Source organism: Emydura macquarii, unplaced genomic scaffold (assembly GCF_026122565.2).
Source record: "Emydura macquarii macquarii isolate MOO-44397 ecotype Brisbane River unplaced genomic scaffold, CSIRO-AGI_Emac_v2 contig_499, whole genome shotgun sequence".
Taxonomy (NCBI): Eukaryota; Metazoa; Chordata; order Testudines; family Chelidae; genus Emydura; species Emydura macquarii.
In genome coordinates this window covers 2171202-2242037 of record NW_027130636.1, presented here as the reverse complement: position 1 = coordinate 2242037, position 70836 = coordinate 2171202, and the positions used below count along the sequence as shown (strand labels likewise).

At 45.1% G+C, this 70836-nt stretch overlaps 2 protein-coding genes across 2 annotated transcripts; both read right to left on the bottom strand.

Moving 5' to 3' along the window:
• Positions 1 to 21807: 21807 nt before the first annotated feature.
• DZIP1L (DAZ interacting zinc finger protein 1 like) lies at positions 21808 to 48854 on the bottom strand. The gene is made up of 15 exons (XM_067538726.1): positions 48339 to 48854; positions 46359 to 46443; positions 44875 to 44999; positions 43626 to 43787; positions 42744 to 42881; positions 40874 to 40936; positions 38852 to 38992; positions 37246 to 37276; positions 36119 to 36169; positions 34526 to 34659; positions 32630 to 32822; positions 31670 to 31877; positions 28757 to 28953; positions 25343 to 25482; positions 21808 to 22984 (listed from the first exon to the last, which is right to left on the bottom strand). Exons 1-15 carry the CDS (start codon positions 48852 to 48854, stop codon positions 22805 to 22807), a joined length of 2364 nt encoding a protein of 787 aa, XP_067394827.1. The 3' UTR covers positions 21808 to 22804.
• Positions 48855 to 63769: 14915 nt separating this feature from the next.
• On the bottom strand, positions 63770 to 66013 carry A4GNT (alpha-1,4-N-acetylglucosaminyltransferase). The gene is made up of 2 exons (XM_067538620.1): positions 65603 to 66013; positions 63770 to 64381 (listed from the first exon to the last, which is right to left on the bottom strand). The coding sequence occupies exons 1-2, from the start codon at positions 66011 to 66013 to the stop codon at positions 63770 to 63772; spliced, it is 1023 nt and encodes a 340-aa protein (XP_067394721.1).
• Positions 66014 to 70836: the final 4823 nt, after the last annotated feature.

The window sequence follows — 70836 nt, the reverse complement described above, 5'->3', positions numbered from 1 at the left end:
CCACAGCAAGTTAAAAAGAGATGAAAAATTATTGCCTGTTGTGTTATATGCTGTGTACTTTAACTAAATTCCAGTGGCCTTTCTTTAAGCATCGTTAGGCAGATCCCACCTTTGCATTTGGTCATCACCTGTACTCAGACATTTCCTTCCCTGGCACTGTAATGTACTATACAATACTGATTTGGTGTGATATTTAATTTGATTTATGTTACTTAGACATTAGATGTAACCTGTGATACCAAAGTGTATTTATTTCCTCTGATCCCACTGGGGAATATATATAATCCTTTGTTATTCCTACGTATGGTATTTGCTGTAAGAGCTGAGAACCTTTGTGCACAACTGGTATTCATGCAGATGTCGTCTTTAATGAAGCCAGAGGAATTTCTCATTTAGAATTAATTAGAGTTACATTTGGAGCATTAGATGTGTAACTCCCATCACTGACATTAGCGCTGTCTCATATTAATTCTTCCCATGCTGATTTGAATATTAATTCCTTAAAGTGTCACCGTCACCTTCTCAGTGATCAATTGACAATACAATCTGTTGTGAGTCATCAGGGCCAAGAGCACAGTAAAGGGATCTGGCTCAGTCCGGAGGATGGAGAGCATCATCTGTCACTTGGGCAAGTCTGACTCAAAGGGAATCTTTGCTGGGTCTCTGGAAAGTGACTCCTTGGCAGAGTGAAGATCATTCTCCTGTGGGGCTTTGATGGTTTAAAGGGATAAGCAAAAGAGTGACTGGAAGCCCTTCCTTTCAAAGCAGCCAGTCTGATAGCTAGCTGTGATGGGCTTTTGCTCTCATTCTCGGTAACTTCTGAGTTCTCAATATCCTCTGGTTTGTGAGCTCAACTTAAATGGGACAGAAATGAAGGCAGATTTCCTCAGCAATCTGATCTTTTTAATGTCTGCAGGTATTGACAGCATCCCCTTTCAATACACACTGGTTGTGTGTCTGTAAACACCTAAGCACAGTGCATCCTGACTCTCTGTATTCCCATGTGTAGGCCACACACACACATGGGCACGGCCCATCGCAAGACTGAAGCCCTGCAATGGGCTCACACTGGAGGGGTTCCTTGGCTCCACTGGAGGGGTCCCACACTGGCTCCAAATAGGATAGTGTGTAAAGGGACTTTGGAGACAGGTCAGGGGTGGATCCAAAAGAATCCAGTGTTCCAGAAAGGTAATGCACCAGGTGTGGAATAGCAGCAGCAGCAGACAGGCTGCGGTGAAGCCATAAGGGTCAGCGGAGATGAATTCCATCCCCTAACCCTAGTGCAGATCCCTAAACAAAACCTTATTATACTGCCTTGGGGTGGGACTATGTGAACGTCACCCACTAAGTACAAAGAACGCTTATTTCATTAAGGTCACTGGGCCAGAGCCCCAGAAGGTGTAAATCAGCATAGCGATATTGTAGTCAATGCAGATATGCTGATTTACACCAGTGGAGAATCAAGACCATTATTTTTATAGGCCCATTTAGTTACACGGCTCTAAGGCTTTTGCTTTTATTTTTTTTACCAATGTGTTTGTTACTTTGAAGACTAGATTTTCATACAGCTCCGATACATACTTTGCTTCTGTGTCTGTGTTTTGCATGCTGGAAATATTGTGCTCCATTATGTTTTTGTTACTTGAGTATTAAAGAAAGTGACTTTAAGATCCAAAGCTCTCTTGGGCTTTTGTTTTGTCATTCTCTGGGATTAGGCAAACCGTAACCATTAATTTTCCTGCATTACTAGGTTCATTACAGCTCTGGACTCCTCAAGCTCTCAGGGTGTGATTGGCAAAGAAGGAAAAATGGGTCATGGTTTTTGTTTCTTCTAGATGTATAAAGAACTAGAAAGGTTTGTGTTGTTGGGTTGTCAAATGTTTTTCTTCCTGGTTGTTGTTACACTGGAAATTCAGTTTTATATGTAGGGTTGCCTTGAGCACCAATAATATGTTCTCCATAATTTGTTCCATGCAGAACACCATGTATGGGATCTGGGATGATAAATCAGGGATCTACACCTGAATTTTCAAGAGTTAAATGAATTAGCACTTCAGGTCCAATGGCTACATTTTGCCCAACAAACTCAAAGAACTCTCATTACTTTTAATCCGAACTCAAAGAACTCTCATATTACTTTTGCAATAAATTTAGAAGATCTATTGCTGCCTGTTACCAGGGAAATCTAGCCATGCCGGGTGCCTCTTATTGAAAAACAAATAAGTCACATATTAGCAGGTGGCTGTTTTTACTGTGTAAACACAGAAAGCCTGCAATGGCAAAGCACAAGAGAGGTTTCTTCTGATAACAGAGATTCAGATGGCTGCTAGTTTTCATCACGAGTCTGATTCACATGCTCATTATGTGAAAATGGAAAAGGTATTTTGAGGTTGCTTGTCATTTCCTGCTTGGCAGCTAAAGGGTCTAGTCCCATAATACTGGAAAGCACAAACTGGGATCTCTAAGAGACTGGGGATATGTCTATATTGACAGCAGCATTGTCAGTGCCGCCGGATCGATTCTGCGGGATCGATTGAGCGGCAGTGGAGACCCACTCAATCAATCCAGAAGTCGAAGCCGTTAATCCACCACCAAAAAAGGAGTAATGCTGTGTCGACGGGAGGGCATTTTCTGTTGGCGCAGCAGGTGCGCTAGGTAGAAGTTAGGAAGTCGAAAGGAGATACGCAAGCTACCTACAGTAGCTCCCATCAACTGCTGCTGAATTTCGCAAGCAGTGTAGACCAGGCCTGGGTGGATCTTTCAGCCAGCTGTACTGTTACTGACATGGATCATCATCATATAAATATTAGAAGCAACCTAGCTCAAACATCATTCACCTTTCACGATATATTAAAAATATATTCAGGGACACTATTAGAAGAAATGCTACTGTAACCCCCTAGTGAGTGTGTTTAAGGGCCCTTGCCTTGATGCCCGATCTGCAGAGGATATGTCTCTGTTACAGCCCCTTCTGGCTCCTTAGCTTTAGCTATAGCCACTCCTCCTTTTAGCTGCGGACGTTCCCGGTTCAGTCCCTAGTGTGTCTGACAAGATGGCAGCCATCACTTTATCATAATGCCACAAGGCTGACTCAGCTCTGCAAACCAATGGATTTATCCCGGCATAGAACTGAAGTAACATAGTGGTGAATTAGGCCTCCATTCTCCAAAAGGCACCAAATCAAACAGTTGGGAAAAAACCCCCAACATAACAAATAAAAAAATCCCTGAATCACAGAAAACAGAGGTCCTGATCCTGCAAATTCTTATGCATGGGCTTAACTGAACCCATGTGAATAGGCTCATTGTACTCAGCAGGTCTACTCGCACATGTAAAGATAAACATTTTTGCAGGATTAGGGCCATAGCCAGAGACCCTGCCCCTGACTAGCACTCAATAGCCCTTCAAGGAAAGGGATCATTATATAAACAAATACTTCTGAATACTTCATTGTGCTTTGAATGGGACAAAAATGGCTGGTATGTTCCCACTTCTGCCAGGTTCCATCTGAGGAGAGATTGAAAAGACTGGAACTGTTTAGTTTAGATAGGAGTCAGATAAGTGGTGGCATGACAGAGGTACATAAAATAATGTGTAATGAGAGTCAAGGCATGGAATAATCACAAGAATACATTTTTGACCATACAAGAACAAAGGGTAACCCAATTAAATTTCAAGGCAACACACTGAAATGTAGTAAGTTTCTTTTACACACCACCATTAGTTCAAGGTGCTCACTGACCCTATTATTATTGAGGCAAAATTCTGATTAGTATTCAAGTGAGGATCTGAAGAACAAAGATATGTTACAGAGGATGAAGTAGAGCTGAGTGAATGGTGGAATTTCCATTCCTAGGGAATCATTAATCATTTGCTTTTGTTCTGAATCAGGGTGAAAAATCAAATCATCCACATTTTACATGAAATACAAATTTGGGAAAACTTTCAATTCTGAAGCATCAAAAAGTTTCCTTTCAAGTCTGTTCAACATTAAACTGAATCTGCTTATTTTGGCCACAGGGCCTCATGGGAGTTGTAGGCAGGGTGTCCTTTGCCCCCATTGTCCACTATTGACCAGACTCCCTGGCTGGACTGTAGCTTTCATGACGCAGGGGTGGGATCCATGAAAAGATTTAGGACTTGCAACGCTGAGCGTCACAGCCCCTAACTTTTAGGTACCTAGAAAAATCAGGGGAACACCACTGTGATTCACGGAGCTGAGTTCAGTGCCAGACTCACTATACAATGAGTGAGGAGACATGGGCATGTTAGAATGTGATCTACAAAGCCAGCATGCTAAACAGGAAGCTGCCTAAGCAAGCCATCAAGAGATGTTGACCAGTGGAGCGTGTGCTAAGCCCTGCCCCTCTCTCAGAGATCCACACCGCAGTCCTGGACCCAGGGAGCCGCATAGCTCTTCTTAGCGATGCACAAACAAGAACCAGCCCCCTGGAGTCAGATAGCTTTGGTGCCTTAGGATTTCGGAGGGGCCTTGCTACAGCCAAAATACCTGGAAAAGGAAGCGGTGCCCTTCCTATAACTTTTAGTCCACTGAGTAAAGCCTGGGCTGGCCCTAGACCAAACGGCGCCCCAGGCGAGGACCATCTTTGGTGCCCCCCACCCTGCTCTCCATTTGTTAAGCTTTGAATACCTTATTTTTTATTGCAGTTGTAGCCCATTTCGTGACTTTGATGCACAATTTGCATACATGATTTATCTGTGTCATATAAGATGATAAATTTCCATGGAAGGATCCATAAATCTCTCTTTATTCATGCTGTATATAAGCAAATAAAAAAATAGTTTCTTCTAAACTTACAGAAATTTTTTAATTTTAAGAATAACTGAAATGTCCTAGCATCAAGAAATTGACCTGTGCTTGGGTGGACCAGTATTAAATAGTGGTACAGTAGGTGAAGTAACAGTATTTCTTTTGTGTTGTTGCGTAGATAGTGGTTTGATAGATATCTCTGGCATCTCATTAAATATGTCCTTTGTTAGTTGCTACTTACACTCTTCAAGTCTTAAAACACAAGTACATTTTCACAACTACACAAGAAATCAAGGTTCACAATATTGCAGCTGGGCTCTCCCTTCAGATCGTTCTTATGTCTCACGGACTGGCTGGCGATGCCCCACCCCTTATATACCAAGGGGGGCCTGGCTGACAACATTCTAGGAAGTTTAAGGAAAATGTCATTCTCAGAAAGTCTGGAAGGTTCCATGAGATGCTACAAAGGTCCAGAACATTCTAGGAGGTTAGTGAATCCATAGACGGAAGACCTGAAACATTTTACTTCAAACATTCAATTTTCCCTTTTGTCACTAACAACAAAAACAGCCCCCCCATCCACCAAGACCAGCGCTCCCCCATGCCCAGCACCCCAGGTGGTCACCTGGGTCATTTGCCCCAAAATCCCACCCTGGGTAGAGCACTCAAGTGGGATGTAAGAAACCCAGATTCATGTCCCCCTCTGCCTGAGGGAGGAAAAAAGGATCTGAACAGCAGTCCCCGACCTCTCAGAAGAGTGGGCTAACCACTGAGCTACGGGATATCCTGATCACCGGTTTCCTTACTCTGGCCTGTTGAAACTGTTCTGCTATGGCTCAATAATGAAAGAGTGGTTAGAGCAGGTGATCCAGGGTCTTCCAGGTGGATGTGCAAACCACTGGACTACAGGGTCATCCTCTCTCTGGCCCAAACACACCTTTTTTTTTTTTTGAATCCACAAGTGATGCAGCTTCAATGGGAGAGACTGAGGGAGCCCCCACATCAAAATGTCCCATAGTTAGTGGGTCTCACTCTTCTGAGGTGTAGGAGACCCCAGTTCAAATCCTTTCTCCCTGGCTGCCTCAGAAGGGGGACTTGAAGCTGGGTCGTCCACATGCCAGGTGAGTGCGTTAGTCATGCATCTTAAAGTTATGGGGTGGACCCTGCAATCTCCTGCTGTGGCCAGGTTTGGAATGGGACCCCTTCCGGTAGATGGTCTCTGAGTGCAGCCAAACCCCTGTCCTCCCACGGTTTGTGAATTGCTCTGGGGCTTAGGAGGGGAGAAAGGCATCCAGAGGCCAAGAAGGAGACAACACAATGTGCGTGACCAGAGACAGAAACAAATGTAACCTCCTTCCTTTCCTGGGTTACTTGGGAGCAGGCAACACTCACTAGTGTGCAAGGGTGCCTAAGGTTGCTGACAACAAAGGAGATCCTGAGTATCTCAGTGATGATGTAGGATAGGTGGGAATCCTCTATCCACCCCTCTGCTGCAGTCCCTTTACTCCTAAAGGAATTTAAAATTGGCCGTGCCTCCACCTGGCTGGCCCCTACACATGCTCAATAGCGGGCCTTGGAAGCTTCCAGGACTAAACCTAGTCTAATAATTATAATAATCTGAGACATAGGTCTAACTCAACAATTGCAATTATGCAAACTAAACATCCAATATACTTAAATTAGAGTTAACACACCTTTACTTAACAAATTAAAGAAAAATGGCATAACAGACTGAAATTAAACATCACTATTATTTTAAATCCACAGGGGCAGTTGAATAAATCAATTAATAAAAATAGTATACAGTAATAAATGAAACTTGTCTAACTGGCATCTACACTGCCACTATTTACCCCACCTCCAGAGTGTGCACTCCCCGAGAGTTCAGAGCCCTAACCTTGCTTGCGTGGACACACTTGAAGATCTGAAGGAGGAGACAGCACCCTGTTGGTTCAGTGTACCAGTTCAGCCCAGTTATCAAGCCAGTTGGAACTGGCCCAACCAAATGTCTGCAGTCCTGGCCCTGCTTGAAGGGACTCTCTCTCTGCCTCTTCTCAGGCCCAGTCAAATCTCTCTGTTGTACCCCTTCCTTTACAAGCCCTGCCCCAAACAACGGGAGTGGGTGGGGGAATCACACAACCTTCACTGCAGGCCCACCTCACTAAGCTCCAGGCTCACTTCCTGCCCTGGCTTGGGCAATGCCACCAATCTCTGAATCTCCCTGCTCGATCAAAACTCCAGCAGACTCTCAGCAGCAGCTTTGGGACCCCGTCAGCAGCCAGCAGCACCTTCAAGACCTGGGCAGCAGGCAGTAGCTAGCAGCTTTCAGCCTCAGCTGCACTCTACCCCCAGCACCAAAATGGAGTCCCCCACATGCTTTTCTCTGACTCCCTGGAAGGGGAAGAGTCTCTCTCCTTTTTCTCCAAGACATCATGGGAGTTGTAGTCTCCCAGGATCTTCCCAACTGTAAAACTCCCAATTAAGTTCCAAGGCCCCTGAAGTACACGGTGCCTACACATAGATATGGAGGGGTCTTTTACTCTGAAACCTCAGACACTGAGTGAGTTTAGGCACCGAGTGGTTTCGGCGGGAGTTTTGTGGGTCAGAGTGGAGGCAAAAGTGGGACTTGGGCACCTGGATGCCACTGATGACTCTCAGGAAGCACCATTCCAGAAAGGAGATGGGGGTGCATCATGGGAGATGTAGTCTAGTGAAGAAGCCCAGAAGGGAGAATAAGGACATGAGGCACCTGAACTATAACTCCCATGAGACACTGCAGCTTCGCAGGTGGATGCAGTTTAATGTTGAACAGACTTGAAAGAAAATGTTCTGGTTCAGTTCAACAAATCAAAATGGTCAATTTGGGTCAAACTGACCCAGAAGAAACTTTTTATTTCAATCTTCTTGGTGGAAAATTTTTTAAAAAGGGCAAAATGAATAAGGGCTTCATAATCTGGCACTTTGTCAACCTTCTGCAGAAAAGGGCCTGTTGCCTACTCTGGTGGTTTTATCACAAGACTCTCAATATTTGATGCTTTATTCCAAGCCCCAGCTTCTGGAGTCGTGTGGTTATGAAATCTTAGTTTTTCATTCAAAAATGGCATTTTTTAGCCCTGGTGGTTGCAGAGAAAAGACTGACAGAAAGCCCTGAATGTGCCCTCTTGTTCTGCACATCCACTTTGAATTAAAAAGAAATGTTTTATGAAACAAGATTTAAAAGAAAAGGGAGAAAATTCCAAATCCTGCAGGTTTACCCAGCTATGATTTGCTAATATGCATTGTGTCCCAGTGTTGTAGTTGCCATGGTGACCCTGCTAAGAGGTCTAAGGGTGCTTGTTTGCAAGGACATGGACACCAACACCACACCTGTGAGAGGGTGAATGTAGGTCAGCAGCGGGATTAAACTGGGCAAAGTCTTTGCCAAGGGACTCAGAATCAAGTAGAGAAGACATGGGGAGGCCAAAAAGAGAAAGGAAGGTAGTGAACAGAAATGGAGGTGCCATCAGAATATACAGACAAAGACCAAGTCCAGGTCCTATTTGTGTTCTGGGCTTGTGCCCGCCCACTGCTAAAGGCCCCTCTCCCAGCCTATGGGGAGGAGTCATTGGGCCCAGGAATCAGCTGATTGTGGGGGAAAACAAATGAGAAAACAGGAACCGGCGTGGGGGTCAGAGAGTCGAATGGAAAGAACTTGAAAAGGACCCCAGGCAGAGAACCTCGGACAGAGGTCAAGTCCAGGTGAGCCTGCTTTGGAAGCTTGTGACTCAGGAGACTTAGGCTCTGCTACTGATTTCCTGTGTGACGTTGGGAAAATCACTTAATCTCTCTAGATCTCAGTTGCCCATATGTAAAAGGGTGATAATAATCCTCCTTTGCCTGTTTTGTCTATTTAAATTGTAAGCTCTTTGTAGCAGGGACTGTTTCCGACCTACCTTCAGATGGGGACTCTGTGAGCCACTGAATGGTTCTGTTTTCATAAAATTTGGTCAGCTACTGTAAAACTCTTTGTCCAACTGTTTTAGGCATGTCTAATCAAACACACACTGAAAGGTCACCCATATTACCTACAAATAGAACTCGCTATAGGTTCTTTCTGAAGGGACTTGGGCTCATGAGACATTTCTGACTTTATGGCGTGTTGTGAATTTGTATTGACTTTGACCAAGGAAAGCAAAGACCTGTATTTGGCGCTCCAAACTGGACTGTGAGATGAGCATGCCCCTGAAGTCTAAATGCAATTAAAAGCCCTATCTCCCTGCCTATAGTGACAAGGTTACTGCTTTTATATAGCTGAGCAGAAATGAATGAGGCTGTGGATTAATAGCGCTAAGATTTATGAGACTATGTCGCCCAAATATTGTGGGAGTACAGCTCTCTGGGTGAGACATTCCAGCTGAATAAATGCGATAGGATTTTTCTTTTCCTTTATTTTTCAGCTTTTGTATTTTTGGGGTGCATTGCATTCCATTTTGAAAGGCAGATATTGTTTCTTTTGGTTACCTGTTACGTTTTCCAGGCACTTATGTAGCCTGTGAGGGTATTACTGATCGATCTAGCCCTACATAGGGAACTGTCCCTGGGAAAAACAAAATCAATGCACAAATGCTGTAAAATAAAATTGTGACCTCAGGGGAGGAACCCTGATTTACACACAGCTGGGCATCTGGTCCATTGACACAATGGAACAAGGCTTATTTACACCTCCTGGGAATATTAAGGAATCCTCTGCAGCTGAGTCTCTCTCCATGGGTCTGTCTTCAGTCATGGTGGCAAATGTGTCAGACTTTGGTTTAAACCCGGACTGCCTGGTTTTCTTCCTTCCTGCTTTTCCTGTGGTAGGTGCTATGAGACCCACAAGGACCTGTGTGAGGGGTGCCTGGGAGAGGACCCTTGGGCGCTAGGATGTTTGTAGCTGCAACCAGGGTGTGGTAAGTGCTTCTGTAATTTTTCCACTTTTTGGATTCTTGTGTGAGTGGAGCTTTCTGTGCGTGATGTTGGGGGTTTGGCAGAGCCTGGGGCTTTTCATAGCAGTAGGTGCCTCTGGTTGGATAATAGAGGGAGGAAGTGGTCTGATCAGGGCAGGAGGCACTTCTTGAGTTTATATCTATGGCCAGCCTGATTTCCTTTATCTTCTCAAAAAGAGGATAGCTGAGGGATGACCAGAGGCAAACAGAGGAGACTTATCCCTAATTCTTCATTCCAGCTCTGAAGTGAGTTGCTGGTGAGGTCCTTCTTAAAGAAGAAATAACTAGGGGCTGAAAAAAATTCCTACTGATTTCAAGAGGCATTGACTCAGGCCCCATGTGATTCCAAGCAGTACAAAGGAAGAAATGCCCTGCCTTATACCTAAAGGACATGAGGGCCAGGAATCATGCAAAAGGGAAGTCAGAGAAATCCTTTCTGGTTTGTAGAGCAGGTCAACAACGGGAAGGATCTTCTATAGGAAATGTCTAAATGGGGGTGGGAGGGAAATTAGTTTTGTTGAAAATTTTGCACAGAATTCTTTGATTTTTTTGCTGTCACCATGAAATGGAACCAAACATTTCAAATTGAAACAAATATGGTTTTGTTTTCATGGGGTTTGCATAGGAAGTAGGGAAGGGGGAACCCACAGGGCCACAAAAACTATTTTTTTTTTCTTATATTCAAATGGAATCAAAATGATTGCTTTTCTTTTGTTAACAAATGAACAATTTTTGTTCTGATGCATCATTTTGAACAGAGCATTCATTTTCCCATAAGTTCAGAAAGCCATGTTTCATCCTGCTAACTTTGTACTCCTTTTTGTTTCTGTCACTATAAATGCATTTGGATATTGCACCGAAATACACCTAGACTCATGAGCCAGATGGTCTATGAAGATGCTTTTATATACTGTTTAGATGGTTAAAGGTGTGCCGTAAATATGGAGAGAACTTTATTCTCCACTGCATTGCAACTGATGTAGTGGTTTACCCTGTGCAAAGTAGAAGTAAAATGTTGCTAATGTTTTCAACCCTTTGGCACTCAGTTTGCACGGCTGTAAATAACTGCACAAGTCTGAACAATGTAGTATGTGCAGTATCAGTAGGAGGCTGGGATTGAGGGGCATCAGCAGAGCTGTACTTCTGTGGAAGGGAGCCAAAGGTTGCAATAGTAGAGGGGGCTGCGGATTGGGATGAAGGGCCATTAGTTTAGCTGCGGGTGGATGGAGAGGGAGCCTACGAATGAAGTAGCTGGGGGGCCTGCAAGTTGGCGGGGACCCCCTTGGGCTGGAATACAAGGGAGCTGGTGGAGGGACATTAGCAGAGCTGTGTGTGGGAGCCTACAACTGAACTAGCAGGGGTGCTATAGGTTGGGAAAGATGGGAATAGCTGGTGGGATGGGGGGGCTGGGATCACAGTGTTTTTGCAGTTTGGTATTGGGCAACGTTGCCAGAGCTGGGGTGGATGGGAGGACTTGGGAGAGCCCAGGATTGGGATAGCAAGGGGTTGCTCATTGGGACTGAGGGTAATCAGCAGAGGTGGGGGGAAACCCAGGCAAGATTAAGGCAGAGGCACTATAGGCCTGTGTCTAGGGGCTCAGCTCATTGAGGCTTGTGATTATGTGAGACTCGCAGCTTTCACTGAGAAATGTCTGTCTCTAGCCCTTGTGGTTGTGAAGAAAAGCCTGGAAACGTGAGCGTAGTGTAAGCAACACAGTGACGTCTGCCTGTGTCTGCTGAGAGCCTGAGACAATCACTCTGTGAGGGGGTCCCACCCAGTTCTTTCAGTGTTGTGTTTACTCCCAGAACCTTTGCTCTTGGGCCTGAATTACACATCACCATTGATTTCAGTGGCGTTATACTGTTGTCACAGTGGGGAATTGGGCCCCAGGGTTTTTGCAAGGCTAACATCCTTAATGAAACAATTTGTTAGCATTCATCTGCGTCTGTAACTGCTGTTCCAACCTGGCTCAGATCTGGGTCCTAATCCAATGTGTGGTGACTCTTTTTCTCTCTAAATATTTACGGCTGTTGATTATTGCACCCAGCCCTGCTTCCTTTTGAGTTAATGAGAGCTTGGCCAATAATTTCTTTGGAAGCAAAATCAGCCCCCAAGCCTACAGAGGCCAGCCTGTTGGTCACTGAGACCTTTTGGATATCTGGCCCAGCAGTGGGTTCTCCGCCCACGTAGCCCTAAGACCAAGAACCACAACCTGTCCCTAGGACTCTCAGCATGATTCTAGAAAACTAAACAATGGGGTTGGGATGAGTAGCACCTCTAAATGATGAGGCCAGATTGAAGTTACCCCGGTTTACATTTCCTGAGAACCTGGTGCAAGGGTCTCAGAAGAGTGTGTCAGAGTGCGAAGCGGGCAGCCCATTAGTCATGCCACAGAGCAGCATCTCCAGTCTGCGTGCACGGTTTCTGCTTGTAGAAGGCTGGCCTGCCCGACTCCCCCATTGCATTTCTGTTAACCACACTGCATTGCTTTGTGTTGTTTTCGAATCTCATCTTTACAGACAGAGGGAAAATCATGTTGCACTAGGCTTTTGTTCCTCTGTGCTTCTCTTGCTGCAGAAGCCAAATTTGTTTTCTAATTCTGTTACAAATAACTCTTTGTGTAAAGGAATTACCAAGACACCTGTTTCTCTATTTAAACTCAATTCAAAGTAAGATTCTCTGCTCCTACTTGACTCTTTTATGCTGTGCACTTCTTATTGTTTGTTTTTTGTTTTGTTTATTCCCTTGTATTCAGTAATCCAGCTGCTTGGTGATAGTGGTGGGGGGAGGGAAGGGGGAGGGAGAGAGGAGAGGAATCACTTCTATTGCTAGGCTGTATTATCATTGTGTAGCACATCAAGAGCATTCAATACTGTTAATGTGCAATATCTCAGCAACAGACATGCAATGATGGTGTTGAATTTTGGAACTAGAGAATGTATAAACTGGGCTCTACGTCCACATGAAAATCCAAGGTTTGACATAAGGCAGAACGGGCATGTTGGACATTGTTCCAGAACTTCTCTGGTGGGCCCCATCAGTATCTGCAGAACGTTAAGTTTCTTGTCCCTGTGGCTGCAAAGGATAACTTGACCTGGTGAGATACTTCCATCAAAAAACTGGGTGGTTTGACTGTTTTATTTGATGGAAAATGTTTTCTTTAATCTAAAGGCAAATATCTGCAGTAAATGTCCATTTTCGACAAAAAAGACTGTTTAATCTAAATGTTCCATGATAAAACTTGATTTTTTAGCAAATAATCAGAAACTGATATTTTTTTGTACTGAATATCAACCTGAGGCATCATGGGAGCTCTCATTTGGATGCCCTGTGGCCCAGTGTCCCTAGCTGGCCTACATTTTTTTCAACCAGTCTCCTCTTGTTGAACCACCACTATGCATCATGGGAGTCCCATGGCCATGGTGCATCATGGGAGATATAGGCCAGCCGTGGAACCCAGCTCATACAGGAGAATGGGGACATGAGGTGCCTGAACTACAACTCTCATGGAGCAGCATTTCCAAACTGAAAACTTCTGTTTCTGGCTGAAAACTTTCAGTTTTGAGCCAAAAATATTTGGTTTTTCTTTGACTTTTTGGTTTAAAAAAAAATTTTTTTTCCTATGGAAAGCAGACACTCTCAGTGGAAAATTTCACTTACTCAAAAATCCAATTTTTGATCCAAAAAACGAGTCAGTGGGAAAAATTTAGTGTAATTATCACTGGCAATCACTTCTGTATAACAGCCATCCTAGGAGACCCAGAATGATTAAAGCTTCTTGAGCTTCATCATTAGCCACAAACTTCACATTCATCAGCAGCACTGGAAAAAACAATACAGAACATAAGATGGGCCCTATTGGGAATGACATTTTGAGTGCAATGCAGACCAGTGAGGAGCTGTCACCACTGGCCATGCAACCTGGGGTGTCTCACACTGCATTGCTGCTGAAGGGCCCAACCTGGCTCCTAGCAATCAACCAAACAGCATGCAGGTCGCACTCTGAGTGTCTGATTCACAGATCCAGCAAACACCAGCCACACTCTGGCTCCCACAAGCTTTGGTTACAACTTGCAGGGTGACCCCAACACATTCCCAGTCCAGAACTCCCCCTGCCCCACTCCCCAAAAGTGTGGTCTGCACTGTCCAGCCCTCTCTTGGATAGTCCAGATATACTAGGTCCATTGCCCCTCTACGGGGATCAACATACAACAGCCTGCTACCTTAAATGACATTACCCAAATAATTCACAACACTGGATTAGTTGCAATTAAAGAATAAAACAATTTATTTACTTAGAAAGAAATTTTAAGTGAGTACAAGTAATGAGGCATTAAAATCAGAAATGCTTACAGGAAAAATAAATATAAAAAGCTTTCTAAACTTAACAAATTAGACTTGACTCAAGGCGAAGTTCCTTACCACATTTTTTCAATACATTGCTGATCAAACTCTCAGGTCAGGATCTGCTCCCAAAGTCCAGTGGCTGTTTCTCTTGTCCTCTCAGGTGAAAAGAGAGATGGATAGAGAGAGAGAACTTGGGGTGGTTTTGCCCCTCACTTTTATAGTTCAGTCACCCATTGAAATGCATTTCCCTGAGAGTGATCCCTAGATAAAATGTTTTCTAGCAAAAAGCAAGGAGGCATGGAATCTGGCTGTGGGGTGGGGTGGTGGTCTAAATTGTTTGCTAAAGATGCAGATTTGTTTTTTTCCTGTCTCCCTTCCTTGCCAAAGAATGGTCATTTGATAGGTGATGGCCCATGAGCTTTGATGACACCTGTCTGAGGAGTCAATTTGTCCTTCGTCTTTTGAAAAACAGGCTTATCCACTCCCCCAGACTTGTTGGGTAAAAACACTTCAGTTAGGACTTCAGCTTACATTCATAACTTTACATATAATGTTGCTACATATTTTCACCATGATATTATTGACCAGCAAGTTTAGTTTTCAAGTAATATCTTACAAAGCATATTTTGTACAAAGATTATTAAAATAGTGCATAGGGTGTGAATAATGGGTACATTCTGTCACACTGAGTCAATGGTCCATCTAGCCCAGTATCCTCTCTCTGACAGTGGCCAATACCAGGTGCTTCAAAGGGTATGAAGAGAACAAGGCAATTATCATGTGATCCATCCTCTGTTGTTCAGTCACAGCTTCTGACCGTCGGAGGCTTAGGGACACCCAGAGCACCCAGGGTTATGTTCCTGAACATCTTGAGTAATAGTCATTAAAGGACCTATGCTCCATGAACTTAGCTAATTCTTTTTTGAACCCTGTCATACTTCTGGCTTTCAGAAGATCCCCTAGCAACAAGTTCCATGGGTTGACTGTGTGTTGTGTGAAGAAATATTTCCTTTTGTTTGTTTTAAACCCACTACCAATTAATTACATTGGGTGGCCCCTGGTTCTTATATTATTTACCCCTTCACACATTACTTCCTTATCCACTTTCTCCACACCATTCATGGTTTTATACCACTCAATTATATTCCCCCGCTTAGCCATCTCTTTTCCAAGTTGAACAGTACCAGTCTTTTTAATCTCTTCTTGTCTGAAAGCTGTTCCATACTCTTAGTCACTGTTGTTGCCCCTCTCTGTACCTTTTCCATTTCCAATATATCTTTTTTTTTTTTTTTTTTTTTTTTTTTTTTTTAAGATGGGGCAACCAGAACTGCATGCGGTATTAAAGATGTGGGTGTACCATGGATTTATACAGTGATACTATGATATTTACTGTCTTATTATTTATCCCTTTCCTAATGGTTCATAACATTGTGTTAGCCTTTATGACTGCTGCTGCATATTGAATTGATGTTTTCAGAGAACTAACCACAATGACTCCAAGATCTTTCTTGAATAATAACAGCTAATTTAAACCCCATCATTTTGTATGATAGTTGGGATTATGGCTTCCAATGTGCATTACTTTGCATTTATCAACATTGAATTTCATCTGCCATTTTGTTACTCGGTCTCCCAGTTCTGGGAGATCCCTTTGTAATGCTTCGCAGTCAGCTTTGGACTTCACTATCTTGAATAATGTTTATGCCCTTTTCCAGATCATTTAGAAACATGTTGAACAGCACGTGTCCCAGGATAGATCTCTGTGCGACACCACTATTTACTTCTCTCCATTCTGAAAACTGACATTTTATTCCTTGCCTTGGTTTCCTGTCTTTTAACCAGTTACTGATCCATGAGAGGACCTTCCCGCTTACCCCAGGACTGCTTAGTATGCTTAAGAGCTGTTGGTGAGGGACCTTGTCAAAGCCTTTCTGAAAGGCAAAGTATACTATATCCACTGGATTACCATTGTCCACATGTTTTTGACCCCCTCAAAGAATTCTAATATATTGGTGAGGTATGATCTCCCTTTACAAAAGTTGTATTGACTCCTCCCCAAATCTGTGTCTGATCATTCTGTTTGTTACTACTGTTGCAACCAATTTGCCTGGTACTGAAGTTAGGCTTATCAGCCTGTAATTGCCAGGATCACTTCTGGTGCCTTTTAAAGAAAAGTTAGCTAGTCTGCACTCATTTGGTACAGGAGCTGATTTAAGCGATAGCTTACATACCACACAGTTAGTAGTTCTGCAATTTCACATTTGAGTTCCTTCAGAAGTCGGGTGGATACCATCTGGTCCTGGTGACTTATTACTGTTTAATTTATCAATTTGTTCCAAAACCACCTCTACTGACACCTCAATCTGGGACAGTTCCCTAGATTTGTCACCTGAAAAGAATGACTCAGGTGTGGGAATCTCCCTCATATCCTCTGCAGTGAAGACCAATGCAAAGAATTCATTTAGCTTCTCCGCAATGGCCTTGTCTTCCTTGCGTGCTCCTTTGGCACCTCTATTGTTCAGTGGCCCACTGGTTGTTTAGAAGGCTTCTGATGTACTTTAAAACACTAACAAATATTTTTTGTCTTTGGCTAGCTGTTCTTCAAAAAATTTTTTGGCCTGCCTAATTATACTTTTACACTTGGCTTGCCGGAGTTTATGCTTCTTTCTATTTTCCTCAGCAGGAATTAACTTCCAGTTTTTAAAGGATGCCTTTACCTCTAGCTACCTCTTTTACTCTTGTTTAGCCATGGTGATTGTCTTACTATTTATTTTTTTAAAATTTTGGGAATACATTACATTTGAGCCTCTATTATGGTGTTTTTTAAAAAGTTTCCATGCAGCTTGTAGTCATTTCACTCTTGTGACTGTTTCTTTCACTTTCTGTTTAACTAGCTTCATCACTTTTGTGTAGTTCCTCTTTATGAAGTTAAATGCTACTGAGGTGGACTTCTCTGGTATCTTCCCCACCTCACCAAGGATGTTAAATTTAATTATATTGTTGTTGGTATTACCTAGTGGTTCAGCTATATCACCTCTTGGCAGATCCTGTGCTCTGCTTAGGACAAAACAAAAAATTGCCTCCCCCTCCCCCCGCTGAGTGGGTTTCAGGACTAGCTGCTCCAAGAAGCAGTCATTAATGTTGTCTAGAAATGTAATCTCTGTGTCCCGTCCTGAGGTTACATGTACCCAGTCAACATAGGGCTATTTGAAGCACATACACATGAACTGATAAAACAGGTTGGTTTTTATCTAATGTGCTGGCATACAGCAGGGGATCTTTCAAGCATTTTGCTGCTTTGTTTGCAGGGTTGGAAATTACTTATCAAGGTCGCACATCATTGAGTTTGATCTAAAGACTACTGCAACCCATGGTGATGCTTAATTAATACAGCACGGTGCTACATAGGAGGATGAATTGAACAACAGGCCGGTAACTAAATTTCCAGGGTTCCTAGCAGAAGGGAGCGAGGGTGTGGAGGAATTACTAAGACCTGGAATGCTGGTTAGAGGATGGATATGCTACAGATTGATCAATATTCTGGTAATACTATGCTGCGATGCAAGCATATTATGTTATTTTCCATCCAGCAAGGTTGGAAAGGAACCCACCCACAGCATCCATTGTGCAGTATCTCTTGTTTGCAACCATCCCTAGCTCATGCACAGTGTCTCTCTTTTCTCTTTCCCCTCTCTTGTAAATGCTGGGCCACCTGCTCCTTTCAATTAGTTTTGACTCTCCCATTACCTGGGTGAGTGAGACACAATACTTTGGGAGTCTCTCACCGCCCTTGTGGTTTTTTATAGTTCCTTGCACACATTCCTAGACCATCTGCACTGAAATGGTTTAAAAATGCCAGCCAGGCCACAAGAATCCCTGGGTCAAAGTGGGTCATCATATAAAGGTCATAGATAGGCCTCTACTTGGGATCCACAGTCATAGATTCCAAGGTCAGGCGGCACCACTGTGATCATCTCTTCTGACCTCCTGTATAGCACTGGCCAGAGACCTGACCCAAAACAATTCCTAGAGCAATGACCTGGAATGTGACGATGAGACTAGGAGAGAAGAAAATGAGTCACAACATGTGGGACTGTGTGTGGCGTCTCCAGACCAGAGAACCAGCATGGTTCAATGACTAAGGAAGCAAGAAGAGAGCTGAGTTCTGCCATTGCCTTGCTGAGTCAGTCGCTTCACCTCTTTATGCCTGGTTTGACTCTTCAGATTGGAAGCCCTGCAGGGCAGGGACTCTTACCAAGAGTTTGTACAGCACCTAGCACGATGGGCTGAGTTGAAGCTCCCGGAAATGATTAATAACAATAAGGAAGCTGCAGCTAGGGAGTGATGGCTGCATCCCATGATTTAAGAACAGGATTTCTCTTCTTTAGCCCATGTGTATTGACTCAGGCTAAAATGCACCATAGGGACATGAAGCCAAACTCCTTGTACCTGTGACAATATAAACTCACTTACAAATCCAGAGCCCATTTGGTGGGACTCTTCATTTGTCTGTCCCAGCCACCAACTCTGGAAAGAACTATACTTAAAAAGAAGAAAAATTCCACTGCAAAATAAACATGTTTTACTGATGGAAATATTCAATAATAGGCTGATTATCAGCAAATAATGAAGATAATGCCTGTTAAAGTAATAGTAAAGTATCAGGCATAGCTATGACACTTTATTATAAATAAGAATTAGGAATTATTTGTATTACTTAAAATGGGAACATGCAGCCATGTTTTCAAATAGGTTTTGTTTGCACTTGTTTTGAAATCGCCTTGATATTTGATGAAAGCTCAGAAATGTCACTTTGGCTTGAATTGCCATTTCCATTCTCCTAAACTCAGACTCTTTTACATTCCACGGATGATGAGACCAGACATAAAATATTAGCTTACAATATTTTTTTCCTAATGACAGAGGGACTAGAAATAAATTGATAGGTGGGTGGGGAGGAGAAAAAGGGGTTAATTCAATACATTTTGATTTTAATTTGAACAATTACAATGTGAAATTATAAAAATTGAAAAATTCCAACCAGCTTTATACATGGTTGAAAAATGGGGCAGAGGAGGATTGTGAAAATGTCACTGGAATTTTCAATGTTTGTTTTTCAAATTTACAAAAGTTTGAAATCTGAATTGTCAAAATTTGTCTGACACCGCATGCTTACAAAAATGTATAGATTTCCTGGCATTCACTTCATTTATAAAGCTAAATTCCATAGCAGAACTCATTTTATGCTGTGACTTATTTACACTGACTTTATTCTTTCTATAGATAGGGTCCTCCAATAATTTAAGACTAAGAAGGAGAATAAAGCTATGATCTGCACACAGGCAAACTCTCTTCTACAGCAGGAAGGCGCTGGTTGTTTCCCATCATATGGAAGGTGATAGAACAACCAGGAAGAGGATAGGTCCATCCATGGCAATTAGCTGAGATGGTCAGGGACACAACCCTTGCTCCAGGTGTTCCTAACCCTCCAAATACCAGAAACTGGGACTGGATGACGGGGGGGGGGGGGGTGGATCACTCAATAATTGCCCTGTTCTGTTCATTCCCTCAGAAGCACCTGGCATTGGCCACTGTCGGAAGACAGGATACAGGGCTAGATGGACCATTGGTCTGACCCAGTATGGCTGTTGCTCTTAAGAGTCCCTTTAGTTTCTAAAACTAGTTTCATATTCATTAATGTATTTTTTTTTATAGAAATACTAAAGGGACATCATTCATTTACACCCCCCTAACCCTCCAAAAAGTCTGACACTTCACATACTCTTCTTCCAAGCAACACTTCAGATTTAAAACTTAATTTTGTCCCTGTTTTTCCATTAATATTTTACCTTTGATAGCACGCTTACCTTTGATAACTTTTGTCAAGTTACTTTCAGTGTTACTCCTTGTCTAGTCAGTTTCCCCTGCAGCAGGGGGAGACCAATCATATTTAAAAAAAAATGAAAATTCGATTATACAACAAAAAGGCAAGAGGGCTCAGGCGCAGGGTTAATACCTGGGGCAATTTTTAACTCCGTTTTAAAAAGTTGCCTGATTTCAAAATGAGTGTCCCCTGAACAAGGACTGGATTTCTTTTGGGCCACATGGTTCAATACGGTTGCTTCTGAAATACTCCTCTAGGAAAGCACTTAAGCCCAGCTCCTCCAAGGAAACATTGAAACACCTTTCTGGCTCTGGGCCTTAAGTCGTGCATAATTTCAAGCAGTGATGTGCTGAAGACAGTGGGACCATCCCCATGCTTACATGCTTTGCTGGATCAGGGCCTGGGAGAAGAATAACTGTTTTGCTAGGGGGAACCCAGAGGAACTCTGCAACAAACCGGAAAAATACCCTGATTAGGAAGGACAGTGCAAATCAGCGGTAAAAATGTTGTAAAGCAAAGGAGCTAGAGCAATTGCAGTGAAACCTTTCTAACCCTTTGGGGTCCGTGGGACTATATCACAGCTTTGGAAAAGTACCATGAGAAGTATCCTCCAGTGAGTGAGAAGTCATATTTGGGAAGGCTGTTGTATTACTTACATACATAACAATCAATAAGCCATATCCAGCCATTCTAGTCCAGAGTATTACACCGATGGAGCCAGATTTTTGTCATTAAGGCTCAGCTAGCAGTAGGCAGAGATGCAGTTCTGCCTCCATAGGTATGGGGCAGCACTTCATGGCCTCAACCAATTTCTGTCCATTTTGGCCTGGCTTGGGATTCAGGAATCACATGCAGGGAGCAGTTCCTGCACTCTGGAGTGATCAGGGACTGCAAAGGTTCCTGCATAGTGGGCCACTAGGAAAGTGGTTTGCATCCTTCTCCTTGGTACACCCGAACAAGGCCCAGCCACAAGCCGCCTTGCAGGCAGCCCTTAAAATCCCAGTGCTATTGGCTGTAATTGCGAGGGGCTGTGTCCGTCTGGTGTACCGGGAAAGCAAGAGGCACTGCAGAGTTCATTGCTGACCCTTGTGGATTCTCAATACACACAGCCCATGATGTGGTTTTGTATGCGCTCCCCATACTTTTCAGCAAGTGACACCATGAGGCTGATCCTCTGTTGTATCGCACCTTCTGTAACAATTTACACACATGCTAGGGGAGCGTGTAAGCAGCTACCATTCTGATCAGATAATATTTTACGCTCCTTGGCGTAAGTGACGGCACAAGGGGAGAGCCCGCGGAGAGCTGAGCCCTTCCGCGACAGAGCTGCGCTGGTATTTGTAATGTGCTTTGGACAGATCAGATATGTTCCTGCAACCCGTGGCTGAGTCCTGACTCTATGCTGAGAGCGGCAGCCTTGCCTGTTTCTAGGTCTGTGGCGCCATCAAGTGGACGTCTCTATACACTTGTTCCCTGAGAGAACTTTCCAAGCAGGGCTGGTGTTGCCTCCCTCACCCTCTGCTTTGCTTTGTCAGCTGTAGGACCTGGCTGGTTGGAGCTGGCATGCTCTCTGTCAAAGGGAGTAGCCACAGCCAGGACACTGCTGGGATGCCTGTCCAGGCCACGCCCAAGGGTTAACATCGTCATGTTCCTTGGACTTTATCTTTTGGTTCCTGGCTAGGGGAACATCCCCAATGTGTGGGGGAAAAGGGGGTCGGGGAGAGAGGGAAACCCACTGAGGTTCTGCTTGTGGAGAGTGTTTCGGTGGGGAGGGGCAGTTTCCCCCTGCAGGACAGGCCACGGGGCTAGTCCCTGAAGCTCACAGTATGGCAGGACCAGCCATCCATCTGTGGCCCTATGCCCGTTTTGTGCCCCAACCCACCCTTCCCTTCCTGCTCCATAGCAAAATGCCTTCTGTGGAACTGAGCTGATGGGGGACGGGGGGTGGGAGGTGCCTCTCAGCCACCAGCAGGCCCTAGGATCTCTCCTCGAATGCAGACATTAAAATTACCCAGCTGTGGCCTATGTTCTCTTTTCACGGAGCCCTGTGCAGGGTTGTGGGGGTACAAAATGCATTCCACATCCATCCCAGGGCCCTGTCCCATCTCCTCCCCCCAGGCAGACCACAGATCCAAGGTCACCTGGGAATGGGGAGATGATGCCACTGAGGCAGCTGACTCCCTAGCTGCGTGGAAGGGGTTGATACCCCCATGCATAAAGCTCTCGGGCCTGCTCCTGTGACTCCTTTAGGGCCCAATCCTGTGATTTCTTTAGGACCTGAAGTCTGCTGGGGATCTTCTCTGGGGTGAGAGGCAGGAGGGATTCCTTCCTCCACCAGGACAAGGAAGGAAGCTGCACCTGCAGCCTTGATGCCTCCATGGCCTCCATACTATGTGCATCCTCCAGCTCCAAAGTGGCCAAAGGATGCCAGCCCTGCGTATCCCCTGAGCACTGACCCAGACCCTTCCCTCCACATGCTTGGTCCCGCTGTCTCTGCCGCGTTTCACATTGGTGGCTGGGCAGCGGAATGTGCCCTTCCACACGCACACGGGTGTTGTATGATGCTTTTTCCCCCTTTTCCCCCAACCAGCCCAAGAGACATTGACACGCACACACGGTGGGAAGGGCACCTGGGTAGCTGTTGGAAAAATGCATCATGGCTAGGTAAGGCTTAGGGCCCCGGGACAGGGATTCCCATTCTGATCGCTCTAAACTGGTGGATTCTTTTTAAAGTGGAGCCCAATGCCTGATTTTCCCGTGAGTAGCAGGAACCCAAAGCCTTGTGGTCACATGGCAGAAACTCCAAGCACTTGCATAATGGGCCCCCTTTGCTGCAAGTCACCAGCCTCCAACCCTTGTGCCGCTGGAGCTCCAGACGCTGGTGCCCTGGGACCCGGCTGAGTCCATGCTGTGCCTCACAGCTGGTTGCTGCTGCGGCTTCATCTGGCTGCTGGCGTCCAGGTGTTGGGTGATCTCTTCGAGGGAGGAACTTTCCAAGTCGCTGTCCTCATCCACAAACTGCATGGGGAATGGGAGGAGATAGAATGAGCAAACATGGCGAGGGTGAGCAAGTGCTGTTTTTGCGGCCAGTGACCCTGGCTGATCACCCCGTGCTGGCCTGGGGTCAGTGTAATGGTGACCATGGGAGCACTTCTAAGTGACAAACCTTCCTCAGCCAAATCCCAATTTAGGTTTATCAAATACTTCCTTCAGCTATTGGTTTTCTCTTGCTGCTCCCAGCTCAAGGCAGGGCCATCTGTTGGCCAGCTGCGGAACTACTTATAGGGTCAGATGTGTCTGATGGAGCACAAACTACAAGGACTCTCGAGGAGTCACAGACACAGAGATGGGAGTCTGACCAGACCGTTGTGATCATCTAGTCTAACCTTTTGCATAACCCAGGCCAGAGATTTACCTTGGGATTCCTGCACTAAGCCCATATCTTGTGGGTTGAGCTATATATTTTAGAAGGCGACATCCAAATCCTGATTTAACAGAGCTGGGAGAAGAACTGGATCGATCTGTATGAAGTGTGTCAAGTTACGGAATTCCTGTGACATTTCAAAAATGGGGAAAAATAATTGGGGAAAAAATGTTGAGATGATTCCTGGAAGTCTGCTCCTTAAACTATCCCTCATGGCTTATTACCAGCGGGCACAGATGTTAACGTTTGGGTCGGTGCCTGTTTCAATAAAATCTATGAGATTTCATTCATTGAGCAGGTCTGATGCTTTATATAAATTGCAGCTACAGCTCAGTCTTCCCAGGGGATCTAAGGACCCAATCCCGTGGCTCGATTTGCCAAGGGAGTTCCTTGTACCAACAAGTAATTTACAACTGGAGTGGGGCCTGTTACACTTTACGCCCAAATATAGGCATCTTTGTATTTTCTAGGGCAAGACTTGGCCTTGCTTTGAACTTCATTAATTTATTCCATCTCTGAGGAGTGTTCTCCGGTTCCTTGATTTCAGTAAGGAATCTCCTGTGCTAGTGGTTTGGCTGGGATTATTTCTCATTTGTCCCATGACACCACCTTGTGCCCAATTTGCCTGGGAAGCCCAAGATTGAATGCGACTTGACGTAATTTGGCATTAGCTAGACTCTTTTCCCCCCATGTTCCTGGGTTGCAAATCATTTTAGAAGTCTCACTCTTGGTTCTTTACTTTGTCAGATGAAGGCAGACAATCTCTTTCACATTGTTGTGAAGAAACTTTGCTATGCTCAGTGGGACTGTTCGGGGAAGGCAATTTAAAAAGCAGTAGGACTTCAGTGCTTCAACCATTTTAATTACGTTAACTCTTCCCCAGAAATCAAGGTTACCTATGTCCCATGTTAGTAATCAGGTTGTTTTGTCGTCACGTCACCCCAATTATTTCTGGACATATTCCAGAGATCTGTCTAATTTGATTCCCAGGCATTTACTGTCATTCTTTAACCATGTGAATTTCCATTTTTTGAAAGACTGTGACTGGGCAAATATTAGGAAAGAGCTACACAATAACTTGATGATGGGACAGATCTCAGCAGCTATAAATCACCATAACTCCTTCCAGCAGAGGTTATCTGTGACCAGGATGCTAGGTTGACTTACACCAGCTGATGATTGGTTTCATTGGGCCTAACTTTGGGATGATATCTCAAAATGTCAGCATGGCCAAGTCTAGATCTTCAAGGCTGGTTCTGGTAATGATGTCAGACCTTCATCTTTACAGGCTCTGACATCTCCAGGGACTAATGGAAATACTGTTGTGAGATTTGCTGCTGTTGCTTCAGTGCAAAGTTTTGTAGAGTACAAGCTGCCTGGGGAAACTAGTCTTCTCTTTCCCCTAGCTGGGGCATATTGCATGTTCTCCCCTCATGCATGCACAGTTGCCTCGCTCCTTTCTACAAAGATCCACTGGCTCTGGAACATAGTCCCTATTCTCACCTCTCCTGCTCCATGGGGCTCACACCCCTGACCTAGCTTACATAGCAGAGCTGTTCTCTGGGGAGGTGTGAGAGGGAAGGGGAAAAAAATATCACATGCTGAGTCTTGGGCTTTGCAGATGGGAGGCCAAAATGAACGGCTGAACCAGGGCCACCAGATCTGTCTGAACTAACCCTGGGACTCTCTCAATATTACTGAACTACAGTCAACCCAGAGCATGACCATGCATTCATCCTCCCCAACATGAATACTCTACAGTTTGTTGCCCTACCCCAGTGCCTCGTTTTTGATTTGATAGCTATACAGAGGTCTCCACTAGGAAATGGTTTGAGATGATGCAGGTCTCCACTCTAAATCACTGCATTCCTGAATACCTGGGCCCGGGTACTTTCCCCTCCCTGCATGACTTTCCCAGCTTTCTCCAACAATCTGTCTGTTGCACAAGATACCTGGAGTTTCTTGGCTGAGTGGCTGGTTTTAAGAGAGTCAGAAGGCTGGGCAGGGAGGAGTTTTATCCCACCGGCAGGCTTCCTTGCTGGCATGCTCAGTGCGTGCTCCAGATTTTTAGCCATTGCAGACACCAGCGTCCCTGCACAGAGCACAGCTTGTTAGAAATGGAGTCCAGGGCCCTGCAATCACATGGTCAATATCACTCTGCACAGCTGCATTTTTCATCAGGATTCCGAGTGGGTGGGAAAGGAGTTCCTTCTGGACTCGCCTTTCCAATTTTAAAGTGAAATGCTGCTGGTGAAAGAGCTGAGACAGCCACCTATTGTACATCAGACTGAAAGGGATCTCCTGGATCGTGGAGTTCAGTCTCATGCTATTTCAGGCAACCCCATCATATCGTTTGCAAACTTACCAAGCTCCATCTTCAGTTAGGTTGCTTGACCCTACTTCTCTTCTTGGGAGGCTGTGCCAAAACCTCACTCCCCTGATGGTTAGGAACAGCCTCAATTTGTCTACAGGTGACATACAATCAGCTGCAGCCTACCACACCAACGTGCCTCAATCCTGAGTGGCTAAGACCCCTGCTAAGTATTAGAGCTGCTAGCTCCATGTCTGTTCAGTCCTTCCAAAGAGAACTGATGTGGACTTCAGGTGTCCCAATTTTTGTGATACAGATGGTTGCCAACTAGGAAATGGACAGTAGCCACCAACTTATTTCATAGACAGGGCTGACCAGCAGCCAGGAAGGAATGACTTTTGTTCCCCACCTCACACCCTCCGCAGCTTGGCTTAACTCTGAACTGCTGACCTTCGCCTGAAAGACTTTGTAGCTCCTGGCCAATCCCCTGACATGACCCAGTCATTGAGGAATTTGGTACAAAGTATGACCATTGGGGTCATGTTCATAGATGCCAAGACCTGGAGGGCCATTATGATAATCTAGTCGGACCTCCTGTATAACACAGGCCACAGAACTTCCCCAAGGTAATTCCTAGAGCTGATCTTTTAGAAAAACATCATCCAATCTGGATTTAAAAATTGCCAGTGACAGAATCTACCACAGCCCTTGATAAGTTTTAATAGTTGAGGGCCTGTCCAGTGACCTCCAGCTAGTTGATTGCCAACTAGCTCAACATAGGTAGCACATGTGTAAGAAATAGTGTTGACGTGCCACAGATATCTGTTCCAGGATAAAAGCACCTGTAGTTGACCATGGAGCTCTGCGCAGGGTGAACCACAAAGGCTACATCTTCACTGCCCAAAATCATGTGTTTTCACTGTGGGATAACTAACATGCAATAGCTCTCCTGCTGTGAAACCCTAGTGGGGACAAGGTTCTGAAGCTAGAAGGTGAATAAGGTCAACACTATCCCTTTGCCCGAAGTTCACCTGTATACAAGGTTTATATCCTGGAACGAACATTTAGAGCATCCACACTCGCTCTTACAAAGGTGCTAGCTAAAAACCTCTGCTGTACACCAGTCTCACCAATAATGTGCAGCAGGAATGTCATTTAAAGGGACAATGTCAACATTTGGGACTAAAAAGGTGGTACCCATGTAACACGCTTGCCAAATGTCTGTCTCTGCAGTGGCTGCTCCACAAATGAAAGACGCCTGCTGCTGCTCCCAGGCAATGGACATTCTGTCGTTCAAGCACTAGAAGCTGGTGCATTGGAGCTAAAGGTTTTGGATTTATTCCCCCCTGGGTATTCAACCAGGGAACTGTGGGATCTACTGTAGCACCTAGAGTGTCTATAATACAAGGGAGCTAGCTAAAATAAGTGATTCTCTCTGATGTGCATTTGACAGCTCTTTGTGTAGCATTTGTTTTATTGCTTCACTGTATAGTCTGTTTCTATCTTGCTTGAAAAACCCCCAATAAACCTCAGCAGCGCAGCAGAAAAACCCTGATATTGTTTCCTCGAAGGCTTTTTTAAAAAGACAGCATATGTGCTTTTAAGAATGAGCTAGGAGAAACTAGAATTTTAGTCCATTTTAAAAACTTCAAGCTGAGAGATCACTTTAAACCACATTATTTCTTGCAGCTAGAGAAGATCATAGGAGATGAGGGTTGGAAGGGACCCCAGGAGGTCATCTAGTACAACCTCCCGTTCAAAGCAAAATGAACCCCAACTAAATCATCCCAGCCAGGGCTTTGTCAAGCCGGGTCTTATAATCCTCCAAGAATGGAGATTCCACCACCTCCCTAGGTAACCCATTCCAGTGCTTCACCACCCTCCCAGTGAAAAACTTTTTCCTAATATCCAACCTAGACCTCCCCCATTACAACCTGAGACCATTCCTCCTAGTTCTGCCATCTGCCACCACTGAGAACAGCCTAGCTCCATCCATTCTGGAACCCCCTTTCAGGTAGTTAAAGGCTGCTATCAAATCCCCCTTCATTCTTCTCTTTTGCAGACTAAACAAGTCCAGTTCCCTCAGTCTCTCCTCATAAGTCATGTGTTGCAGCCCCCTAACCATTTTTGTTGCCTTCCGCTGGACTCGTTCCAATTTTGTCAACATCCTTTCTGCAGTGGGGGGCCCAGAACTGGACACAACTCAAAATGTGGCCTCTCCAGTGCCAGATAGAGGGGAATAATCACTGCCCTCAATCTGCTGGCAATGCTCCTACTAATGCAGCCCAGTATGCTGCTGAGCTCAATATGTTGAGACATCAGCTGGATTAATGGCAACGTCTGTTCTAAAGGGATAGAGAAGGAACCGTGGGGTAAGAAGAGAGTGACCATGCATTTGAAAGCACCTCGGTGTCAATCCCCGCACAAAATATCCAGGAAGATACTTAAGAATACGTGTCTCTTTGAGCAGGTGAGTAGTCCCATTGACGGCAGTGGGTCTGCTCGTGTGATGGATGGGGCCAAAATGATTTAGTAATGGCTCTGCAGGAAAAGAAAACCCTATTCTGCTCTTCAGGGGGAGAGGTACGTACCCTGGAGCAGAGAGAAGGGTGTCTATCTGTGCATAGCATAACCAGCAATCCTGCCACTGCAACTGACTGCCAAGGGTGTGGATACATCAGGACAAAGCCTTGCTCCTGAAACCCAGTAGCCGGGCCTTTCTGGGGCCCGTTTTGGGAAAAGCAGGGTAAGAAATGTCCTTTTCTGGCCTCCTGCAACAACAGGGGTCTTGGCATAAGGGTGCTTAAAATCCCATTCATAGAGAATGGTCACCCCATTCTCCTCACAGTCAGTCCCCACCCAGCTGAGAACAGGGGCCTTGTTGACACTAATCCACAATTACCTCTTCTGCTGGCCTAAGCTGTCAAATCTAAAAACAGAGGTGCATGCAAATCTCCCTTTCTCCCCAGCATCAGGGCATGAATTATGATGGAGATTTCTGATGTTAGCCCTTTAGCTGTCTTCTCAGAGACAAAAATTATTACTTATGATTAACCTGTTGGAGTGGTTCCGGCGGAAATGCCTCTGGCCGGGCTGGTTTTACCCTCTGAGGAATCCAGGTCAGACCAGTCAGATGTGGTGTCATCATTCTGGATCAGTCTTGAAGGGGTTTGCGCTTGCTGCGGGGCAATGGGACGTCTGAGTTTCACTGGAGTGATGCTGGCACGGTCCCCCAGAGACTCCTCCTCGGAACTGAAAAGTGGGGTGCTGAGAGTTAGATGATGGAAGAAGGAAAGGTCAGACATGGTCTGAGTGGAGGGCTCCGAGCAGTTGGGCAACCGGTGATGAGGAGACCTAGACAATTGTCTTTAAACACAGGTTGGCAGTGCTTTCAGCAGCTGACTAGAAGGTTGTGTGTTCAAGTTCCCTGGTAGGACATGGTCATATGTATAGTCAGCACTGAAACTTTGAACGAGATAGAATATAGGAGAAAATATTAGCCTGTTTTCCTCTTCCCCCATCCCACTGGCACCTGCAGCAGCTGCTTGATGCATCTCAACCCTGGCCACTTTCACCACCAGTACCACTTTCAGGGGCAGGCTACCACAGCTTCATTACCTAGTTTACTCCCCCCCAGCAAGGAGCAGGAATTTCCCACTGCCAGGTCATCCTTTTCAGTCCAAAAGGCTGCCACAAAAACTTAAGTACCTTGCCCCTGCTTGGTCTACTTCCAACCCGTCTTCAGAACCCTTGCTGGTTTCCTCTTCCTTCCTGGGGCAGATGTGAGCTCCTTGTTCTAATTTCTATGACTTCACACAACCCAACTCCTCCATACCTCTCTTTTGTCATCCCTTGCCCCCTCCCAGGTACCCTCTTCATTCTGCCTAAGCTGCATGGTCTCTTCTCTCTTGTCCTTCTAGTTTCTTATTACTAGAGTTAGTTGGAAATTTTTCATCAAAATGCGTTTGATTAAAAAAATGCCACTTCTGTCAAAATGGAAATGTTTGGAAAAAGTGTTGATGAAATTCCATGTTGTGGGGGGACCCCAAAACAAAGCATTTTGCTGATGTCAAAATGTCCTGGTTTGCTATTCTTGGAATGGAATGTTCAGTTACTAAAACAAATTAGTTTCAATTACATAAAATTTATAATTTTTTTTATAAAAAAAGTCAAATTGAAACTAAATGTTTAGATATTTATCAAAATGAAATGTTTTGACAGACCCCTTCCCCCTCCCCCAAAAAAACATTTTTCTGGAATTTTTTTTAGTGGGAAATTTTGTTCCATTTCAGAATGGAGAGGCACATCAAAAAACATGGAATTTTTCGCCAAAAAAAAAAAAAAAATCTAGTTACCACCAATCTTTTCTTATCTTTCAATCTTTTCAATCTTTTCTTATTCCTTCCTTCTCACGCTAGAACCTTCAATGAGATGTCAGAAAATTAAGCTGGAAAATAGCCTAAATAAAAATGGTGGCACTACCAGGTATAAGACTCAATATTTTGACCCCAATACCACTGTATGTATGATGAAATTTTGGCTCTAATTGTATCAAAAATACATGAAAAGAGCAGTAATGGCACAGGTTCATAGATTTCAAGGCCAGAAGGACTCATTATGATCCTCTTGTCTGACCTTCTGCATAACACAGGCAAGAGACCCTCATCTAGTGATTCCTTTAGTGGAGGAAATTATTCTTCTCCGCTATGTAAGTCCTGAAAGTAATGGCGCCTAAAACAGTATCATGAGAACCACCCCTCTGGGCTGCCAAGCAAAAACCAAGCAGTGTGCTGGCAGGAAGAATTCCCTTTTTATATAGCTATACAAGCGCTTTGTGGAGGCAATGGGACTACCCGCCGTCATGTCTTTATGGTATGTCTAATCCTTCCAAGCCTAAGTATAGATTTTCCTATCATTTACCAGTCAAAACATCAATTTCACCCTACACATGTAAACCAATAAAAAATATTTCCATTGACAACAATCAAAATATGTGTATAGGCAAAGTAAGACAAATGCTATCTTATAACTTGTTAGAGACTGATTTCAAGATCTTTACTTTTGTCTATTGTGATATGCACTGTTGATATTTGATGTTTTAATGATTATAAACCTTTAACTTTTACTCTCATTAAATAATTGTCTGGCCCTCCACCATAATTTCTTGCAACTGAAAATTTAAATGGATAAAAAAAATTTTAAAAACGCTTTAACATAAACAATGGCATTATCCGTTGAAATGATAAAACAATAAAAATTGAATGGGGCCAAGCCTATCTGTATTGGAGCTGGAGGTGTAAGTTCTAGCTCGGCTGGACATGCCAGCTTTGACTGAGCTAGTGTGCTTAAAAATAGCATGGTTAGAGGTGGCTGCATGGACGGCGGGACGAATTAGCCACCCTGAGTGGGATCCTGTCCAACACTCTAGGCATGTACTTGGGATGGCTAGCCTATGCTGCCAAACCTACCCTGCTATTTTTAGCCTAGTAGCTCAATCCTGGTTGTCGTGTTACATGTGGAAACTCCTTCACTGGAGGTTTTCAAAAGGTGGCTGGATAGCTACTTATCTTGGATGATATAGCCACAACAAATCCTGGCTCTTGGCAGGAAGTGAGACTCTATGACCCTTGCGGTCCCTTCTAGCCCTATGGTTTTATGAATCTGAGCTAGTGATCTGGTATAGCTACTTGAGCTGGAAATTCGACCTCCATCTCTAATGTCAAAAGTGGCTTGGGGCCTGCAGCACAGACATTTCATGTGCCCACCCAAACTAAGCTTCCTACCACGATGACTGGGCTGTGTTTGCAAAGGATCTGGCAAAACAGGGTCCTGGGGCTACTGCAGTTCATGTCATAAGACAATAGGGATATCGAAACTCTGTACAAGGCTGCCCGCCCCAGTAAGCAGGCTAGTGAAAGTCATGAGAGCAATGGCTGGGGTGAGGACGGGCGGTGTTGATGGCCCTCACCTCAGCTGCTGGATGGTGGCACGGCGCAGGTTGCCAGCTTCGTTTTGTGGTGTAACTCTGGGCATCTCTGGCTGGCTCTGGGGAAAGCTGGCTTTGCTCCGAGGAGCGGGTTTGGGCATCTCCTCCTTAGGCTGTAATTGGACTTGCTGTGTTCTGGGCTTGGCAGATGTGACCCGGAGAGGTGACCTGGGGCTCTTCTGGCTTTTAGCTGGAAATATACAAGGAACACTGAGAGCAAAGGAATTAAATAGCTACAAGCTGTCTGGGCCAGGCAGGTGTCTAACAGCATGGATTTCCAAAAAACTAACCTTGCTGGGCAACCTGGATTGGCTTCAGAAAAGAAAAAAGGGCACAAAAGAAGTGGCGGACGAGAATTCCCATGCTTTACTACCCAATATTCTCCAAATGTCACAAAGCCAGTGTTAGGTGACCTGTCCTCCCCCTCCAACTCCTGGCCTCCACTTCACATTGGGAGGAGAGGTCGATGTATGTGACTCTGGCTGATCCTTGGCCAATGCAATAAGTCAGCTGGTGTAACACAGAACCATTTTGAAGCTGCTCTAAATTATGCTGAAGGATATTTCGGTCCCTAGCTGGCCCAAAAATAGAGAAGCAGAAAGGTGGGTTAGAATGACTCTTTGCATGTTCTAGCAACAGGCAAAGGAAAGAGAGTTTGAGGTCCAGGGCTTTTTCTGCAGCTCTTTCCCCTTAAGTGCTTTTTTTTTTAAATTCCTCCCCCAGAGCTGAGAAATATATTTCTGCAAGCTCCCTCAAGGTGAGCAGTGCCCACAGCAATTGCAAATGTTTACTTCACACTGAACACAACCTCCTAAGTTGCCCAGTTTTCCTCAGGGATGCACAGTGGGTCATGGAAACCATGGCCTGTGACAGGGGCACGAAGTTGGTATTGAACTCATGCCTGCAGCACAAGCTTCCAAAGAGGGCATCACCGTGCTTTACCTGAGCCTACAGAAAGTTGCTGTGGCAAGACACCATCATCCTTCTGGCGCTGCTTGACTTTCCAGGTGACTTCTCGGACTAGCTTGTCCCTCAAGCTGAGGAGATTTGGAAATGTCTTGGCCTTCTGCTGTTGCTGTGTCTTTATGAGAGAGCTCAGATTTTTATAGGACTGATCTGGAATCCCCTTTGCGGCCTAAATCAGAGAGAATTGTGGGTAACATGACAACCACCCCTGCCGTAATTCCTATACTGCCTCAGATGGTGAAACAAACCTTCTCCCCCAAAGTCTCTATCATCTCTGAAAGAGAACACTGTCTTCTCCAAACAATGGCCCACATCCAACTTTCCATCAGCTTCAGCCCGTAATGTTCCTCTGCTTAAAATGGAGAGACTCCTACTCCATCAGATGACCCAGTATCGGAATACATCTATCTTCTGTGCCAGGAGGTTGACATGCACATAGTAAGAGAGTCCCTGTGGCAGGGTACCTACCAGGGGCATGGACAAGTGAGAACTATTGACCCTCCACACGTGGCAGCATCACGTACACCAGTCCCCAACCACAGGGCGATTTTCAATGACTTCCCTCACTTAGCCCTGTCTACACTATCGAGATCAGCACTCTAGGGAGAGAGAAGGAAAACTGTCAAGTATTAAAGCATTGGACTTTGGGCCAAGGGTTCTTTTGTGGTAAGGGGTCCTGGAATTAATCTCCACTCTACTGTTACTTAACTCCAGCGTGATCCTCATTATTGTGTTTGTCCCTAAATAAATTGTCAATGTAGTTTTTTATGGTTGAATCAGAATGTTTGCTCATAAATATCACCTGGTGATAGATAGGGAGAGGGACCACCGATTCAAGCACACCAGTAATATTTAATTACAGAGATGGGGCTAGTGTCACCCAGCAATTTTCTCCTGTGACACTATAGACTGTTGACGTTCAACCCCCACCTTGCCTGTAACACACCAGCCATGCACAAGAGTGCCACTGGTAGCACACAGGTGCACACGCCCCTATGAGACTGTACGTGCTCAGAGCAAGGCTAACTATAGGCTACGTCTGCACTGCAATTGAAGGTGTGATTGTAGCAGGGGTAGACATACTTGTCCTAGCTTTAATCTAGCTAGCATGGGTAACAGTAGCAGTAAGGACACGGTGGTATGGATTCTGGCACGGGCTAGCAACGTGCATCTGTACCCAGAGTCCTGTACTATGATGGCTGGTCCCCATGGCCATGTCCCTGCAACCACGATTCCCTACAGTGTCATCCACCACCTTGTCGCTCGGCACCTATGAAGTGCCAGCGTAGACAGCGAGTGCTGCTCTAGCAGCTGCAACGGTGCAGTTAGTCCACCCCGTTCAATCCCCCACTGCTCTTACCTCCCTTCCGAGACTGCACCGAGAACTGGCTCTGTCATGGGCAGGCTTGCTCACATACTGGCTGCAGGCAAGCACTAGAGGACCCGAGGTGGACTGGGGGTGCTGCTCTTATCTCTGCCACGCTCCACTTCGAGGCAGGATTTAGTTGCTTTTGGCTCTGCCTGGTCTCCCTGGGGAGGTTGTGCCCTCCCCCTCTGGAGTATAAAGGGAGGACATAGAAACTGAATGACAAGTACTGGGCAGAGACTGTCTACGCAGCCTCTGTTACAATGGGATCCTGATCTCAGTTAGGGCCTCTATGAACCACAGTCACTCCAATAAATGAAATTTGAGGTGCTCTTTATATCCAGGCAAGGCCACACCACAACATTAATTATATCCTGGCTAGCTAATTAACATTTAAAACACTGGAAGGAGTGAAAGGGACCAGGAAAGAAGGGGTTGCCCTGCAAATAGAAAGATGATTTTTCTTCCCCCTCCCTTTTTTTGGCTTCCCTTCTCCTGGTACTCACCCTCTTCACGCCCATGCTCTCCAGCTTCTCCTCCAGCGTCTCCTCCAGAATGGGGCGGAACTGCTTCAGCAGGTTGGGGTTCTTCCTCAGGGCTTCCAGGAGCCTCTGCTTCCCATCCAGGGTATCCACCAGGTCTGTGGCAAAACCCAAAACACGAGGCTGGGTTCTGATAGACCAAACTCTCAATATCCAAGGTTTGAGCCAGAGATTCTGGGACCAGAGGCACTGCCCCTTTACACAGACCCTCAGCAGCGTTCCCCTCCCTAGCAGAAGGCGGATTGGTAGCTCCCTGTTCCCCAGATGTGGCATATTTTAAAGCTTTTTTCACAACCATGGGGGCAATAAATATATAAAAGAGAGCTGAGATTCTAACATCACGAAAGGACACTGGGAACTGGGCCCTAGGCATGTGTCTATTGTACCTCTGCTTAATCTGTCCCCGTCCGAACTTTCCCAATGTCTGATTCACTCAAGAGCACAGCCCTGACTCTGCTGTTGGAAGGTAGATTACCCCAATTTAACGAGTAAAGTGGGCCCACCCAGATTTCATTGGGAGAATCAGGTGCTCAGTTATCACATCGCCACACATTCACACTACGTTTCTCTGGGATGGTTGCAAATTTTCCATCTAAACTGATTTTTTGATGGAAATATGGGTTTTGGTCTAAAGGAAGCTTTTCATGAAGTGTCTGCTTTCACTGGAAGAAACTGATTTTTTTAAAAACCAAATGCCACAAAAGTGAAATGTGTTTTGCCAAAATCTGGTCAAACTACATCTCCCAGGATGCACTGTGGTCTTCCTGCTTGGGAGTCCCATGATGTTCCATCTCCCCTCTCCACAAGGGGATTCCATGGTGCATCCTGGGAGAGGTAGTCAGGAGCCTGGCCTATGGAGAAAAATGGGAACATGAAACACCCAAACTAAAACTCCCATGAGACATCATAGCAGAATTTCCAAATTGAAGTGCTTTGGTTTTTCAGTTGACTTTGGTTTTTTTGGTAGTTGAATTTCTACTGGAAAAATGTGAAATTTTCTATGGAAAAAATTAAATAAAAATATTCCTCCTTCCCCCCGCATTTTTGTCAAACTTCTCCCCTATGTTTGAACAATTCTGTTCCTTTCCACACAGCACATGGTTCTATGAGGCTGGGTTGGTAAGTGATTCTTGGCTTTCCCTTCCACTTGAACTCTCCCCAGAGCTCAGGAATTTCTCTTGCGGACAGTCCTGCTCTTGCAGGGGAGGTGTGGTGTGCTGACGTCAGGGTGCCGTTACCCTCTGGGTGCTATTGGGTGGTATGATGTTGAGAGCCGAGGTACAGTCAGGTTCTTTCTGATGGGGAGCTAGTGTGGGCCTGAGTGCAAGGGCACCCTTCCCGGAAACATCAAACCCCCAGGAGCATGCAGAAGGCTGCGTGGTGCGATGCTGTTGCAATCAATGTTACGGTGCTCTGCTTAACTTTGTGGAGAAAACAACAGGAACAAAGTACTTCACCCAAGGCCTGTTTTGTCCTGAAATTCCTCAGTTTCACACACACACTGATCAATGGCTAAAGTCCAACACCTACATGATGACATCCTTCTATGATATATACCTTCTTCAGATGATTCCTCTAGATTTGGCACTCTGGGTGCTTCTTGAGTCACTGCAGAGAAGAGAAATCTGTGATGACTCAGTTAGAGACCTATTTACTATTGGTTACATATCTCGCTGGGAGGTACCTTCTTCCCAGAAAAGGAAGACATATTCCTCTGATGAATGCTATGAAAACGCAATGGTTTTCAAAGCTAGTAATGTAACAAACTAGCGCTATACATGGGCCCTTAGATCTTTTTAGGATGGGAGGAGGCAATAAGTTCAGCCCCATTCATCTGAGTCTGGCACTGTAACCTTGTGGTTTGTGCTTGCAACGGGATGGGTTCAGAGCACCCATCCGTCTGAGAGGAATCAGGTGATGGCTGAATAAAAGGAGCCAGGGTTAAGCGGCCCGAAGGAGGTGCACAAGCTCTTCACAAGGGTAGTTGAGCCCAGCAAGGGGACAGCAGATTGAGCCAAGAAGAAGAAGCCGCAGAGAAGTTGGAAGGATTTTTTTGTTTCTGTTTAGACCTTTGAGTTGGGACTGTGGAAGGGGTGGCCTAAAGACCATGACTCGGCTGGATGGATGCATTACCCAATAGACCACCATATCGTTACAGTAATGGTCAACAGGGGGCGCTGGCCCAGTGTGGCAGCTGCAATGCCAGGCCTGGCCACAAGGGAGCGCCTAGGGGGAGGGGACAGTTACGGTGCTGGCAGGAATGTCTAAGATCTCTTTTTTGGAAACCAAGCAGCAGTCAAACACACTTCAGGGCTCTCTGCAAGCTTAGCCTTTGCTTCGCCTGGGCACTGGGATTGTGGGAAACCTGGATCTCCATGAGAAAAACTGAGGGTGGGACATTCCTTATTCTTGTGCAACTGATTTATTGCAACAAAGAACCAGTTGGGAGGGGCTCTTATTCTTCTTGCAAGATCTTGGTTTAAATCTGAGTCCCTAGGACACCAGGGTCGGAAAACTTCAGACGTTAATGGGATATTTTCCTTGCTGGCCTGCTTGAACCAGCAAGTATATTGTAAAGGCTGGCAACAGAAAGACAAAGTTGCATGTGCAGCTGGGTGGTGCAGTTACAGCTATGGAAATCTTATCAGATCTCACTCTCATTAGCCCAAAAGACAGACTATTACCTTCAGCTTTGCTTGCAGACAATATCTTGATCTGCAAAGAAATTATCTCTCATTATCCACCATTCAGTGATCACTTTCTGTTGTCTGCAAAATCTAGTCACTTTTTTTTTTTTTTTTTTTTAATCTCTAACTGGAGTTGGAACCATTGGGCACAACTTCAAAGGTTGCACAAAATAATGAATTCTAGGACGGGCCAAAGCGTAAACTGAGTGCATCATACATGCAAGGAAGACCTTTTTGCTGGAATTATACGTCACAGGGTTCCTTTGCCAACAGACACAAGGACAAGCTTTATTATTACTTATTATATGCATTACCACAGCACTTAAGCATCTCAGTCATGGCCCGCGACACCATTACGCTAGGTGCTGCACAAACATTTAAGGGATGGCACTCATTTCCTCTCCCTAAATCAAAGGCAGTGCAACAGTAGCAATGCTGTGTGCACACATGGATGCATATGCATATAAAAGGGGATGTCCAAAATTGGCACATACATCAACTAAGCTATTTCCCCCTAACCAGACTACGATACCCAAGCTTCCAGTGTAGATATGCCATTTCCCATGATATATTCACTACCACAGTGGCTGCCCATCTGCTGTAGCAGTGTCTCAATCAAAGTTCTGGAAAAGAATAAAATTTCCAAGCCACAATCCAAAAAATGTTGCCCTGTTATTATTGTACATCAAGATGTACATGGTTCGTGCCTGCTCATCCCCATATGTATGTGATAACAGGGGTGTTTGTGATTTTAACAGACTTAGGCCAGGTCTACTCTGCAGGCATTATAGTGGCACTGCACCTATGGAAGAGTTTTTTCTGTCCACGTAGTTAATCTGTCTCCCTGAGTAGTGGTAGCTAGATTGGCAGATGAATATTTCCATCAGTTTAACCACGTCTATATTGGGGGTCAGGTTGTCTTTGCTATAGAGCTCAGGGGTATACGTTTTTCCCAGCCCTAAGCAACGTAGCTAGGCCGATCTAAATTTTAAGTGTAGACCAGGCCTGAGACCCTGGTTCGACAAAGCTTTTTAGCACAGGCTCAAAATAAAACGTGTTTAAATCCATCCTGAGTGAGTAAAACATTTTAAGCATGTGCTTAAAGTTAAGGATGTGCTTAAGTGCTTTGCTGAATCATCTTTAATAGTATCATCATTATATTTTAGCTCAAGCATCAGCAGTAGTTATAGTTAGGGTCCTCCACGGGTCCTTCTTGCCTCTTTATAACTTTTTTCCCTTTTTTGCAAAACTAGTCATTTTTGAGACTGAGGGGAAAAAAACAAAACCCCAACATTTTCCCCATTATAGATGAAAATCCTCTATTCATTTTTTGGATAGCTCTAATACTTCAGCAGCTTGTGTAGGAGGTTGAAATATGTCAAGTAAATGGCCCTTGCTGAGAAGAGGTGCCTGTATGTTTCCCAGTGTAAGTGGCTTAAAATCGCATTTCACTCGCACTCCAAAGCAAATAACTGCTACTCTCTGAGCTGAAGATGCCAGCTTCTATAGCTCAAAGGCTGTTGCAGGCTCATAAATATGTGTAGATTAGCCACTAGAGTGGAACAGAGAGCCATGCTGTGTTCCCAGGCCCACAAGAACTTACTGTTTGCTCCTGCGACCTGATGACCTTGGTCTGCTCTTTGAGTCGAGCATTGAGTGAGCCCATTTGCTGTTGGAAGCGGTCGGCTGCTATCCGTTGGTCCTGAGACAGGGAGGCCCGGAGTCTCTCATTCTCACTCTTCAACTAAGAGGGACAAGGAAGTAATTATGAGACCTGGACATGATGGGTATAAAATATGGTGAAAATACCATTTTCACCTTTAGCTCAGATTGCTTTTCTGGCCCTGCTAAGGTAGACAGCTCCTGGATTTTTACTTTGCCTTGAGATTTTATTTTGCACTGAAATCTAATGGCATATTTATAAACTTCTACTGCTCTCTTTTCTTGTTTGATCATAGATTCAAACCAAGCCCAGGTAGAGAAAGAAGAAACAAGTCAAACCTTAATGAGAACAGTTTTCCATCAGAAAATGCAGTTTCATCAAAATCAAAACATTTCATGGGAAAATGTGATTGATTAAGTTTTTTATAGGAAAATGTCAAAACTAATCATTTGACTTTTTCTTTTCATTTTGATACAGACATTTTGTTTCTGTAAGTTAAAATATTTCACTAATAATGAAAGATGATATAAAATATTAACTACACTGTAGATTTGACTTTAACATTTTGATTCAATTTGTCTATTACATTAAGGTTAATATAATATATCTATAGCATTAAATATAATATCATTTACATGAATATTTAATATAATTGAAACAAAATCAAAATGGTAACGTTGAATTATATTAGTTAATATTTTATTACCATGTTTTAGCATCATTGAAATGAAATATTTCAATAGTCCCAAATGATCTTTTCACAAGCAACTTCCAAGGGTCAGAATTTCCAATGAAGTGGAAATTCCATTTTCCAGCCAGTTTTGTTATCTGATGGTGCCCAGTGTCCTCTGTGAAATGTCAGCGGGTGGTCATTTTCCACTTCTGGGAGCACACATGGCTATGTCACAGAACCACTGTCACAGCTGATGGTACCTTGGGAGTCTTCACTCTTTAGAGTCAGATTGGACCCTTACATTTCAAGTTACATTTTTGTTTACCCTAATCAGGCTTTGACCAGCTCTGTAAAGCATAACAAGGGTTGCCAACGTTTGTATTTTAAAAATAAGGGATTGCTTTCCTAGCACCCCTGCCCCATCCCTCCTCCCACAATATTATTAGCATCATTATTAACAATAATAATAAACGCAGCACTCACCTACATGCACCACAGGTATTTCTTGCTGCTTTTTGCAGCGTTCAGTAACACCCAATCTTTGTGTACAGAGAAGAAAAAATAAGGGGTGTCCCTTGTACTAAGGGATTGTTGGCAACCCTATGAAGTGCTACCCCTCACTGTAAAACCCTTTGGGCTATTTTGTAAGAAAGCTACTATTGAAAAAAGAGCACGAGGACGGCTGTACTGGGTCTGACCAATGGTCCCTCTAGCCCAGTGTCCTGTCTTCTGAAGGGCCAGTGCCAGATGATTTAGAGGGACTGAACAGAACAGGGCAATTTTGAGTGATCCACCCCCTGTCGTCCAGCCCCAGCTTCTGGGATTTGGAGATTTTAGGAACATATGGAGCATATTTAGCCATGTTGGCTAACAGCCATTGATGGACCTAGCCATTCCATGAACTCGTCTAATTCTTTCTTGAATTCAGTTATACTTTTGGCCTTCACAAGATCCCATGGCAAAGAAAAAAGCTACTCTTCAGCCTTTGCACTGCGTTGCAGGGCTATCATTTTTCTAAAGTGAAATCCCAATGTTCTCAGTAAGAAAATCCTCCCTGTTTCTAGGGGAGGAGTCAAACTCCACTGAGGGAGCTGTCTGCAGCTGGCAGGATCTAATATTGCTGATGTTTTAAACTGTGATGGAAAAAAAAACTTCTGCAAATGGGACTGTGAGATGTGAGTAAGAGTGACACAAGCAGGATCTTACCATGTGCTTCTGGAACTGAAGCCCGCCATGCTACCCAGGAGAGAACTCTGAGTCATCTCTTCTTGCTTCTGCCTGATACTTACCTCTTCCTTTTCTGCCTGATGCTCCTTCTGAAGCTCCTTCAGTTTCCTCTTCCATTCTGTTTTCTAACAAATGAAAAATACATTTGTTTTTTCTTCTCATTCACTTTGCCACGAGTGTGTCATTAGTTACCAGTAGTGTTGGCCAAAGTTTCAGAGTCAAGGCCCGTGCAGAGGAGCACCTCAAATGTTCCCATTCTCCACACTACCTAGCTCTCTCAGGACTGCAGTTTGGACCTGATAAGGCTGTTTTAAGGCAGCCTTAAACCTGGCATAGGTTTCTTCCTCCAACCCCATAGAGGCCATGATTGAAGAAGAGGAGTTAGGGCAGTATTCTTGTGTCCTGGTGATCCCCTGCTATTTGTTAGCCACTGCATATAGGTTATTCTTTACACACTCACGCACGGACCACATTAATAAGTATTATGTACATGGTATAGATTGCTAAATGGTACTATGCTTATTCTTGCTCACTTACGCTAAGCCATGTATCTTATGATGCCCCAGGACAAATACAGCTTCAGCAAATTTTTAAAAAATTGTCAAAAGCTAGCTGGACAAGTGTTATGAAGCAAAGGTACAATATGATACAAGAAAATAATAGAAGATATATGGCTGCTTTGTAGTAGGGAGTATATTCATGCCACTTAATGTTTGGAATGTAATATTCAAACGACAGATGGAAAAATTCAGGGAGGCACCATGGCTGGTTATAAAGATAGGTGGATACTGCTCTGTAGCTTGTGAACAGTCACGCTATCAAAGATGTTTGGTTTCTAAGGACATGTGGGATCACACCTTCTGTGTCAGGTCAACCCACTTTGAGAATTTGCTCCCTGGAAGAAGGGCATGTATTTCTCCTTGTCATATTCTGCTGCTTTGTCTTTAGACAATACATTTAGTGATATGGTCTCTTGAACATTTTAAAAGAACGAGCCACAAGTGTAGACAAACAATTGTAGTTAAATATATAGTAATAGCTGCTGGGGGCCACTGGCAGCCAGCTCTATTTACAGCTTCCCTAACAAGAAGGAAGGTCAAACACCCCCATAACTTGGCAGATGGGATAGGAGGCTGGAGAGTGAAGGTTCTATATTTTAGCTGGTCCATGACTGGGTCTAAAATAGAACGCATGGTCAACCATGCCAGGCACGACGATGCCTTTTGCCTCCCGGGAATGTCTGCTCAGATTGTTTTCCACCTAACTTAACCTGGCCCCTGCACACAAACATCCAGCAGAAAAGCGAGCAATGGGGCCATTTAATCAGTGAGCATGCGGGGTTAGATATTTCAAATCCTCACTTTGAACAGAGGGAGCCTTTGTCCAGTGAAATCACAGCTGCAGGAGGAATGGACCAATCCACTGGGGCATTCACTGTGTTAGCAAGAGCCAAGTCTTGAAATTTCATCTCTCAGGCACACAAGAATTGCCAGACTGGATGAGACCAGGGCTCCATCTACTCCAAAGTCCTGTCACCCAGTTGCTTCAGTGGAAGGTGCGGGAAGCCTTGCAAGAGGCAGTTATGGGTTAAGCTGCCACCAAGAAAAGTTTCTTTCCCCCATTAATTAGAGGTCAGTTAAGCTCTGGAGCATGGGGGCTTATAACCCTTCTGCAGAACGGTGTATTCTGGAAAATATACATAGGCCAGGATTCAGGAAAGCACTTGGGATGAAGAACATGCTAAAAATTAAGCACATGCCCAGTGCTATCTTGAATTTGAGCCCAAGCATGCCCTGAAATTCTACACAAGGTTTGTTACTGGCTTTTCCCAGCCCTATACTGCACAGTCCTGGGAGAGTCTCCTCCTCAGCTGGCTGATGGGGAATGGATCAGAACCAAATGGGCTGCTGGCAGCGTGAGGCACTTCCTCACCTGTAGTTCGATCTTGTCCCTCATGCCCTGGAGCTCCCTCTGAGTTGCCGACCGGTGCCGATTGTCATCAGAGTCATCATCCCGCAGGGTGCCCAGACTGGACACCGCCAGGTTTTTGACCTGCAGATCCTGCAGTTTCTGGAGAGGATGGAAGGAGCTATTTCTACCCGTGTCAGACACCAGCTTCCACCATCTAGCAATGGCACCCGAAGGGGAAGCAACTGAAGCGCTGCCCCTTGCGACGCACTTATCAAACTGCTACATTGCCTGTTCGATGGGCGCATTTGATCACAGAATATTGTTTTCCCTTAGGTGAGACTTACCATAAAAATAACAAGGCAACTGAACTAGACACCAAGCAATCCTGTCTTGATGTTGTACACGGCATAAGGGCGGGGTGTGGGGAGGAGTTTCCTTGAGCAAGTCAATAACTTCTCCCATTCTGAGAGAGACCCAATTCTGTGTTGCCAAACTGAGGTCCAATGGGGTGAATTAAAATGCCAGGGCTACCACAGAGCTGGTATACAGGACACTGAGCTCTGAAATCCTACTGAGCATGCTCACCCCCCCCCCCCCCCCGATGTTTCATGCTTGTGTTATCATTGGTTTGGGTTCCCCGCATTATTTTAAGCCGTTTTTTTGCTTCCCAGTTTCACTGACATTTCCTTCTGTGATGCTCCTTCCTCATTGGTGTAAATGGGAGCTGCACTGATCAGCCCACTGATGGAAAACATCCTTGCCAATGTTTAAGGTTTAGTTTGATCTTAAGGCATTAGCAAGACACAAAAAAGCAGCAGGGCTTATAGAAGCCAACGCACATTTCAGGAGTAAAGCCGAGCATCTGTTTCAACAGAAGAATGTGAATCCCTCCATTTCACTCACCCCTTCTAAGGCAGAGTTCTTGCTGGCAATGTCCTTGAATTCTGTCAGGAACAATTGCCTCAGCCCGTCCATTTCCTTCTGAAACTTTGTCCTCTCTTCCTCTTTCCATCTCTCAAATCCCCTTCTTCCCTCTTCTTCTCTCTGGAGAGCTTTCTCTGCTTCCTACCAAGGAAACATAAACTCCAAGTTGGAGATGAGAGGAAAACTGAGCCAGTCAAATGATTCAGGGCTACCTGCCCTGCTTTCAGTGAAATGAGCTCTGACAAACTCACTTCATGGATCAGTCAACTTCTCCGAGCTTAGGTCGTATCTGCACCTAAATGTTGTACTGCTTTAACTATACCAGTATAACTATTTCAGAATAAAATCACCCCCCAACTGCCATAGGGTATGTCTAGCTGCTTAAGTAATTACCCAGAATTATGAGTGGGCTTGGATAGGCCATGGTGTCCCTGCTCTGGTACCCAAGCTAGTGAGAAGAAAACTAGCTCCAATATGTCTACACCAGCTGCAGTCACACCCTATGATTGCAGTACAGACATACCCTTAGTTATACCCTGCAAAAAAACATGTGTAGAGCTGGCCTTGGGCTAAAGCCACGTCTGTGCTGGAAAGTTTTGCTGATATAATGTCAGTCAGAGGTATGACTTTATTTGACATTTTGATAGTGGCAAAAGCCCTAGTGTAGAAGTAGTTATACTGGAAAAAAGGTCATTGGTCTGTAGGGTGCCCAGATACAAGGGTGAAAAATCAGGATGGGGGAGGGGGGTAACAGGTGCTTATATAAGACAAAGCTCCAAATATTGGGACTGTCCCTATAAAATCTGGACAGCTGGTCACCTTATTTGTCAGCATCGCTTATTTAGTTTGCAGAACTAGTACAAGTGATGCTAGCAAAATCACTGTTTGGCAGGGAATAGCTGCATCTCCAGTAGGAGGGTTTGCTGTTATAGCGCTGACTGTACATACTTGGATAGCAATACCAGCAAACCTGCTTGTGTAGACTAGGCCTAGGTTTACTTGAAAGTTTGCTTATTTTTTTTAAAAGGAAGGTTATTTTTAGAACAGATCAAAAATTTTGTTACGGTCAAGCAGTTTTGCCTTTCACTGCAGACAAAGCTATCTTTTTCTTGATGTCTGAAAATTTTTGCAAAGTTTTTCATTTTATTTCAGGTCAAAGTAAAATAAATGTTCCCTCTTTTCCATTTTCACCCAAATCCTTGGAAATCTACTTTTGTTTTTAACATACCTGAACCCTGCGCTGAGTCTCAGCCTCTTTCTCAATTTCCAGCAGGGCATGTGTTTCTTTTAGCTTCATTTTTAGTTCCTGAATCTCGTCCTCCATTTGCTCCACCTGCTTCTTCTTCTGTCTCTCTGTGAAGTCCATTCAAACGAAGGAACCATGAGTGAATGCTTCAATTGCCAGAGGCTTCTGCTGTGACTTATCTGGTATGTTTGGGATCTGATCCTGCTTTTATTAAAGTCAGCAGCAAAACTTTCCCTGACTTTAAATCAGCCAGGATCAGCCTTTAAGTCATTTGCCCCAGAAAAGAGGATGTCATTCTTAGTGAAAAAAGTTTGCAAAATGCAGCACGGGTTCAAATTTGTAACAAAATTTAAACTTTTTTTTGCTTTTCACTGCAAATTTTTTGAACAGCCTCTGCAATTTTAAAATAAGATACTTGGGAAAGTGACTTAAGGATCCAACGTGTGTAGGATATATATAACACCACTGCCCTCTGCTGGACAGAATGTATATCACATCGGCTAGACAGCCCTCAGCTTGTGAATTTTGTACCAAGCTTGTGATTTCTTTCCTCCGGGCAACTTGTTTGTGAATAGTGGCACAGGGGACTATGGTGTCTGTGTGGTTCCAGTTCTGGCTTCTCTTATCTGCCACATTCAAGGATCAGCATTCTGGTCTTGATAAGTGACTAAATAGATCTCTAGATCTCAAAGGAGGTCAGTATAATCATCATCTCCATTTTACAGATGGGGAAATTGAGGCACAGAAGGACATGTGATTTGCCCAAGGTCACCAAGCAGGCCAGTGGCAATGCTAGGCTTAGAACCCAGATCTCCTGAGTTCCAGTCCACTGGTCTAACCACTAGGATACCCTGCTGCCCCCCTGCCTTTTTATTTTTAAACAAAAGATGACATATATGTTTTCAAATGCATTGTTTCTCATTTTAAATGCACATGCTTCATTATTGATTTGGGATGTTCAACAGTGCAGGCGGCATTTTCCAAACCTGTTTGTCACATAACTCCATTTCCATCAACCTAAATATGCAGTTTGATTATCAGAGGTGCTGAGTATCATCGCTATTGGGATACCTGCACCTCAGACAGTCCCTGGTCTCTCTCTCAGAGCACCTGCTTTAGGTTCCAGCCCTTGGTCCATCACCTCTTTTGTGGGGTGGAAACATATGTTTCTCCCACTTTCAGACTGGATGCTAGGTGGCAATCCCTTGTGATCACCAGAGCAGCTTGGACTGCAGTTCTGTTCCCATCAGGGCAATGACAGTGATAATTAATGACCATGCAGCTTCCATAAAGCAATGTATCATTTACTCAGAACAAAAGTATTTCAGAGAACACCAGTCTTAAAACCAATCAAGTGTCCTGCGTGCCCATGGCTCTCCTCCGTAAGGCTTGTGGTACCCTGTAACTGTAACCCAAAACCCTCCCAAAAAGCAGCTGAAGGAGAAAAGATTGCCCCCCATACTCACCAGCATCACTGGCCTCAGTATGTCTGCGCTGAACGTGGGCTTGGAGGTAGGAGTAGTTCATGAAAGCCTTGTCACACAGCTGACACTGGGCATCAGAGGAACAGAATGAGTGAAAGGGGTCAGATGATAAGAGTGATGTGCTCGCCCCATCTCATTCTACCTTCCCACCCCAAACTAAAACACTTGATTCTGCTAGTTTAAAACCCAGTTTCCAACAGGCTTGAGTAACTGAGTCAGAACTTCACCACGGAACGATTATCAGGAGAAGCTTTCCTCTGAGGCCAAAAGAGAACCTGTTGTACGGTTGGAGAAGAAGAGGCAATCCAAGAAGCAGGCTCAGAGACAGCTCACGCTTGCAGAGAAAAGCTTTGGGCAACAGACGAGCAAAATGAGTTAATCCTAGCCAAAGGGGTGATGAAGGACAGAAAGAAGGCCTTTTATAAAGATATCCAGGGGGAAAGAAGTACTAGGAAGAAAGTAGGGTCATTAACAAATGAGGAAGAGGATGAATTAATGATAATTCAAAAATGGCTGAAGTACTGCAATTTGTTTTAAAAAGAAATTGTCTTCAATTGGAAAAATATGCAAGTGAAGCTGGAGCTGTTAGTAAAGAAGGAAGAGCTGCAACTAAGAGACTGTTTGGAACAGATGACTATAAATCAGATGGCTTGCAGGACATGCATTGCACAGCAGTCAGGGAATTAGTTGATGAAAGTAGTGATCTACTGGCAATCACTGTTTTTAAGTAATTATGGATAAGTGGGGAGGTACAATAAGACTGGAGGAAAGAAACATGCTACTGGTTTCTAAAGAAAGAGAGTCCCTCCAATTTCCTGTCATACATCTGTCTTAGGTATTTATATGGTCCCCAGGACTGTAGAATCTGAGCACCTCATCTTGGACCCACAAAGGGTCTTCAGCATTGCAACCCCTAACTTTGAGGGGCCTAGAAAACCACAGGAACACACTTGGATTCACGGAGCCTGAGTGGGGTGCTTTGGATTCACAGTTCAACCAACGAGGAGAGATGGGCACCTAAGAATGGAATCCACGAAGCCAGCATGCTGGAGCCATCTAAGGTAGCCAGTGGGAGATGCTGAGGAGAGGGGTGTGTCCTAAGCCCCGCTCCTTAGGGAGTTAGGCACCTGAGTCTGGGCTGCAGGGAAGCCCCTAGCTCTGCTTGTGAGCCATAGCCAGGAGTTGGGCAGTTGGGCAGCTTAGGTGCCTGCCCCACTCCACACAAAACAGCCGGGGGAGAGGGGACGGAGGAGGTTCTCCTTCCTCACATGTCTTAACCTAGTAGTTGGAGCCCTCACCCCCGATGTGGGACACCCCAGCTCAGCACACTCCTCTGGCTGGGGGGGAGAAGGGATTTGTCTAGGGATCTGCCACCTCTCAGGGGAATGTTCAAACCGCTGGGCTATGGAGTGATTCTTACTGGCTCTGGCCCAACTGATATTTAATTAAAGAGGAATGGCTTCAACAGGAGAGACTGAGGGAGACCCACCACAGAACGTCCCGGTCTGGGCACTCACCTGAGATGTGGGAGATCTCTGGCCATATCCCTTCTCCTTGGCTGGCAGAGGGGGGGACTTGAACAGGGTCTCCCGCATCCTGGGTGCGTGCCCGAGCCACTGGTGTAAAAGATGTGAGTTCGGGTGGGCACACCAGAGCCCTGATCCAGGAAAGCACTTACGCACACACTTCACTGTATGAAGGGGAATAGTCAATGGAACTCTTCCAGTCAAGCACGTGTTTAAGTGCATGGCTGGATCCGGGCCTAATGGGGATGTTTTCTGTCAAACACAAGCTAGCGCCTGGTCAAGGGCACAATTTCCTAGAGCTGCTGTGACTGTATTGCCGTGGCTGCTGAGGTGATTGTTAACTGCACCAGGTCAGAGGTGCAAAAGTTCCTTCCCCTCACATCTCCAGGAGAACCAAGACTGGGAGGTTATTTTTGTCCTCTGCCCCAGATCTCACCTTGTGGTAGTTATTGGTCCCCGCCTGCAAGAGGAGCTGTTGGGTGGCAATCATCTTCTTCCGCCTCCTGCTCTCCTCCTTCACTCCCTTCAGCTCCTCTGCCTGCTTGTCCAGCTGCTGCTTGGCATGCTTCAGCTCCTCCAAGGTCGCCTGCAGCTGCTCCTCCTGCAGTGTCAGGCTGGCACTCAGGTACTCCTGTGAGTGCAGCAGGTACTCGATGATCAGCTGTGCCATCTTAAGGACCTTTAAGAGAACTGGGTCTACGGGCTGCTGGCAGTGTGGGCACTTCTCCGAGTCTAGGTTGCAGAAGGTGACGCTGGCAATATTTTCTTGGAGCGTGGTCACATCCAACTCCCGAGCCACCCGCTCCATGTCGATAGCACTGAACCGCCTCCAGTCAACACCGTCTCGGCGGGACTGGAATTTGAAGGCGGGAATTCCACCAGGAGTTGCCAGCATGTTCCCAAAGACAGCTCCGCTGCTAGAGTAGCTCACTGGGGCGGCGTGCCCTGGCATACCCAACCACTTCGGCGTGAGGCCAGGCCAATGCAGCGGGTAATACGTATTGTGAGAGAAAGGCTGGAAAATAAGGAAAAAAGCCTGGTGAGGACGTTTATCATCCTTCACACAACACACAGTCCGCATTGAGCGTGAACATCAGCTGTGTGCGCGCACAAAGCTACCCGTCACCTGCCTACATTCAAATCTCTGTGATCTTAGGGCTTGGCAAAACATTTCTTCTGATAAAAAAATGGCGCTTTGACGCGACCACAATTTTTGCAAGAAAATTTCAGGTTTTGTTGGAACATTTTGGTTTTTTGTCAAAAAAAAAAAAAAAAAAAAAAAAAAAAACCAATCACTGCCAACTTGTTCAGTTTTTGGGCTCCAAACCCAAAATATTTTGAGGAAACTTTTCTTCATTTTTGGTTTTAATTAAAATACCTTTTAACCAACTCTGTACAGAACTTGTATATATGCTGAAGACACACATACCCATGGTTTCGGCATATACCTGTTTGCCTATACAAAATCAGTGCAAACTGCTGCGTGCGCCACACTTTTGAAAATCAGGGCACTGATTTAGGTGCCGAAGTGTGTATTTAGGAGCCTAGTTTCAGAAAACCACTTTGAAATACAGTGGCTTTAGCACCCACAATTATTTGCAAACACATACCTACATTATACAAATACATATAATATTCATACAAATATCTCTCTACAGCACACTTATATTTAAAGCAAGCATACACACCTAAACATATGCATGCACCTACAGTATATGAATTCCAATAACACATAGCTACAACTGCAATGTATACATACACTCGTACACATGAATAGAGACACATATACCCATATAAATAGGACTTGTAAATAGCAGAGACTATTAGAAAATGATTCTCTCTGTGGAGAAATGGTATCTGTAGATTTTGTTAAATTCTGCAGGAAAATATATGTCAGCTTACTGATATGTTGAAGACCGAGCAATCACTAGATATGTGGAATATCAATGGGTGGTAACTTTGCCGAACCAGGCTTTTCAGCTTTTAAAATTTTAAAGTGGAAACTTAAAAAAAATCCCACCCTTTCTCAGCTACAACTGTTTAAATGATCTGTCACACACACACTCTCCTTTACAGCAACACAAAGTTCTGACCACTTTCAAACAACACATGATAAACTGATACGTTCACTGTACTTAAATAGTGAACATTTTTTATTCGTGTCAGCCACAGGCCAAAAACACTTTTCTGTGTTACCTAGCTCTGATTTTAATCTAAATTATTCCCTGACACAGTGGTTGGTCACTTTCCTGCTTGTGTCCTAAAATACAGACATATAAATCAAAGCAGTTATATAACCAGGCTTAAAAGATATTTTAAAAGTCCGTAAAGCTCTCTGTATAGTTTCAAGGAATCTTTATCATTAGGCTAGGTAGCTAGAGATTGTGTTGTGGGTTCAAATCCACAAACTGTAACAATGTAACAACTATTTATTTAATTTAGTTAGTTTATTAATTTAAGTATTTATTTAAAATAAGGACATCAGTTGCAGGATTCTAAAATTCTGCTCTCAGTGTTTACAATCATCCTGAATGTGATGGGATTCCGGCTGTTGTTTATTCCTACAGAGAAGATACTTAGAAAAAATGCCATTTATAAAATTTTACATACCATATTTTCGGATCAACTCTGAACACCAAAAGGACTGAGTTGTATAGAGCAACAGTGTGTTACTAGGTGTGTCATGTGCAATAGTAACAAGACGCCTAAGGACAGCCTGTTGTAGAGTAGACCACAGCTAACCTGAGATCTCCAGGTGGTTTAAATAAACATGCTTTCATTGTTTGAAATTAATTCTGTGAGTGCCTAATGCAAGTAATTAACAGAGCCAGGAAACTGAGTGAGAGTTTATGCAGAGCTGGGTACATTTCACGAATGCAGAGCTCTATCAGATTTTTCTAAGCCTCTGTCCCCGTTGTACTTCCAAAGAAAGATAAAGCAGCACTTGTTCACAGCAAACTTAGAGATTCGTGGGCCAGATCCTGAACTGAATAAAGGTTCATTGACTTTAAAGGTGAGGATTTACACCTGGGGAGGATTTGTCCTATGAGTTTCTCCTGAGCCATGCCCAAGAGGGTAAAACAGGGAGTGACACCAGACAACAGGGAGAGTCTACAACAAACAGCCAGGCTGCGAAAACTTGGCATGAGTTCTTCCCATCCAGAATCTTCCAAAGAATAATCTATATACCCTGTATGTGCATGTCCTAGGCCTGATCCTCATCTCACCTACACCTATTTGACACAGGAGAAACTGCATGGACCTCAGTGGAGTTGCCCCTCATTTGCACTGGTGTCAGCAGGAGGAGAATCAAGCTGGCCGTATCTAATGCCGAGAAGCTAAGTTGTCCTGCGTCCAAGGAACACGGTAAATGGTGAGCTTGCAAACCAGCTACTTGCATGCATTTGTCACAATTGTATCTCCCCAGTAGTTCCCCAAGGGGGACAGTATGAACATACTTTTGTCTACCATTTGATTTTTTTGACCAAAAAATGGATATTTGACGGAAAATAAATTTTTCAGAGACATATTATCAGAGAGGTGTCTGTCTCCAGCGGTGTATTATATAACTCTCTCTCCCACAGTATCGCCTTGCAACACGCTGGGGCATTGCAGCAGTTTTGCCTCAGTTTCCCTTTGGTCTTCCATGATTCCACCCAACAGGCAATGCCTTCTAGGCTGCGTCAGTGGCCTCCAGCCAAGCCACATTTCCTTCCACCCCTTCCAGGGTACCAATGGCTACAGGCCTGACCCTTGGTCTGTAAATACTTCTTCCTCCACTGTTTCAGGGCTCCCCACATTCCTTCTTCCCCTCGATTCCAGGGGATTCTCTGGCCCGAGGGGTGGGGAGAAGGAATGCATCCCGAGATGTTTTGCTGCCTAATCCCATTACCTCCTTAGTGTGGTGTGGAACTCAGTCCCTTTATTTCCCTCCTGACTTTATGCCTTACGCAGTGGCTTTCAGTGCTGGATGATCTGATTGTTACATTCAGAGATCCCTCCTGTGTAGGGAATTGCTGCTGGTGCAATGCTGGACAAGGTGGTCCCTTGCGCCAGAGCTGTGCTTCTTGACATAAAGGTGCGGGGTGAGGTTTTCAGAGCAGGGCAGAGCAAGGGTCTGTGGGGGCTGATTCCCTGATGGTGCAGTGTCCTTGAGGGATCTTAGAACAGCTGCCCCCCTCCCCAGCTGAGAATAAGCGAGTTGCAATCAGGTCCCTGTAAAATGGGCGTGGGTTCTGTAGGGGCCCAGCAGATAGCTGGGCCCTTAATTTTTGACCTGTTCCGATATCCAATAATGTCCAATCAGTAGATTCCCCTCAGATAACACCCTCCCCCAACACCCACATCCAACACCCCTCCATTACAACCCCACTCCCCATCCCGTCCTTTAGACATTAAGACCCACAAGACTGTGGCCAAATTTGAGCAACCACCCAGCTCTGTGAAGTATCCCGGGAAAGAACCTGCTTCCCCTTTTGCCTCTCCAGGTGCGCAGGGCAGGAGCAGATTCCCTCTCCCCATAGGTGCAACAGCGGCAGAAGGAGCCCAGGTGGGGTCTCTCCTTTCTGGACTTCAAGCACAACACACTGAGGCTGCCCTTACAGCTGGTCTTGCCACAGACTTAATACTTACTCTAGTCACAGGAAGGGAACAGTTCCAATGCGAAAGGCCTGTCTGTGGATCAGTGTTAACCCTAGCGTGTCCCCTGAGCTCTGCAAGGCACTGCTCAGGTAGCTGCAAGCCTCCTCTGCCGCTGTTTCTCTACCACTCTGGCCTTCCACAGTCTTCATTCCAATTTCACCCTCCTGTAACTCCACTGAGTGCAGCAGCTGAGCCATTGACACTGCCTGACAACTGACATTACTCTTAGAGGTTCTCTAGTGCTGCCCTGGATGCTCTGTGCTGCGCCTTTCGCTCTTGAATCACTGCAGAGCAGAGAGAGGCAGAGGAGCTCAGTGTGATCAAAGCTATTGCAGCAAAGTAGGATCTGTTAGCAGCAATAACGCTGCTCCTGTCACTGTTGTAAGCACCGAGGCGGCAGAGGCTCAGGAACAAAGCACGCCCTGGATGTGCAAAACCCATCTTCATAACAGGGAGTCAGTGATTGTTGCAATTGGGGCATAGGAATTTTCCCCACTGGCCCTGCACTCGTGGTCAGCAAGGTACGGCAACGCATCCCATGCTAGAACCAAAGGAGCTATGCTGATGTACACCTGGCCTCTGAGGTTTTGTTGCTGCACAAATTCCAGTTGAGTCCTTTGTCATTTGTGTTCCTTTCGCCGTCACCAGCACCACATTCTTTCAGCCCTACTTCTCTAGTCTGATTGGTCCATTTTCTAATTCTACTGTGCAAAACAACTCCAGTCCAGATAACCTCTGCTGTACTAGGCAGCTGTGAGGTGGCAGGACTCAGGCTGAAAGCTTATTCGTTAACAGAAATGACTGAATGTTTGGAAGAGCTCAGTAACAGAGAGGCAGTGTGATCTTGTGGATAGGGCACTGGACTGCAACTCAAGAGATTGCAGATTTGTTTTCCCCAGCTCTGCTGCTGGCCTGCTGATTGACCTCTGGCAAGTCACTTTACCTTTCCGTGCTTCTGGCTTCTCTATTTTGACTCTAAGCTCATCAGAGCAGAGACTGTTTCTCACTAAATGTATGTGCAGCACCTAGCGCAAAGGGGTTGGTTAGGGCCTCTAGGTGCTTCTGTACTATAAATAATAGTAACAGGGTAGCACTTGAGTCAGTTTGCCTAGCTGACACTCTTGCGTTCACCTACCCCACTAGGTTTATCTCTTCATTTCCTGCCTTAGCACAGCAGAGACAAAACAGGCCAGAGGGTAAGTGATGCAGGTATTCTAGGAATAGAAGCCTGCCAGAGGACCAGTACAACCCTTCCTATCACATAGGGTTGAAACTCCTTTTTGGCAGTCCAAGTATAAACAGAGAAGCTTTTAACTCTCCTACTGGATCACTTCTTGATTTTGAAGCTAACCAAGCATTAGTTTAAGATTCCTGATTTTTTAGTCTTGGGTTGTGTGGCTGCTGTTGTGTGGTTTTTTGGGTTTATTTTTTTGTTAAAAGTAAGCAGCATCCCTGAAAATGTCAGATAAACAGAGCAGCCTAGCTTATGCAGCTCTAGGATCTACACCCATCTGGTTTCCAGCCACTTTTCTAAAAATTTGTTTTCAGGATCAGAGTTTTTAAGCCCTGTAACAAAACAAAAACAATCCAGAGCTTCAAAATCCAGAGCTATCTCATCCCTCTAGCCCCATATCAGTTTGTAGGGTTTGTTTCCTGCTTCCTAGCTTTTCTGGACACCCACAGCAAGTTCGCAGATGATGCTAAGCTGGTGGGGAGATATGCTGGAGGGTAGGGATCGGATACAGAGAAAGCTGGACAAATTGGAGGATTGGGACCACAGAAATCTGATGAGGTTCAACAAAGACAAATACAGAGTCCTGCTCTTAGGACAGAACAATCCCATGCACTGCTACAGACTGGGGACCGACTGGCTAGGCAGCAGTTCAGCAGAAAAGGATCTGGGGGTTACAGTGGTTAAGAAGCTGGATATGAGTTAGCAGTGTGCCCTGGTTGCCAAGAAGGCTATTGCATAATGGGCTGCATTAGTAGGAGCATTGCCAGCAGATCGAGGGAAGTGATTATTCCCCTCTACTCGGCATTGGTGAGGCCACATTTAGAGTATTGTGTCCAGTTTTGGGTCCCCCACTACAGAAAGGATGTGGACAAATTGGAGAGATTCCAAAAGAGGGCAACAAAAATGATTAGGGGGCTGGAGCACAAGACTTATGAGGAGAGGCTGAGGGAACTAGGCTTGTTTAGTCTGCAAAAGAGAAGAGTGAGGGGGGAGTTGATAGCTAACTACCTAAAAGGGGGTTCCAGGGAGGATGGAGCTAGGCTATTCTCAGTGGTAGTAGATGACAGAACAAGGAGCAATGGTCTCAAGTTGCAGTGGGGGAGGTCTAGGTTGGATATTAGGAAAAGGTGTTTCAGTAGGAGTGTGGTGAAGCACTGGAATGGGTTTCCTAGGGAGGTGGTGGAATCTCCATCCTAAGAAGTTTTTAAGGTGCAGCTTGACAAAGCCCTGCCTGGGATGATTTAGTTGGGGTTGATCCTGCTGGGACCAGCGGGTAATGATCACTATATATTTTTTATTTACTGTTTGCATTGTGGTATTGTCTAGAGGCCCCAGTTGTGATCAGAAGCCCCGTGTGCCTGGTGCAGTGAAAAAACAGGCACAAACCACGGTTCTGGCTCATTACATAACCACAGCCAGGTACACGCAAACTGAGATTAACCAGCCAACTGCGACCAGTTTTCTGTGTCCTGCAGTGAAACTTCCATTTCCCCAAGAGCAGAAGTGTCATGCCATGTGACATGCAATATGATCTGGGCTCTGTGAAATCGAAACCTGCAGGGCTCTGGGTTATCAGCTCCTGTTGTTATGGTTACCTAGGTAATCACAGCATGGAAAGTGCTTTGTACTGTCTACATATAGCGAGGTAACAGCAGGCATGCTGCAGAAATGCTGAAATATAGAAATCACAATACTATAGTATAATACATATATTTATAGTATGGTGAAAGAGAGAGAGAGAGAAAGAGTATTGTCCTGCTGGATGAGGAGATGGGGAATCAATCACTTCAGGGCATAAACTGATCACTCGATTGATCAGTGGGCTGTTTTTGTATGGCAAATCCTAAATTCCTACCATTGCAGTCAAAGTGGATGACGGGGTGTAGTAGAAAGTGAGAGCCTGAGACATGAGGCCTAGTATAACAGGCCAGGTATGAGGCCTGAGGCCTAAGCTAAAGTAATGGTCAAGCCCAGCTGTTAGAAAGCAAAGTTAGCAGAAGTCATGCTGATAACGCTGGCAGACTCACAATAACTGGCAAACACACACCTTTCTGAAGAAGCATTCGGTACAGGGCACTCACGCAAACACATTCCAGAAAGCTACCAGAACATCCCAATACCCCAAAGAGAATGAGGGCTTTCTGACTCCTCAAAATGACAATAGGATGGATAGAGATGTTTTGGCTGACCCATACCAAGGTGGTATCTTATCACATCAGAGGGTGGCAACTACACTTGTCAGAGAGCAATACACAACTTGTTTCTATCAGTGTATAAAGGAGGGTCTTAAAGGGAATGTCTTGGTCCAGCTGAGGGGGAAACGGAAAGTCCCACTGTTTATTGAGCTGGTCCATTGTAACAAGCACACATGTATTAGTGGTCCTGTAGAGTCTGAGGGATGCTAGAACCGTGCTTTGTCTATAATAAACCCGGCCTTGTGTCTTTGTGACTAAAATGGACCTCTGGTCTTATTGGATAATCCAATCGTGGTTTGGTGTCTCGGTTATCTGTGCAGAGCTGGGACAGCATACACAGTGGGAGAACACACACGCAGCTGACAACTCACAAGGGGTATTCTCTTCTGTGAGGGAAACCAGTTCATGTAATATGGAATCTTCTCAAATCAGTAGGTGGACAAGAGACGTAGGTAAAACGAAGGCAAAAAGACCTGGTTACTTCTCTCTAAAAGTCCAGAATTTCTGTTTTTTAGTTTGCTTTTGAAAAAACCTAGGAAATGCTACACACCAAACCTACATTAAAAGAACATTACTTAGGTGTCAAAGGCAAGCACGCAAAAGGAATGGCCAAGAATTGAGGCTGTCTGTACAAGCTTAATTTAACCCCTGTTGAGCTCTATGACATGGTTTTCAATTACATGAATGCATACTACTACAGGCACAGGCCATCTTATTCTGGCATTTCCTGATTTTTGCATGTTCGACTTTGCAACCTGAATAATATTTTTAACATAGTTTTTTTTTGTGTGATGTGTAAATAGATCTTGTGTGGTTGGTCATTTATAGTTATTTGAAGCCCTCCATGCCTTTGTAGTTGCTATGTGTTATTTCTGTTGTGTATCATGCAAGAGACACAACATAGACAATCTCCTTTGGTATTGGGGGAGCTGCACTTATTTACATCAGCTGAGGATGCTACAAAAAGGATGTGGACAAGCTGGAGAGAGTCCAGTGGAGGGCAACAAAAATGATTAGGGGGCTGGAGCACAAGACTTGTGAGGAGAGGCTGAGGGAACTAGGTTTGTTTAGTCTGCAAAAGAGAAGAATAAGGGGGGATTTGATAGCAGCCTTTAACTACCTGAAAGGGGGTTTCAGGGGAGATGAGCTAGGCTATTCTCAATGGTAGTAGATGACAGAACAAAGATCAGTGGTCTCAAGTTGCAGTGGGGGAGGTCTAGGTTGGATATTAGGAAAAAGTTTTTCACTAGGACGTTGGTGAAGCACTGGGATGGGTTACCTAGGGAGGTGGTGGAATCTCCATCTTTAGAGGTTTTTAAGCTGTGGCTTGACAAAGCCCTGGCTGGAATGATTTAGCTGAGGTTAGTCCTGCTTTGAGCAGGGGGTTGGACTAGATGACCTCCTGAGGTCCCTTCCAACTCTAATATTCTATGATTCTAGGATATGGCCCTATAATTCAATTTGCCTGTGTTTCAAGACCTCCATTACCATAACACGACTGGTGGGACATGGCTGTCTGGTTCAGCATGTATGACTCAGGAGAATTTCTCCCCCAACTCCTCTGGAAGCCCATCCATCTGCGTAACTCAAAGAAAAAGGGATGTGGGGCTGAACCTGAATTCAGCAAAATTGGATCCCTGTCAAACTTTGTATCCAGAAACACAGTCTGAATCTGAATGTCTCCAGGTTCCCTCATCCCTGGGGCGCTTCCTGTTTATCGGTGGAGCACTAATTAGATTCAGCTAAGGATCTGCTGCATGACACTGGAGGCAGGTGCTGTTGTGCAACTTCACATTAATATTAATGGTCTCCTTGTGCACCAAGGCAATGGTGTTTAACCTGTTTTCAGCAGGACCTGGGTGCCTGGCAATACAGCTCTAACCAAGCTGTTGCTTACTATAAGAGTGTGTTTGGGTGACTGTGAACTTCTTGCCTTTGCCTTTGGTTTCTGCATCCTTTTTGACACACAGCACTACATGAAAGGGTCTTTACACACCCAAATTGGCCACAAATATTTCCATAGATGATAATCAAAATATACAGGTAGGCAAAGGAAGAAACATGGTGCTTGAGAACTTATTGGGGGTCCGATTGAACAATATTTATGATGCATATTTTGACAGGTGATGTTTGACAGGCTGTTTTCATTGTTAGAAAAATCTAAGTTCTTGAATCTCAACGTTTACGTCCATTAAATAATTACTGTTCTACTCCCCTCCTGGCTGACCCCCCAGACCTCCAATAATTTCCCAGAACTGAAAATTTAAATCGATAAGAAATGCTTAAAAATAAACAGCTATATGATACGTCGAGATTATACAAAATTCCATGGCAAAGAGTGAACTGAAACTCCAGCGAAGAACTCATGAATCATGGGGCCAGATCCCCAGTTGGTATAAATAAGGGCGGCTCTACTGCAGTCAATGGCGCTATGCTGATTTTCACCAGCGGAGGATCTGGCCCACGATGTTCACTTGCACTGTGGTTGCTGGGAGTGCAGTTGCATTGGTTCAATAAAGCGACCCAGGGCTCTTCTTATCCCCCACCCCATCCTACTTCCGAGAAGGGAAAGGAGAGGGTAGGGAGAGAATGGGATCAGCAGAGTGAAGAGCAGCTGCTGTGGGTAGGAGAGATTGCTCTGAGAACAAGGAGCGCAATGGGAAGAACAGTGATGTGATCTGAAGCGTGGCAAGGTGGGACGAAGTAGGAGAAGGGCTGAAATAATCAAGGGGCAGGTTGTAGGAGCAGCTGAAGGCCTTCCCCCTCCTAGGTACTTTGGTCATACAAATATATAAGAGGAGTCCCAGTCATGGCCCAAGGCCCCACTGTGCTAGGTGCTGTACAAACCCAGAACAAAAAGACAGTCCCTGGCCCAGGGAGTTTACAATCTAAAGATCAGACTAGTTAATGTGTGTGTAAAGCACTTGGAACATGTGAGGGTGTAAATAACTGTTAAGTGTTATCAATTATCATCGACTTTCATACCTGCTTCCCTTTCTGCCCCTCCGTCTCCATTCCCACCTCTCCCTCCCCCCTCTTTCTGAGCTTTCTAGGACAGTGTTTCTCAATTGTCACTGTTAGGGTTCTGCGAGCAGCTGTTCTCCGCGCCGCCGAGAGCAGCTGTTCTCCGCGCTGCTGAAAAAGGGGCAATGTCCCGGATTTTTCGGCGGCGGGTATCGAGTGTAAGTGTAATTTAATTTATATTTAATTGAGAAACGCTGAGCTAGCTGTTTGTATATAATTTGCTTATTTTGACATTTTTTTTGGCCCCATATGTAAAAATATTGTTAAGAGTTTGGGGGGTTCCGCAATTATTTATCGAATTCAAAAGGGTTCCGTGGCCAAATTTAATTGAGAAACACTGTTCTAGGGACATTTTGTTTATTTTCCTGGCCCTTTTCATCCTTCTGAAAGGCACTCGAGCTGTGGGGGAGACTAATGCACCCCAGTGCACACACAGGAGATAGCTGCCTCTCCTCCCACCCACCCTGCTCATTTGGAAATTTGTCTCTTGGGAAAAAGTTCCCAGATGGATGCTGGGGCAGCTATAGTACAGCATGGGGTGGCCCCCAGTTCTCAACCCTCATCCAGGCAAAACTCCCTCTGGCTTTAGAACTGGATCGTGGACTTCAGGATTCTGCCCCCAGTTCAGAAAGTGCTTAGCTGTCTCAGAGCCCTCCTGAAACCCTGGAGTGAGTGACAGTGGTGCACCATCCCTCCTTTCTTGGCAGGGGCGTCTATTGCCAAGAGCCAGGAATGCTTGATCCAGACCTCCCTTCCTGGGGAACTAAGCGCCTGGCACTCACACAAAGCTCTCTTTCTCCTGGGTGGATGCAACAGGAAAACCCCGTTAACTGTTTGAGCAAGACAGGGCTTTGCTGTGCAGATTGCAGGGCTCCTGGGCTGGTTATTTAGCACACAGCCAAAGGGAGGTGGGGGGTAACCCGGCTTGGTTAGTCTGCTGGAGACATGACACAGCAGCTAATCCTTAACCAAGCAGAACCTCTGCGATACTTCCGTGCCGAATGCGTGAATGTGAACAGAAGCTTGTTCCAACTAGAGCTGTGTTTCTCAACGACCAGTATGTGGACGGGCATTGGCCCCTGAGATCTCCCTGACAGTTTACATACAATATTTATTGCCATGTATATATATCTCGCCTCATTTTTAAAAGGACAAAGAATTCAGACTTTACTATGCTGACTTCTTTGCTTTTTTCCATTATGCAGATTAAGGGTGTACTGAACCACTCCCCCCAGAAAAAACAATTACAAATTCTCTATGTAAGATTTTATAGTTAAAAGGGAAGAGAAATGCAAATGTGGATTTAGAGCTTCTGTATAAATCTCACCATTTTATAAACTTGTGGTTTATTTTAGGAAGGCAGCAAAGCAGTCCTTGCTATCAAAAAGGTTGAGAAACACTGTCCTAGCGCCCTCCTCGGAGTTAGACTTTTCACATCCAGTCTTTATTACTGGACCAGTGAGGAGAGACTGCAAATCCCAGCCCCAAGCCACAAGAAGACAAATCCTTACCTGTCCCGAAAGAGGGAGCGTTTGGAAAGAATCTAGAAAGGTCAGATTGGAGCGATGAACGTGGAGGGTTAAAAAGTGGATCCTAACACAGAAGGGGTGGTCCAAAGCTGCGTGGAAAACTGGGAGGGTTTGCTGTGCTGTAACACTATACCCTTCCCTGGCTGCAATGCCCACCGGGAAATTCAAAGCTGTCAATGTTGAGCTGAAGCAAAATCCAGGTTCCCTTGTCCCAGCACAAGGAGAACAATAAAGCTCAGCTATGCCTCTGTGGCACCTTTATGATGAAAGCAAGCCCTCCCCCCGCCCCCCCCAAGGCCCGAGAGAGGGCTTCTCCAGGGAAAAACAAATGGGAAAATGCTTCCCAAGCCAAGCTGTTGCTCTGGCAACTGGAAATGCTTGGTTTGACTCTCCTCTCCCTGGTAGCCTCTTGCAACTGGTGGAGCTGCTGGGACTTCAGGGGAGTTACTCCTGATCGACTGTGGTTTGGGTGAGAGGAGAATGAGGCCCAATGATTTAAGGCAGCGGAGCTCAGGGCTCATAAAGCACAAGTGTGTACGTGTGTGTGTATATGTGTACGTACCTCCCCTAGTTCATTCTACTGTGTCTTGCTGCAGCAGAGAAAAGGCTACAGATTTGCAGGCTGCTTGTTAGCGGCAGTGTTTACAAAAGATACTGTATTACAGATGGCAAACATTTGATAATGGGTTATTAGCCTGTCATCCCCTGGGCTTTGGATTTCTAAACAGCCCTTCAAGCAGAGCAGAAAGAGATTTGCAATTTAGACTAGTTAGAGGTCTGGGTTTGAAAGGATTTGAATTAACATTGGGAAAGATTCCAGCTTACATTTCTTTCTAAAGAAATGTAACCGCACCGTAAAAGGCCAGGACTAAATGCTGGGAAGACCTTGCGCTGTTTTGGCTTGCAAATCACACTGCTACTTTTAGCAGGGGGTTGTTTGCCGCACATCATGGTGAGCAAGAGGAATGAGGGAGATGGGAAGGGATGGTGAAAGATCTTGTGGTTCTTCTTCCAGGATGCCAGGGAGCTCTGCGGAGAGTAGGTGCTGCAGGAAGTGACTCTGTGGCCCTCTGATGGGCCAGGAGCCCTATTTCACTCCGGAGGGTGGCCCAAGAAGCTGAGTGGGCAAACACAGAGACGTTGGGCTTGCTGTGACTCCAGCCCTCTTCTTGTCTCCTGCGCTCTGGCCTCCGATCTCAGCTTGACCCCCAAGCCCCTGACCCGCCGTCTGGGGCAATCTCTGGTCTCTGACGCCAGCCTGACTTTGACGCCAACTTGTACTTGTTGAGCCTGGCCCTAGCAATTCCTGTGGCCGCTGTCCCTGACATGTGGACCGTGGCTCAGCTGTGACCTCTACGCCATGCTGCCCGGGCCCATGCCCCTTACATCAGGTAAATGTTTATGTGTTAGCTGAGGTCCCCAAACTGTGGGGTGTGCCCCTCCCCCCAGGAGGAACCTTTGGGAGGGCCTACGCCAGCCCCCATGGGGGTGGAGAGGAAGCACCACCCTGCCCTGCTCTGCCCCCATTTCTGCTCCAGCCCCACCCCTTGCCTGCAGCCTCAGCCTCGGCTCCAGACTGCGGCCCTGGGTCCCACTCCCGGCCATGGCCTGTGCCCAGGCCCAGTGCCCTGCTCCTGGCTGGCCCCATTCCTGGCCCTGGCCCCAGACCCCACAGGTGCAGCTTCAGCTCCCACCCTGGCCCTAGCCCCACTTCTAGCCCCTGACCATGGTTTGGGCCCCGCTCCTGGCCCCAGCTCCCAATTGCAGCTCCTGGGGGAGGGCGTGACCCCAAAAGTTTGGGGACCACTGCCATAGTTAGCTCAGATTGAGCTAGCATGCTAAAAGTAGCAGTGTAGATTCAGCGTGGCATGGGCTAACGGCCAGAGTATATAGCTAGAGTCGTGTTTTCTCCAGCTCAGTGCATTTTTAATTCTTTATACAAAGTGGAACAAGCCTCAAATCCGTCTCCTTATCAGGCAGAGAGGGGAACTGAAATGGCATCTCCTTCAAAGGGTGTGAGTTCCCTGACTGTCAGGCTGAAGGTTATAAGGGAGTTAGGTGTGCCCAGAGCGCACCTCCCAGACTGGGCCCTGCAAACAGCACGCGTGCCTAGAGGCAGAAACATAGGTGCCTCTGAAACTTGACCGATGAGTTTAGGCAACTATAGGTCAGGCAGCAGCTGAATGGGGGTTTGAGGGATTGCAGCGATGCCTAAAACTGACACTTGGGTGCCTAAATCTGAGCTTTTGGTGCCTACATTCATTTGTGGATTGAGGCCTTCGTCTCCATGCCATGGTTCTCCAGCTGTACGATGGGGATATAAGCACTTCCGAACCTCATGAGGTTTTTGGGGGACGAAATTCAGTAATTTAAGTGAGATGCCCAAATGCTGTAAGAATGGGGTCGTATAAATACTTAGAGAGAGAGAGGCTAAGAAACAGTGAAGAAATACAACCCCCTTTCCTACTCCATCCCAGAAGCATGAAGGAGGCTCAAGAGGGGAATACAAGTTCAGAGCCATTGGAGTTGGTTAGATATTTTATTGATATATGCATTTAAAACGTCACTGTCTAGGAGGCAGGATACAGAAGCAAAAGAGAGGCAAAATAAACAATGTTAATGGAAACTCAGAGCGGTGGAAGCGTGGGCTACCATGTGTCATCATTATATTTATTATAAATGTTCAGTAATATAACAGTAGCACCTCAAGGCCTCAGCCAGCTTGGGGCTTCATTGTACAAGGCGCTGTACACCCAGTCAGCAAATGACAGTCCCTGCACTGCACCAAAACATCTGCAATCTAAGGGCAAAATTTTCAAAAGCATCTAAGGGGCCAGGTTTTTAAAGGCATTTAGGCACCTAAAGATGCAAATAGATGCCTACGGGGATTTTCAAAAGTATCTGCCTCTGTAGGCACCAAATCTGACCCTTGGGTTCCTAAGTGCCACTGATTTTTCAGTGGAACTTTGGCTCCCAAAGCCAACGTGACTTTTGAAAATGGGACTTCAGCTCCTAGATCACTTAGATGCTTTGGAAAATATTACCCTACAGGACACGATACATTTCATTAGGTCCTGGGGATATGTGTGGGAGGAGGTGTTTTCTGAGAGGTGTTCTCTCCTACAAAGTGGTCTGCAGGCAGAAAATGGTTGTCAATAACTAAGAGGAGATATAATTGTGCACTGTTTATTTTAGTCACCGGACTATCAGGTCTGGAAGGGACACCTCGTTCTGCTAGATCCAGTCATTCAGTCTTGTTTTGTTGCATATAACCACTGCCTTCTGTGCCCTGAATAAGGTCCTTGTAACTGGTGGGGCAGTATGTTTTGTACAGATTTTCCACTAACGTGTTACTTCCTGCCACCACAGTCCTGTGTTCCTGGTTCATGAAGTTCCACAGGTGCAAAGCATAGGAGTCGTTGAAGTCAGGACTTGTCTCTGGGACCTCGTAGTACCTCTTCCATGCTTCATAGGGGATGGGATAGAAACGCTGAGGATGTAAGAAGGAAATGTTCTGACAGCTCTGATCCTCCACATCATGGAAATCAGTCAGGTTGCACAATGCTTGCAGCCTCCTCGTAATTAGGAAGGGGCCTTGGTGTCCCCAAATGTCTCCATTGTAGTTTTGAACAAAATCCTTCATGCAATCCCAGATGAACCAGTGATGGCGAGGAAAGCCAAAAACCCCATTGCTGGAGAACTGGGAAGTCTGGGCTGCCAGGAAGTTTGCCATTGGGATAGGCCTGATGGAGATGACATCTGTGTCCATGTAGATCCCACCGTATTTCCAGATTAGTGCAAGTCTGCTGGCATCAGAGCTGATATGAACCCAGTGCTTTTCTTGGGTTGCGTTTACCTGCAGAGTTGGAATGAGATCACAGAGATGCAATTGACTCTGGTTCCAAACACATCTGTCTAAACACCTGCTCCCATTAGCTATATGTGGTATAAAATTCTCAGCAGTGTCTTGCCTCACTTTAATCCCTTTAAAAATTAATGGTCAATTTTTTTTTTCAGCTATGAAACTTTGCTGGAAAAAGGCAAGAGCAGGTGTAAGTTTTGCTCAACACGATTATTTTGTGAATAAATGTACAAGCATTTCCAAGGTGCAGTGAACTCCAAGGCAACATGCAACATTTATGAAATAATGAGAATGTGAATCATTAACTGTTATTTTCCCGAAAACAAAACCAAACACCCATCTCAATTTACACACCCACTGTCTGATCTAAAGCCCATAGCAATCACTTCAAAGACTCTCATTGACTTCAGTGGGCTTTGGATCAGAACCTTCTTGGCAATTTTTAAAAAGGATAAAAAGTGAGAGTCAAATTCTGACCCTGGGGTTATGCTGGTGCATGGTGGGATGGTGTACTGGTATATCAGCCAGCTGCCTGTTCGTTCTCCAGAATCTCAACTTTCATTTAAAAAATAAATAACATAAGAAAGTCCTTAGCTGTAATGGTTGCTAATAAACCCTTGAAAACATGAAACAAGTGCAAAAGAATGCCATGATGCCTGCCTAAGTTTTCAGAAAGGCCAAAACAAGAACTCAAAGGGGTGTGAACTCCCTGAACAAGAGCTCTGAGATGTATGGATGGAGCTTGGAAGAGTACCACTGCTTTTTATCCCAAATTTGATCCCTGAATTACCCTCTCACTTCTAGAGATTGTCTCCAGACATTTTCATTTCTGTCTGTCTGACACCTTTAAGCACTGAAATCATTTTCCCAAACAATAAGCTCACTTTAAATTCATGCTGACTAAAATTTTTCAAATACAACATTTTTATCAAAAATGGTGTTTTTAAAAAAAGATGGTGATAACCATATTTTATCAAAGTGGTTAATCAAAATCATTATTGAAATGTTCCATTTACCATAAATCCGGTCATCAGGAAATGGAAAATGTCCATAATAATTTCAATACATATTTTGAGTAATGCATGGCAAAACATCATGAAAAGGGGTCCATTATGAGCGCAACAAAATGACATTTTGCAAATGAAATTTTCATCTTTTCCCCCATCTCGACTTTAAATCTTGTTAAAATATTTTCCCTGTAATACGTCTTCTCACCTCATGATACCAGGGGAGCAGAGGTGTCTCCTGGAACAAAGTTTCCATCTGGAGAGGAAAAATGAAGACATTCTTCATAGCAGATAAAAGTGAGAAGGCTGTATAAGTGGAATTTGAATCCAGCCATGTGTTATTGTTCAAACCTTTCATGAAGAAAACAACAGGTCTGTCATGGTAGACCCTGGCAACGGATTCCACAGAACATGAAACCAATGGAGGAGGCTCAAGACGGTCTGTGGTCTCCACAAAGATGAGGCTTCTGCTCTGGCTCATAACTTCCTCTTGGGTCAGGAATCGCTTAGAAAGAGGCATGCATGAGAAGATGCTCCCAGACTGCAGAGAGAGTTCATACAAAATGGCAAAGACAAAGACAAAAAAGAAACAAAGCAATATTTGGATCTCCTTCAACATTCTTGCTCTTCCGTGGGTATCTGAGTCTTAAGTAAGAAAAAAAACAAAGTCAATGTTAGTGGTTCATTGTTTAGCGCAAGGAGAAAAATGTGATGTTATTTTTTTTATTATTTCTAATGCGGTTGACAGCAAATTATGAAACCAGGAAATCAAGAATTTAAACCAAATCACATCTCTGAGCTGGGATCAGTTTCTTTGACTGAGTCAGTTTATGAAAAAGGCTTAGTCAACTGTCAGTGGATTGTAGACCTGAAGTTTGCAGTCCTCAAACCAGAGACGTTCTCTAATGAACTTAGTGGAGTTTAGTGGCAATGAAAAGGGCCCTAAATCATAACAGGAAGGAGAAACTGCATTGGATGCTGCACACAAGCAAGGGACCCAACTGAACGAAGGAATGGTGGGTATTTGAAAAAGACCCAGCTAAAGGCACTGATAACAAAATAATCTTCTGCCTTGTCTTGGGAAATCCATTTAAGGGAAAAGAAGAGTTGACAATCACTCACACCTTTCAGATCATATGAGATCCCAAAGGAAATGGGCAGTGTATTTTTGTATTATATTCTAACGGCGGGGCATTGGTAATATTAGCAGAAACCCAGTCTACTCAGCTGTGCAGTCCCTGTGGAACACATGTTATTATCCATTCTCCCTCTATTTTATTTTGGCTGTGTGAAGTGAAAAATAAATGCATAGGCCAAACAGCCCCACAGAACCCCAGTAGATCAGAAGTTGCTGCATGAGGGAGGTGGAATTGTGCCCTATATTTGGACTGAATTGTGTTGCAGGTGTGTTCACTCTGGGTGTGCCATTTGATTGCATGTTACCAGTTCATATCCATTATAGACAGATCTGCCAGTGCTCATTAGCCAGCCAGAGATTTTGAACCGCAGCGTCCACTTGTTTTATGTTTAGAATAAGGCTCTAAGACAAAAAGTTCTGCGGTACACAGGCAATGTTTGAGGGGACACTGGAACCTGAATGAAAACATTTTGGTCATACTCTGGCCAGGTTTTACAGAGGTGAAGTGAATAGGAAGAAGGAAGAAGTTTGAGGAACTGTGAGGAACTACAGCCTCACTGTCTATTTGGAGCACTGAAAAAAAGATGCAAGGCCATCTTGGGGTTCTGTTGGAGACCTTACTGGTCCTGGGTAATAATGTTTTCCATCTTTGTCCAGCCAGGAGATTACACCCTTTTTTCTTAGATGCAAGCCATGGTGATGCATATCATCTTTACCTCCAGGCTATACTAGTACAGCACGCTACCCCAGGCACTGGCTGTGAAGTGAGAGTATATAGTGTCTGTATTGTTTGCATTTCAGTGTTTGGGGCATCTTAGGCCTGGTCTACACTGTTTTTGTACTGGAATAATGATGTCCATCATAGGTGTAATTTTATACCTGAATAGTTATCCAGGTACAACCCCTAGTGTGGATGCAGTTATAAAGGTGTCTTAGACACGTTCCTTTATGGAAATTAACTGTGTCAGTATGAGCCCCTTTGTACCAATTTAACTACATCCACACTGGGGTTGGGAGGAGGGGCACTACTTTAACTCATCCATTATAGTTAAAAAATATCAGTTGCTCCATCTTTTCTGCTTTTGTTTTACCATCTTCATCTGGCTCCACTCCACATTTCCTGTTTTTCCTTTCCTGTCACAGACATGTCACTGCATCTCCCTTCTTACATTGTCTTCGGGACGTGATTCCTCTTTTCCTTCTCAGACCATCCCATCCTTTCTGTCTGTTTTTCTCGTGCCCTGCAGTGTCTCCTTGTGACGTTCCCCTCTGCAGTCTGGACTGGTTTGTAGCTGAGTCACCCCAATTCCTCATTCCTGGGCTCCAACTTACCCTGATTTGCTGTGTGAACCACCCACTCCTGGATCAGCCTACGCCCAGCCTCTTGTGAGTAATCGGTCCCTGGCCTAATGAAAGAGCGCTTCTGGCCAGTCACTCATGGGATAGACCCCCAGCAAACACTCCCAGTCCCAGATGCAACTCTGGGAAGTGCCGTCTTGCAGGGTTCAGTGCTGTACACTGCACACTGCAAGGTCATTTACATTTGTCCATCAGTTTATCAAAGAAATTGATATGCACCAGCTCTGACACTCCAGGCTAAGTCTTTACACACACTCAGTCCACATGCATTGTTTTAGATAAAACAAACAAATACATTTATTGACTACAGAAAGATTTTAAGTCATCATAAATCAGATTAATATAAATCAAGAGATTAATAATGAGTCAAGGAGTTGGTCACAATCAACTAAAAGATAACTTGCATCCTAAACTAATATTTCAGTAGCTTTTCAGTCTGTGATGTTAGCTTACCCACAGCTGGCTGTGATGCCTCTAACAACCAGCCCCCAACCCCTCCTTTTGTGGGTAGCTGGCAGTCCTTTATGTTGCTTAGAAGATGGATTTTAAGGGAGAGCCTTGATACAAAGATGCCTCTTCCTTTTACAAGTTTCCTTGACCTCCTGGGGTCAGGTGATTGGTCCTGTCTGGCAAGGGGTGTGATTTCTTCCACTTGAGCCAAAGTGCTCAAAGGTGCTTAGGCCAGTCTATTGTTCCTGTATGCACGCCTCTTCTGGGCGTGGAACCACAGCTTTGAGTTTGTCTGCATCTATTCAAAGCACGTGAGGCACACATTTGGGGATATGACACAGCAGAGTTTCATATCTGTACATACGTGTGACATGGCAGGAAACCTGCTGCCATAACAATAATGTTCAGTATGTCATGAGCATTCCAAAAACACCTTACATCAGACAATACATAGTTACACTGTAAGTGTGAACATGAATGATACACAAATCACACCATAAGGGTGTACATGGGGTACAGTGTGTCACACTCCTCTGTCACTTCCCTTGTATTTGCAGCTTCTCCTTTCTTCCTGTTTTCTCCTCGAAGCCTATCCCCAGCTGTGTCAGGTGCTAGCAGAAGCCTAGTCACTGACATTGCTACAGCCTGAAGACGCTGCAGGCCCAGTGGGAAGCCATTATACGCTCTCTGCTGGGGAATTGTGAGCAGCTGGGTGGTGCTCACTCAGGTAATGGGGTAATTGGGAGGCTGTAAATGGAAAGAAGAGGAAGCTCAGAGGGTGAGCCAGGGCTGAGGCTGCTTTACGCTGTTACTTTGTAAGAAAAGTGTCACTACACACCGTGGTGACGGATAACAACCAGGGGTTTGTGGCTGTGAGGCCTCACAAACTGGCCAGGCAGCTGAGTAGGTGGGGTAGTGGCGAAGCCGCCCTGTGACACTTGCTCACTAGTGTAGTTCTCTTTTCTAACATATCCAGTCATTTTCTCTGTCTCCCCTCCCACAGTCTCTCAGACACCTGCTAGCCAGAGGACTCCCCCTACTAACGAGAGAAGGATATGAAAGGTGGAAAGGCCCCGACTGTCCTGAGCGATGCTCCAGGGGACCCGTTGCCAAGGAAATGGGCAGGGTGCTGTGTAGCACCGGGTGCTATCACTAAAGCATACTCTGAATCTCTGTTTTTCTCCACTGAGGCCAGGAAGCCCTGTGAGTCTGTTCTCATGGAATTGCCACTGGTTTCTTCTCTTGGGCAGGAGATTTTTTGCCACCTACAGGGAAGAGACTTTAGGGATCTGGCCCATATGTCATGAAGGCTGCCCTCATTCTATGCTAATTTCAGGGATCTCTCAGGAGCAAGGGACCATTGTGTCCCTGCATCTTTTGGGGGGGCTGTCCGTGATTCCACTCCAGGTCCTTATCTATGCTGCCTAGGACTTCCCCAGTAAGTACCTGTTCCCTAGTACCCTACTGTGAAGGGGTTTCCCAACACCATGGGCTCAGCATGAATGTTAATACAGCTGGATGTGGGGGGACATGCATCTCACAGCCCCATACTTTCTGCCCTATCGCTGCCTACTTCCCACTTGCAGATCCCCAGACCCCTAGAGAACTCTCCATGGGTCCTGGGAAGTTGCTGTGGAGTGGGAGAGAACCGTGCACAGAGAGTCCCTATGCACATGGTTCATCTGGGCATGATCTGCCTCTAGTATATTTGTGTTCTCATAACTATTTTGATTGTATTTGCTTTAAATAATAATTCAGACTCTCCACACAGTATGAGATGAGGAGTGGGAGGGTTGAATATATTCAGAATAATTCCTCACAATTCCCCAAAGATGCCCCACCATCTTAGTGATAACATATAAATCTAGAATTCAATGGCTTGGTCAATGCTTAATGCCTTGGATATCATATATGTGCTCAAGGGGTGGTTTTTCCTCCTCTGGTTGACCATTTTAAACTATTGTTGGATATTTTCAAGTCAGCTGAAATTCTGAACCTGCAAAAATGTTATAGTTCAGACATGGTTTGTGGTTTGGACTAAGAAAGCAGTTACTGTAAATTCCTCGTTTATCTGAACAGATTCACCCACCTCATAAATATAAATCCATGCAAGAAAAGGTAAATAATATCCATATCGAGCCATCTGTAATCACCATACACAATCATCTGTCTCTCCGGGGCTCATCACCATGGGATCTGAGCACCTCCTGTTATTTAAAAGAATCAGCTCTCTCTGTCTCTTCTCCTTCCCTGACACCAAAATGCGGGCTTAGGCTTTTGTTTTGTCTTTATGGCTGAATCTATAAAAATGCGGGTACTCCTGTGGGAACGTCTGGGTGAAGGGTGGCTTTGACATTTGGCTATGTGTGCAGTGAGGTTAGTGATTGTTCTTATTTCTTCTGGCAGTGCGATCCCAGAAACACTGTTATTTATAGTAGACATGGCACCATCTGAACTGCCCAGGTCTATTTTTATCTCTTTTCTGTATCTGCGAT

Excerpts from the sequence above, each read along its gene's own strand:
- DZIP1L (XM_067538726.1), bottom strand. The coding sequence starts at position 48,854 with ATGCCAGGGCACGCCGCCCCAGTGAGCTACTCTAGCAGCGGAGCTGTC. Across the intron at positions 36,170-37,245 it reads GTCTGCAAGCAAAGCTGAAG|TGACTCAAGAAGCACCCAGA; the intron begins GTAATAGTCTGT and ends TCTTCTCTGCAG. Across the intron at positions 22,985-25,342 it reads ACTCAGCCAAGAAACTCCAG|TTTGTGGATGAGGACAGCGA; the intron begins GTATCTTGTGCA and ends TTCCCCATGCAG.
- A4GNT (XM_067538620.1), bottom strand. The coding sequence starts at position 66,013 with ATGTTGAAGGAGATCCAAATATTGCTTTGTTTCTTTTTTGTCTTTGTC. Across the intron at positions 64,382-65,602 it reads TGCTCCCCTGGTATCATGAG|GTAAACGCAACCCAAGAAAA; the intron begins GTGAGAAGACGT and ends CCAACTCTGCAG.